Source organism: Tenrec ecaudatus, chromosome 13 (genome assembly GCF_050624435.1).
Source record: "Tenrec ecaudatus isolate mTenEca1 chromosome 13, mTenEca1.hap1, whole genome shotgun sequence".
NCBI lineage: Eukaryota > Metazoa > Chordata > Mammalia > Afrosoricida > Tenrecidae > Tenrec > Tenrec ecaudatus.
In genome coordinates this window covers 22,117,612-22,188,568 of record NC_134542.1, presented here as the reverse complement: position 1 = coordinate 22,188,568, position 70,957 = coordinate 22,117,612, and the positions used below count along the sequence as shown (strand labels likewise).

Below are 70,957 nucleotides of genomic sequence, written 5' to 3'. Positions count from 1 at the left end.
TCATGCTAAATGAAATCTTCACAGTGGAAAAACCAGAATGAAAAAGCAAAAAGTAATCTGTAACATCATCGTGCCAATGATTTATAAGATTTTATGCTTCCTTTTTCAATGAAAACACCATTTCATCAGGCGACTACAGCTTCCCGAAAGTAGAGTGTTCCCGTGAAACCTTTCATAAGCCGAAATGGTGTAAAGCGAAGAAGGAATTTCCAGTAATTTATATGGGACCTTTCCCTCCCATATTCCCAGCCCCCCCCCCCCCAATGGCCTACTATCCTGCCTCTGCTCTGTCATCCAGTCTATTCCAATTTACAGTGACTCTGTGGTGCAGAACTCTTCTCTGAGTTTTCAGAGATGGTAAATCTTAAGAGAACAGGCAGCTTCTTTCGCCCCTGCATGTCATACCAAATAACTCCTAAACCTAAAGTAGCTCTACCATAGAGAGGTCACAGAAACAGCCACGCTTTGGCGGCTTCTTGCTGAGGCGCCCAGTGTAGTTGCCGGGTAGATTAGCCACACGCTCTCCCTGCCGCCCCCTGGTGAGAGCTGCCTCTCCCTGCAAAACAAAGACTGGGTGCTAGCTGCACTTTTCTCGCTTTTTTCTTTTTTAGAAGCAAAAAGCCTCTTCAGACTTTTGAAAACAGGTGCTCATGCGGGTCTTTCAGAAAAACAAAGGAGGGTCCAGTGCGCTTGTAATGTGCAGGAGAGAAGTGAGAAAACACAGATACCTAAAGCCGAACAGCTAATGCTTTGGGATTGATTTCCATACAGAACAGACCTCCATTGCCCTACAGGGTTTTCAAACATTTACAGAGGAGAACTGCTATGTCCTCTTCCTGTAGGTGGCGCTAACTGCTGGCCCTTACGTTCGCTGCCAAGCACTTAACCACTGCACCACCAGGGTACCGGAAACAAAAGCGACGACCATCGTGTTGACTCCACCTCCTAGAGGAAGGAGCAGAATGGCCTCCGCAGTGTCTCCAGGCCTGTTGGCAATCGCTATGGAAGCGGACTGCCACAGCTTTTTGACCGACAGAGCAGCTGGTGGGTTCAAATCACTGACCTTTCATTTAGCAACAGAACATTTAACCAGGGCTCAGGAAATATAGAGAAGCAGGGGGGAAAAAATTGGAACCACCCATGATCCCATTGTTCATATTTTAGCTTATTTCCCACACTTTCTTCTTTTTGTTTTCTTCTACCCAATTCTAATCTGTACATACAGACATTCTGCATGACAGTGGAAAGCGACTGTTACCTGTCCTGGGGTGCTCACACTTTCCCAGCAGGGGAGCTACTTATAAAACGATCAAGTCACAATGGTCTACCAACTACAACAATGCAAAACAGATTTATTTTATTTATTTATTACATTTATTGATAAATGCTTTGAGGATTCTTTATATGTACAATGTATGTTTATGTACCTTGCATAACCATATGAACCCATATGGCACAACACAACACAATTCACTATGTACATTTTTGTCGGTGCCTGAGTTTACTCTGATGACTTGCCCTGAATGGAATGAGCCAGGGATTCATACATAGTCTGGACAGTAGCTGCTGACAGCCAGCCTCAAGCATACTCCCAACTGACCATCAGTCACGGTGGAACGGCACTTGGACCGAATGATCTTGATGTGGGAAAAGGCTGACTCACATAAATCAGTAGAGCCGAATCATGCAGTCAAGGAGGTAGCACATTTTCTCGTGTTTGGGTGCTTTCCCTCTGGGAGTAAGTTCCAGAACTGTTCATGCGCTCTGGACTTCAGCTGAAAGTCTGCTTGTAGTGTCAAAATCTCCCCATATGAAAGTGATACATTTTTGTCTTCTTAATTGGTCTAGCTCCCCCACTCATTTTAATACCCCTTCTTACGTTTAAGACAAAAAAACAAAGGTCTAAAAATGGGCGATAATTTAGTGTCAGTTTTGCTTCACTTAGCACAGTTGTTTGTGCATGCGTTTGACACCTAAGATTGCATCTCATTGGCTGCGCTATATAAGTGATATAAGTGATGGGATTGATGATAGGCTTATGTCTATTTTTTAATGCCATGTGACCTACCTACACTACATTTGCGATAGACTAGATCTTGATCGACGTATTGAGCACCCCTGACCTACTTACATGTATTTTATGTCAGTTTACTCCTGTGTCCAAAGATGCCACTGGCCTAGGATTTGTTCTCTGTTGGGTCATGAGTCATAACTGGCTCAAAGACAGCCAAGTAACCACCTCCGCCCATGTTGTTGGCAGGGGAATCTTTGCTACATTTGTCGAACATATGGAAAATAAAATTACAAAACAAAACAAAACGGGGATACAACAAAATAGAAAGCAAACTTAATCTTGGTACCGAGTTAATATAGTGTGGGATGCGAAAGGGTTTTCCCCAGGCTGTTGGTTGGCTGCTTGCTAGCTCAGGATAGGTGGTGAGCTGCTTTGAAGTTTTCTCCCTGAGGGTATCGGCCATCCAGAGCAATCAGACACTATTGTCTGTCCCACCATAGGTGGGGCTCACGCCCCACTGACAAGGATAGTAGTTGTTTCCCTAAAGGAGAGCCCAGAGACAAAGTCAAGCCAGTTCAAGGGGGATCAAGACTGTCATCTTGAATCTAGGATCTGCCCATCTTGTCACATGTGTACCACTAGTCACTCCACGTCCTTTGTACACCCCTAGATCGCACCCTCCCATTGCTTGTATTGCCTATGTTACAACTCCTTCCTATTATGTATGCGATTTCCTGTAATTGGGGGTGGGGGGTTGGGAGGGCTTACATACGCCCACACCCTAAGTATATATAAGTCTTGGTTAGAAATATATTCTCTCTCTCCTCTCTTCTCCCACCTGCACATGGACCACCAAGAGTGGCTGAGGTGAGCATGCTACTATAAAGTGTGTCTGACTCCTTATTTTACTCTATCTTCCATGACTTTACTCATCTTTATATATTATAGTCATATGATTGTGCCTACGGACCCTGAGTTTGTTAGAGGCTGGCTTACTTTAACAATATAGGTATCTGGCCTGGTGCCCCCACCCCTGACCCCACACACATGTTCTTGCACTCTCACACATATAACAAAATTGACCTTCTCTATATACACAGGTCTTGCTGCACTAGAGCTGTTTAAAGTGTTGAAAGCCAAGAATGTTACTTTGAGAACTAAAGTGTGCCTGAACAAGCCATGGTATGTTCAACTACCTCAGAGGTATGTGAAAGCTGGACATTGAATAAAGACTGAAGACCAATCGAGGAAGTTGAATTAAGGTGCTAGAGAAGATATTTGAAAGTACCACCAACTACCAAAAGAACAAACAAATCTGTCTTGGAAGAAGTACAGCCAGAATGTTCCTTAGAGGCAAGGATGGCAAGTCTTTGTCTCCTATGCTTTGGACATGTTGTCAGGAGAGACCAGCTCCTGAAGAAGGACATCGTGTTTGGTAAAGTAGAGGGCCAACAAAAAAAGAGCATGGCCTTGGACAAGGACGGACACTGGCTGCAATGATGGGCTCAAACATAAGAATAACTACGAGGATGGTTCAGGGTTCAGGACCAGGCAGTGTTTTTTCCTGTTGTATAGTGGGTTGCTATGAGTCAGAACCAACTTGGCAGCACCTAATAACAACACCCCAGATAGTTGTACAACTTCTTTCTTTTCTTTTTTAAATTAGAATGCAGACCCGATATGTTGTTGCTGGTTTAGATGCTGCTGAGTCAGCTCCGTGCATAATAACAGTGGGTCTATTGGGAAAAACACTGCTCCTTCCGTTCCTGTGCTTTCCTCAGTCACTGCCACATCTTGGTCCACTGTGGCAATCACTGCGTCAGTCCATCTTGTTGAGTCCTCCTCATTTCCACTGCCCCTCTAACTTTACCAAGTAGGGCGTCCTTTTTCGGGGTCTGGTCCCTTCTGATAACGTAGCTAGGGGAAATGAGATGAGGTCTCCTCATCCTTTCATCTAAGGAGCATCCTGATTAAATGTCTTCCAAGACAGATTTGCTCATCTTCTGGCATTCAGTGGTCCCTCGCCAACAGCGAATGTCCTTCGCCAACAGCACAATTCAAATATACCCATTTTTCTGTCTCCCTTATTTTTTGCCCAACTTTCACATGCATGTGAGGTGATTGGGTCAAGGGCTCTTTAGTCCTCCAAGCGGCATCTATGCCTTGCAATACTTTCAAGAGTTCTTGTGCAGCAGATTTCCCTGATGCAAGACATCGTTTGACTCCCTCCCTCCCTGTTGCACCACGGTTGTTGAACACATAGACCCAAGGGAAAGGAAATCCTCGACAACATCATTCTTTATTTCTCTTTATCATGACGTTGTGTATTGGACTAGTTGTGAGGATTTTTGTTTTCTTCATGTTGACGTGTATTCCGTACCGAAGGCTGGGATATTGGATCTTCATCAGTAACTCCTTCAGGTTTCTTCCATTCCAGCAAGCAAACTCGTGTCATCTGTGCCTCACAGATTGTTAATGAATCGTTCTCCAATCATGATGTCACGTTCTTCTTCATAAAATCCAGCTTCTCAGATGATTTTCTCTGCATACAGAGTGAATAAGTATGATGAAAAGATACCATACCGACACACACCTTTCTTGATTTTAAATCATTCAATATCCCCATGTTCGGTTTGAATAACTGTCTCTTGGGTCTATGTACCAATTCCACAAAAGCACGATGAAATGTTCTGGGATTCCCATTCTTTGAAATTCTATCCATAATTCATTATGATCCACATAGACAAACTGCATAGTCAACTCAACACAAGCAAGTATCTCTCTGGCATTCTCTGCACCCAGCAAAATCCATTTGAGAACAGCAATGATAGCCCTCCTTCCACATCCTGTTCTGAACCTGACTTGGTTTCCTGGTAGTTCCCTGTTGATGTTATACTATTTCAACTATTTAAAAAAATTAGCTTCAGCACAATTTTACTTGTGTGCAAAATTAATGATATTACTAAATCATTTTCTCATTCTGTTGGATCACATTGAATGGGCATCAATATAGAGCTCTTCCATTCAGTTGGCTAGATAGCTGTCTTCCAAATTTCTTCTTTTTAAAGGGGGCTCTTACATCACTTATCACAATCCATACATGCCTCCAATGTGTCAAGCACATTTACACATATGCGTAATCATTTTTAAAGCATTCTCTTCCCCTGATATTAGCTCCCCATTTCCCCCCTCCCTCCCCCGCTTACCCTCCCTCACGAACCCTTGACAAGTTATAGATTATTTTTTTTCCACATCTTACATCATCCTCCATTGCCCCTCACCCACTTTTCCATTATTCGTCTCCCTGGGAGGGGGTTCTAGGTTGATCCTTGTGATTGATTTACCCTTTCTCACCCTCCCCTCCCCTAATACTCCTGGTATCTCTACTCTCCTTGTTGGTCCTGAGGGGGTTTATCTATCCTGGATTCCATGTGTTGTGGGCTCTTATCCACAGCAGTGTGTATGCTCTTGTCTAATCTGTTTTTGTAAGGTAGAAATGAGGTCGTGTTAGTGGGGTGAAGATAGCACCAAAGAGCTAGAGGAAAGTTGTGTGTTTCATCAGTGCTATACTCCACCAACTGGCTCATCTCTTGCCTGTGACCTCTCTGTGAGGGGATGTCCAATTATCTACAGATGGGTATTGGGTCTCCCCTTCATGTCCTCCCTTCCCCCCTCCATTCACCTTGGGTATGGTTTTATTCTGGGTCTTAGATGCCTGATACCTTATCCCATAGGCACCTCATGATAGATCACACAGGCCAGTGTGCTTCTTCCATGTGGGATTTGTTGCTTTTGAGCTAGATGGCCGCTTGTTTATCTTGAAGCCTTTAAGACCCCAGATGCAATATCTTTTGATAGCCAGGCACCATCAGCTTTCTTCACCACATTTGCTTATGCATACCTTTTGTCTTCAGTGATCATGCTGCGAAGGTGAGCGTCACAGAATGCCAGGTTGTCTGAACAAAGTGTTCTTGTGTTAAGGGAGTACTTGAGTTGAGGCCCAATGTCCATCTGCAACCTTAATTCTTAACATATAGATATGAGTACATAGTTCTTTTTCTTCCACATTTCTTGGCAAAGATGATGAGGTGCTTTCAGCTTTACAGCCATATGTTGAAACATCTTAGTGCTCCTCAATTCCTGAAACCTTATTTTTTGATAAGACTTTCAGTGCAGCTTGTACTTTTTCTTTCAATACCATTGATTCTTAATTATATGCTACCACCTGACATGGTTGCACATTTGGCTGATTTGAGTACAGTGACTTTGATTCTTTCCATCTTCCCTGGATGCTCCTTGAGTTATTCAATATCCCACAGAATCCTTAAATATTACAACTTGAGGCTTGAATTTTTCTGCAGTTCTTTCTGCTTGGAAATAACAAAGTGTGTTCTTCCCTTCTGGTTGCAAACTCAAGTTCTTTGCACATTCCAATTTAATATTTCATCTTCAGAAGCTGTCCTTTCAGCTCTTTTACTTCACTATTTCTTCTAACAGAGATCCTCTGCATTCAAGAGTAAGCCCCTTTTGACACCAATTTTGCTCTTCTCTCTCTTTTGTGTCTTCTTAATGACCCATGGCTTTCTTCATCTGCCCCAACTCCTCTATGGCGCTCAATGTGTCAAATGTATTCTTGAGATGGCCTCTACGTTCAGGTGGAATGAACTCTGGGTCATCCTTTCGCTCCTGTAACTTGTTTTAGTTTTCTTCAGCTTCAGCTTATACTCGCATACAACCGATTGACAGGCTGTATCAGTCAACCCAGGCTTTGATCTCACTGATGTTATTAGGTTTCTGTAGTGTCTCTTTTCACAAATGCAGTTGATTTGATTCCTGTACATTCCACCTGATGAGGTCCATATGCAGATATGCAGTCATCAGTGATATTGTTGGAAAGGGGCATTTTCAATGAGTAAGATGTTGGTCTGTACAATAATCTCATGAGATCTGCAGCATAGTCCCTTTTACCGTAGCCACATTGTCCAACTTCCAATTCTTTGTTTCCAACTTTTGCATCGCAGTTACCACTACTGAGGAGCCCTGATAACCACCAGGTGAGCTGTTAGAAACCACCAGCCACTCCAAGGAAGAGAGATGGGACTGGCTACTCCTGTAAAGAATTACAGCCTTGGAAACTCACAGAGGTAGTTTTACCCTGGCTGTAGCGTTGCTCTGAATTGGCATCAACTGGATGGCAGTGAGTTTGTTTTGGGTTTTTACCACTATTTTTCAGTATATCTTGATAGCATGTTTGGTTAATTTCAGAGTGCAGAAGTCGGTAAAATAATTTTTTAAAATTTCTGTGGCACTAGTGGCTGATAGGTAAATTAGAATTACAGTAGTATTCATCGCTGTTCCGTGAGCGTGTATGCATAGTACCCTATCCCTCACAGCATGGTGCGTCAGGGTAGCTATTGAAAAGCTCTTTTTGGACGATGAGTGAGATGCCATTCTTTTCAGTTTGACATTTCAGGTGCACAGACAAGATGGTCCAGTTCAAAATGGCCAGTCCAAACTGCTTTCTAATTGGAGACATGAGCATCCCAGCAGTGTAAACACGGAAATAGTGCCCACGGCGATTCGTGGTACGTTGTTGAACGATCTCTCACACCTGGGCAATGCAAACTCTAACGGCTGCTAGAAAACTCCTTGGCACCCTCCCTCCGATGCTGTCCAATGCAAATGACGTACCTGCCGCATCTTACATAAACATACCTCTGGAGATTCCTTCACCTAGTCATTCACTTCACAGACACGGATGAAGTCCCCACTGTGGGCTGACCTTTGAGGCTATAAAAATGAACTTCACTCTTGCATCTTCTAAGACCTGACACTTAACAATGCAAGGCCCAGCCCCTCCACTTCCGGTTGTGTGACACCTGGCACGTAGAGCTCATTCTCTCTTTACCTGTCTGGACCTTGCAGCATCTCTTAGATAGACCAGGTCATCTATAAGGGGCATTAAAGGACATCCAACAGGCCTCCCCCACCTAAGTATATATAGATGAGGCCAGGGATCCACAGAGGGGAAGGGGTTTGGGTGTTTGCACAGACAGAGATGATGGTATTCCAGGCCTGCCTTTGGAAGCAGCCAGGGTAAAGGGGTCTCTGATAGGCTGGAGCCTTGCAGAGCCCCTCATATCAAAGGGGGACTCATTGGGATGCTCTGAAGGTGAGGCTCTGGAAGATCTAAACCATTGGGTCCCTTTTGCCAGGGAGGCTGGAGGTGGGGAGAGAGCAGAGGAGCTTGACGAGAAGGGGACTTCTGTGTGCTAAACCAGAGGAGAGATGGCAGGAGGGGCAGTTGCTAAAGAGGGGCTCTGATCAGACACCAGCCTTTATCATGCAAACTGGGCACCCCTCAGACGCCAGTGGGGGCAAAAGTTGCAAAGAACAAAGCGCCCCCCCCAGGTCCGGCCCCCCCCCGTGGGGGAGGGAGCTGCCAAGAGAAGCAGGAGGAGGGCCCTGCAAGGCCAAATGTGGCTTCCTGGCCTCCAGGGATGAGGCTCTGGGGATGCCACTGTGAACCTCTGCCTTTCAGTCCCTTCTCTTCTCAAACGTGCCCTTGAAGAACACGTCTTTAGCTCCTGTCTCAAGGACTCCCCTTCCAGGTACACCTTTCATCCTTCCTTCAGCTTAATCCCATTCCTCAGAGCTGACCCCAGGATCCAGAATCCACACTTTATGTCCCCCCTTCATGTAAATAATCCATAGCTTCTGCTTCCCTCCTCCTCCTCTCCCAGCCCAGTGTGTACAGACAGGTCCTGTCCCAGTCCCAAGGGCACCTGTCTAGGGAAGGAGAAACAGAGTTGTTTAGAGATGCAGGCAAGTGTAGGCAGAAGAGTCAAATCTCTCTGACTTTGAAGAAAAGGTGACGTGTCAGTGTGAGTGAGTGTGAGTGTGTGTGTGTGTGTGTGTGTGCATTTTATACAGGGTCAGAAGCAGCAGCAACGGTACTGAAAAGTGCAAAGGGAAGAATTATGGGAAATGTAGGTGATTTAACGTAAGCAGCAGTTTTCAGTTTTTTGACCATGACCCATGGAAAGAATGCTTTTTCTATCATGACACAGTACACTACACGCACACACACACTTAAAACTCAAGCTTCCCAGAATGCTTGCTCTTACTACATCTGACGCACTAGTGTTTTTCACAGTCCTCTTCCTTCCCCTCCCTCTATATATTTGTGTGAACTCTTCACACCCCACCAGCTGTTCAGATTCCCCAGATTAAAAACTCATGCAGGAAGAGTGAATTGATGGCTATTTTCTAAATCCACAAAGGAAGATTCATAGGCCATGACGGCTGGTAGGCCATAGCCTAGATTAGGGATGAAAAGGGGTTCTCGTCGGATGGTGTAAGATATGATCAAATAATAATTATTTATAAATTATCTAGGGTTCAGGAGGAGAGGGGAGTGGAGAGGGAGGGGAGGGGAAAAATGAGGAGCTGATACCAAGGGCTCAAGTAGAAAGCAGGTGTTTTGAGAATGATGATGGCAACATATGTACGAATGTGCTGGACACAAATGATGTACGTACGGATTGTAAAAAGAGTTGTATGAGCCCCTAATAAAATGATTAAAAAGAAGAAGAAAGGGGGTTTGTTAGGTAGGCTAGAAAATGCCCATTAACGCATGGCCAGAGAGCCAAGCCATGGGAACAAAGGAGTGGTGCACGGCACATGCTCAGAGGTTCAGGTTTCCCGCAGATAGGCATGGGTGGACACTAAACCTGAATTGGCCCACCTAGGCCAGGTGAATTCAATTCAGCCAATGGGGTTGATCAGGGGTCGTCTACCACGCCTCCCCATAGAATCCTTGAAAAGGCAGGAGCCCAGAGTCGAGCAACACCCTTTATGCGTGACGCTGAGCAGCTTGCGCCAGGCTGCATGTTCGAGAGGAGTCCTTATCCTTTGGGTGCCGTGTAAACCTGAAACTTCTTCTAACTCTCATAAAATTCACTTGGATCACAAACCAGGCTTCGGTGTGAATTCTTTCTCACGTGGAGCCAAGGACTGAGGTATAGATCTAGATCCAGAGAGATCTAACGTAAATGGTGCTACGTGACTTGGAGATATAAGGTAAGCTGGCTCCAAGGGTGGGGGCCGGGGCAGGCCCTCCCCGTCCCATCCTGGTCTCACTGGTTTCGGGCACCTTCTGGACTCTTTTCACCTCACCACCCTCGGGAGACGGTGCGTAGCTGGAAAGGAAGCCAGGCTGAACTGCTCTGGCAACATCTGGGAGGTGGATGGCTCCCCGAAGCGACTCATGGGGACACTCGTAATGTATTGCCACAGCCCCATCCTTTTGTGTCTTTTTGCCTATTCTTGCTGGTGTTGGGGATTTTACATCTGTCTAACAGGTTCTCTGCACCAAATGCCTACCTTAAACAGAAATCAGCTGGCGCTGCCACAAGAAAGGAGTTGGGAAGGAACCAGGCACATTTATTAGACACCTATGGGACAATCCAGAACAGAGCATGCATGGACTAAGGCCATTTAGGCACGGGTAAAGCTAAACCACACATTTGCCCTTAAACACAGTCAATAAGATTGGTCAATAGATACCCTCAGCCTCTCCTCCCCAACCAGTGGGGTTAGGAGGGGATAAATACCAGTGGAGGGCAAGCCACTCCCTCCTGTTAAGGTGCTATCTTGTAGGTTGGAGGTGGAGGGGGCACACAGGTGCTCCTGAGCCCTCTCAGGGCCTGCGCTCTCGCTCTCTCTGTCCTGAGCTTTGCTTCCTGTTTGGGTTCTGGGGACTCTACTTTCTGCCCCTTTTCCACTCCACGTGGTTTTCCGTGCACCCCCAAAGGGGCCATTTTCAGTTGTGAACTTTCCCGTGGCCCGCTCCCCCACCCCCGTCTTTCGAGGCATACCGTATACTAGGATTTGCAAAAGTGCTTCTGCCCCGTGAATTGTGAATTCTTGGGGAGTTGAGAAGCAAGCGCTGTGATCCACCACCCCAGAAACCTAAGCGGTCTGGGCTCGTCCTCATGCCTGAAGGCAACCCCTGTGCTCCTTATGCAGGGATTGGAAATGGATAACCAGGTCTTCACTTCCCAGTTTTCAGTTAGCAGGCACTAATTTAAATTTGATTTTCCGGACTAGTGACCACATACTTTCTACCGGGAATTATTTGCAAATGCAGCTTCACCAGCATCCTCTAGCTGATCTGGCACCCAAGCTGGAAAACCCTTGTTTGGGGACGTGGTCACAGCACAGCGCTTTGAGGCCTGCCCCCCTATCTTAAGGAGATGCTCTATCACTTCTGGATGCAATTTGCTTTGTTAAAGGACCCACAGAGACCCCAACCCCACCCACTTGCTGGCTGGACCTTGATGGACACAGACCACGAGAAACTTCCTGTCCCCTAGCCCCCAGGGCTTGGAGATCAGAATGGGGTCTCTGAGTTGGCTGCAAATGTCTCCCAGTGCTTCCATCTCGCCCAGCCCCTACTCTATCAGCCCCTGGTATCTAGCGCGCGCGCGCGCACACACACACACACACACACACACACACACACACACACACACACACGCCCCTCAATCCCCCAATCGCCACCCCACACCAGGTGTCCTGGAAATTCTCAGGTGCACCTCCCCCCTCCTGTCGGGTAATTGCTTCCATGCGTCCGGCCGCCTTGGTCAAACAGCCTCCCCCCTCGCTCCCCCTGCTCAGCCGTCCGCCCACCTGCCGCCTCCCGCTCACAGTTCCCTGTCTCTGGAAGCCCTTCCTGCCGCACGTCTGGCACGTCTCCGGCGTCTGCCGCTGCGCTGGCCGCCGCCCTGCCCCCCTTCGGGACAGGACAAAGGAAGGAGCGGGCGGCTCTGCTTGCAGGGCCACTTCCATTAACGAACGCGTGAAGGCAAACAGCTGGCGCTGCACGTTCCTGCTGAGCCGGGGGTTGCAAAAGGAGGCGGAAACCGAGCACTTTGACTTTAGCAGCGAGACACTAATCTCACTCCTGCACAGCGTGGGGGGACTTCTCCCCAATCTCCCAGCCCTGAAACACCAGGGAGGCGCTCACGAGGCTGTTATGCAGGGATGAGCCCGAGAGGTCACCCACTCCGCTCGTGCCCTAGGAATGCACACAAGCGATTCTTTTCAGGCAAGACCCAGCTGGGGACTTCATCCTCAAAGCCTGAGCCAGGGACAGGGAGATGGCTTCTTACAGGGCTCCTCCGAGTGTGCGGCTCATGGGTCCCCAGTGAGGGAGCCTCTGCTCCCTTTTTAACCTCCAGAACGCTGGGGTTTGCAAACTCTGGCCTAAACTTTGGACTTTCCAATACCACTCTTTCCTTAACGGTTGGGACACGGCCTTTTCCATGTCTGTGTTTCCCCGATCTTTGCTCATTTGGCATTCGTGTCTGTAGAGCATTTCCAAAATATTTCGACCTTACCTGTGGCCCCGGAGTCTCTCCTTAGGCTGTGATCCACAAGATCAGCAGTTCCAAGCCACCAGCTGCTCTCCTGGAGATGGGGTGGGGGTGGGTGGTGGGTGGTGGGTGAGGAGAGGGTTGTTTGCTATTCCCATCAAGATGTAACCACAGGGCCATTTTCACCCTGTCCTAAAGGGTCACTATGAGTTGGCGTCCACTCGGCAGTGAGTGAGTGAGCCCAACAGATTGCGTTATTAAAGGCCACTTGAGTGGGGAGGGTTGGAGAGACCTCCCTGATGCCACGAGCTGACCTAAGGGGAGGGGCATGATTCAGTTAACCATGCCCATGCAATGCCACCCCAGTAAGGGCTCTGCACATGGACGTTCCAGGGGCGTTTGGGCTGATAAAAGGCATCGATGATCGCGAACAGTAGTCTGTCTCTGGGGCTCTGGAAGCCTTCGAAATGTCAGGCTATGCATCTCTTTGTGCCCACTTTCCCCTTCTACGATGAGACTCATTGTAGCACCAGGCGAACGACTGGGTTTTCTACTCCCACCAGGAGTGACAGTCTCAGAAACCCCGAGGGCAGTTCGACCCTGCCCCACAGGGTGGCTGTAAGTCAGAATCCACTCAATGGCTGGGAGTTTTTGAGGACTGCAGCACTTCCCATGCGTTTTGTCAGTTATTCTAGTGAATTATCAAATCCAAGGGAGTTGTGGGAGCCAAAAGGTCGGAAATGAGGATGAAGGTGTGACGGGAACAGCATATGTTCAGTGCTGAGAGTCACCTGGGTGAGGTGTGTGCACAAGAGTGAGGATCAGATGTTTATATACCATGTCATCTAATATGAAGTATAGGAAGAACACTATACATGCAGGGAAGACTAACCATGGTTAATGGGATACTTCTGGTACAAGTTTAGGAACCCTGGTGGCATAATGGCTATGAGTTGGGCTGCAGTCTGCCAAGTCAGCAGTTTGAAACCACCAGCCTGCTCCCTGGGAGAAAGACTGGGCACTCACAGGGACAGCTCGGCCCTGTCCATCCTCTCTGAGGACGGAGCTGCTATGAGTTGGCATCATAGCAGCGAGTTTGTTTGTTTGCTTGTTTAGTGGGTCCCAGTTGAAGATCAGAAGAGACTCCGAAAGCAGTTTTTCATCGTGAAGTAGTGAAGACAAATGGAAGAAATGATGCAAAGGGCACCTCAAGAAGATGAGGCGTGAGAGTGAAATGTGCAGAGACCTGGAGTTAGACAACCAAACAAGGGAAAGCTTGCCTGGCATATCTTAAACGGAAAGAACTGAAGAACAAAGCCAAACCTCCAGGTGCAATACTGAAAGCTCCTCTGGGCAAACTTTTGAACGATGCCGGAAGCATCAAAAGAAGGTGGAAAGACTGCACAGAGTCACAGGACCGGAAAGATCTAATCAACATTCAGCGGTTTCAACACGATGAAGAATCAGTGGTGCTGAAGGAAGAAGTTGAAAGTGCACTGCAGGCGTTAGCCAAAAACACAGCTTCGGGAGTTGATGGAATACGGGCTGAAAAGTTTCTGAAAGCTGATGAAGTGTTGGCAGCATTCACTCATCTATGCCAGGGAATTTAGAAGACAGCTACCTGGCCAACTGACTGAACAAGATCTACGTTTGAACCCATTCCAAAGAAAAGTGACCCAAGAAAATGCTCAAATTATAGAGCAATATCCTTGATATCACATGCAAGTAAAATGTTCCTGAAAGTCATTCAATAACAGTTGCAACCAACCGTACATGGACAGGGAGCTGCCAAAAATTCCAGCTGGAAATGGCAAGAGGGATAGCATCACTAATGTCAGGTGGATCTTGATGGAAAGCAGAGGAGACCGGAATGAGCTTTACTCAAGTGTGTGGATCGTAGCCTTGGGAAGAATGGGAATTCCAGACACTTTATTGTGCTTGTGAGGAACTTGTCCATAGATCAAGAGGCAACTGTGGGAACGGAACAAGGGAATACCGCCTGGTTTTAAATCGGGGGAAATGTGCATTAGAGTTGTCTCCCGTCCCCATACTTAATCAATCTGTATGTTGAGCAAATAATCTGAGAAGCTGGTTTATATGAAGAGGAACAAAGCTTCAGGATTGAAGGCAGGCTAATCTACAGCCGTGGTGTGCAGATGACACAGGCTGTTTGCTGACTGTGAGGAGGACTGGAAGCACTTGCCGATGAAGATGCAAGGTTGCAGCCTCCGGTGTGGAATACAATTCGGTCTCGAGAAAACCAAAATCCTAATAACTGGACTGATAGATAATAGCATGATAAATGGAGAACAGATTGAAGTTGTCAAGGATTTCATTTTGTCCCATCCGCAATCAATGCCCCTCGTGGAAGCAGCAGACAAGAGATCGTAGGAGGCACTGCATTGGGTAAATTTGCTGCACAGACCTCTTTAAAAATGTTGAAATGTAAGAATGTTACTTTGAGGACTGAGATGCCCAAGCCATGGTATTTTCAATGGCCTCATATGCACGTGAAAAGTGAACCTTGTATGCGGAAGTCTGAAGAATTTTTAATTTCAATTATGGTGCTAGAGAAGAATATTGAAAGTACTGTGGATGCTAAAAAAGCAAACAAATCTGTCTTGGAAGAAGTGCAACTAGAATATGTTCCTTAGAAGGAGGGATGGCATCTTCCTTGACCGGCCTTAATTGGTCAATGATGCCAACTTACAGGGGCTGGCGGAGACTGGGCAGGTGCCTGGCACAGGGTGTCCCATTTGGGGAATCCCGTTTTCAGTGGCCTTGGAAGGGTCAGCTGTTCTGGACTGCTGGGATCCCCACTCAGGGGAACACTAAGGCCTCTGTCTCTGCAGGGACGGCCAGGTGGGGGCGATGGAGTCCGAGAAAGACTTTGGCTGTTTCTGCTTGTGTTATCTATCCTCCCACACCTGCAGGACGGCCTGCCTTCGGGACAAGGCCAAACAGTTCAGTGACTCTGTCATCACCAAAAACCCTGACCTGCGGCCACCCTCAGGAACTTCACCAAGGACCCATCCCAAGGGCAAGACTACGGGGCGGGCTGGGGTCAAGGGGCTAGAGACCAAGATCATCGTCAAGCCCCTGAAACTGTATGAGTCGCAGACAAAGCAGACCCAGGCTGAGATCAAGATGTCCAAACATGTCCGAAATCATGAGATCAAGCAGCTGGAAAAGCTGGGGAAACTGAGGCAGAAGTGCCCCCTGGAAGCAGCAAATGATCTCCCAGGCAGAGACAAGCGTGCAGAGGGCCTCCGTGGGCGCCAGCTGCGCCACACACGGCAGCTGGAGGAGACAGACCAGCGATGCCTTTCAGAAGGAGAAGCTGAAGGAATTAAAAAAAAATCTTTTCGAACTTTGTCACCATTGAGGCGGGCCTTCCATGCCAACACATTGGAGGTGTATTCCCGGGCCATCCAGACCCTGGAATCTATGACCTGGAGGGAGACCGAGAGGATTTCAGAGCCAAGATGCGTGGAGTTTATGGGCATTACAACGCTCACCACTCACCGACACCCTGTTCCCTTGGCTCTCACCAGCCAGAGTGCTCTGAACCATCCTGAGGCAGTGAGCATGGCTCCCTGGGGGAGGGCTCAGGAGAGGCTCTCCGGGGACCAGGGCAAGGATTCCACAAACAAGAAGAAAATGCGGCCTCCTGACCGAAGAACTGGCTTGAAGTCAGATGCCTTCTACCCTTGAGGAGGCAGGGCTGGGTGTATCTCTGCCATGTAACCCTGCCTGAGTCACAGGTCCCTCTGGACAAGGTCAGTCCTCACAGGGATTCCAAGTGCCTCGCACTGTGTCCGACACCTAGTAAATGCTCAATAAATGAGGTCTCTGCCAAAACACAGAACAAAGCCAAAGCAAAAACACAAAAGAAGGATGGCGAGACTTAATCTCACCTACTTTGGACATGCTACCAGGAGAGATCAGTCCTTGGAAAAGGACATCGTGCTTGGGAACATGGAGGTGCCTGTAATGATGGGCCTGGCTATGTTTTGTCCAGGTGCACACAGTGGGAACCCACTTAACTTGCCTCAACAGCAATATGGGTGATAGTGAGCGCCCTAAGTTTATTTTGAGTCTCCACATGCCGTAAGGTGCTGTGAAAGGCGCTGCCCTCAGGCAGAGTATTTGAAAGTAGATGGCTGCCACTCCCCTCACCAGCTCAGGGAGGTCCCGTCTCTCCCTAGATGTATCATCAATGGGTATTGGTGCCATAGTCTCAGAGTCCTGGTGGCAGAGTCGATGTTGCGTGGAGCTGCAGGGGTCAGTGGTTTGAAACTGCCAGCTGCTCCTCTAGAGAAAGAGGAGGCTTTGTACTCCCACAAAGACTTAACAGTCTTGAAACCCACGGGGAGAGTTCTGCCCTGTCCTGCAGGACAGCTGTGTGTTCGAATCAACTCCCAGTGAGAGAGGGTCTCGTAGTCATGAGTCCTGTCCTGTCTGGCATAATGTACGTGTCCCAATCGTGCTCCCCTCCCTACTTCTGTAGTCCTGCCTGTAACTGTGACGCATTGCTCTGCTGCCCATGGTGCCTCTGTGACAGTTTCTTCTGCATCCCCATGCCCTATTTAAGTGGCCACGTTTCCGTAACCCCTGGGATGCCATTGGAAACCCTGCCCATCGTAAATTCTGCCCTTGTGCCCTTGGTCTCCCTCACGCACATGGATTGTCTTTGTTCTACTTCATAGAGTAGATATGTCTCTGTGAGTTCAATTTGAAATTTCTTGTCCCTTTTTTCCCTTAGAGCATCTCCAAGGAGCTTCTAGTCTGGGGGAGACAGGCATTCAACAGATACTTGCACAGATACTTGTGAAAGACTATCAGGGGGGCTGCAGAGAGGCTGGGGGTGCTTGAAGGCTTGGTAGGAAGGGGGGGTTGGCACAGGGAGGAGACGCCTTCCAAAAGGCTATGATGACCAAGAAGACAATGGAAGGAAGAGGCTGCTGGTATAAGAGGAAGGGAAGAGTCTCCTAAGGAAACACACAGCTTTTGAATGGGCTTGGGCCACAGGGAATGTAGATGGTTCGAGAAGGAGGGCAAATCGCTGTGGTCTAAGGCTGAACGGGGCATTGGGAAACTACTGAAGGGTTTACGCTGATGAGATTTGTCTTCTGGCAGCAACACGGAGAACAGACTGGAGTTGGATCCCTTTTCTTAAGAGGAAGGTAGCAAAGAAACCCCGGCCCTGGGGTCTGCCTGTCCCACTTCTTGGTCCAAGCTCCGCCAGAGCAGAGATAGTCCTCTGCTTTGCCCACCGATTTTTCCCAAGCAGATAAAGCAAGTCTGGTGCATAGTAGGTTAGTTCAAGGCATTCAAAAACCTCGACAGTTCTCAAGGGCTTTCAGCAGGTTTTTGTCAATTTCAGAACCTTTATGAATTAAGTACGCCACCTGTCATCTTATTTCAGTCAAGCAACGGATTGGCATCAGTTGGCAAGGGACTGGCATCTGCTCCGGTGGAGGATACAGAGGATATGCGTAATCAAGGAAGTGACAAAGGCAGGGTCATAAGAATGGTGAGTTGATGAGAAGCCATCTGTAGGAAGTGCCTCGGTTGAAGCAAGGACAGCTCACATGATTGATGCTTTCTGCAAGCTCTACTGCTGGGAGGCGCTCACCTTGACTTTTCAAAACCTTCCTTTCTCCTCCGGAAAGCCGGAATGGTGAGAACTTGCTCTGTAGACTTTTTGTGAGGATTGAATGGGATGGTTTTTATAAATTCTGCAAAGGGGGCTCCCTGCTCTTCTCTTCCTCCTTCTCCTTAGTTCTCCCCTCCTCTCCTCTGGATGACTGCCATGAGCTAGCCAGCCTCTTTGATGTTTCCCCCCCCAAAAAAAACCAAATCACCCATTGCCAGGGATGAGTTGATTCTGACTCACGGTGGCCACGTAGGACAGAGAAGAACTCCTCTTGGGTTTTTCAAGGCTCATCTTTCTCCTGCTGAGCAGCTGGGGGGGTGGGGGGGGGTTGAACCGCCAACCCTTTGTTTGGCAGCCAAGAGCTTAAACATGGTCACCAGGACTCCTTAAAAAGCCATTAACCGTGGTTCTATGGAGAAATCCCCACCACTATAGAGAGTCATCCACGTGCGAAGTGACCCCATTCTAACTTTTGGAGTGAAGGTTCTAGTGACTTTTCATTTGGGGGTCGTGTTCAGAGGAGGGGCAGAGAGGTTTATCTTCTATGCTCCTTGACTGGCTAGGGACAGTGTCTCTCCTAATCAGATGTCTATCTGGCCTTTCTTTATACCTTTTATAAGCTCCTTACCCACTCAGTCCTTGGGGGTGCCCCCGCCAGGCCACTCGCTGCAAAGGAAATTTTACATAGCCCTCCTCCCGCCCTTACCCCCCAACAGCCAGTATGTTAAGTTAAATAATTTGAAACAAGCCCTCCGAATTAGGGGGAAATCTCTCTAGTCATTTTTAAGTGAGATGGCAACAGAAAATGTTACTTTTATAGAAACACCCCCTCCAGGGCTCCATCGTCTAGTGGAGAGAATCAGATTAGCCCTGGAATGCGTGTGCTACGGCCAAGACCCACAGAGGGCGGGAGTGGGGGTGGGGGTGGGGGTGGGAGGGCAGGTGACTGGCTGCCAGCTTTGGGGAAAGGTCACAATTTATTCCTGTCTAGCCTTGGGAGCGACTGTGAAGTACTGAGGGGAAAATTGCTCGTGGGTCCCCCAAACCTGTCCTGCATCCTCACCAGTGCCTTGGGTGAGTATTGGGACAGCCGGATGGACTGTTGAAATCCACCCACTCCCATCGCACTGTGGCCAGAGTATCTGGGACCCGGTGGCACGGGGACAGAGTGATAAACAACTCCACTGGTTACATGACATTGCGCTCACCCTGAAAAATATTGACTCTGCAGGGTCAAACTCGGGGCCTAGAAAACACGGATATTTCCACCCAGAGGGAAGGTCCTCTTCCGGGCAGCCACGACCAAGAGGGGCAAGTGGGTGGGCACAGGAGGCACACCTGCAGGTGACCCTTTCTTTGCAGAGGTGCTGTGCCGGCGTGGGGATGGCCTGAGGTTGTTATGGGCAGGGGAGAAGTGGGATGTGGGGGTAGTTAGATGTTCCTGAGAATACAACTCGCTATGAGTGTCCATTGATTTGACGCTGACTCATGCGGTGGCTGAGTCAGCTGAGCTCCACAGGGTTTTCAATGGTGCCTCGGGGTGGACTAGATCTTCCAACTTTTCCGTCATCAGCTAAGCATGTTAACCAGTTGTACTCCTCAGGGGCTCCTGAAAAATGCTGGGCATCCCATATTAGTGTGCACCCTGTAGTCTGAACCCAAGTTTTCAAAGTTAGAGGATGGCTTCAAGAGGCCAAGTGCCTTCCAGAAGAGACCCAGCAGCAGGTTTGGTTAATATGTAGCTGACCCCGTGTCGAGCCAGGCTTCGCCCAGAGGACTGGATGGACTGAGTCCACTCACGCCTTACCCTTTTTGTGGATGAGGACAGGGAAGCTCTGAGCACCATAGTGACTCTTGCTGTGGGTTTTCCGGAGAGCTGGCACTGGAGCCCCCACCAGACCCCCTTTAAAGTGTATGTTGTGCTCTTTCTGTGGTTTTCAAGCTGTGAGTGCAACCCCAGGTTTGAATCCAGTGCCCCTTGACACAGGAAGATCCGAGAGCAGCCATCTGGACAAAGAGCAGAAACAGAGGTCACTGGCTTGGCTGGGCTCGGGTTGTTTACTACGTTGTAAAGATGTGGATGGAAATAATTATTGATTCCACGTTCTGGCTCTTGGGCAGGAGGTTCAATTTGGAAAGTATTGGAAAGATGCCCGGTGCTACACCTTAGCTCCGGACAGTGTGTGTGTATGTGTGTGTGTGTGTGTGTGTGTGGTGTGTGTGTGCGGTGTGTGGTATGTGTGTATGTGAGTGTGTGTAGGTGAATGTGTGGTGTGTGTGTGGTATGTGTGTATGGTGTGTGAGTGTGTGGTATGTTGTGTGTGTGTGGTGTGTGTGTGTGGTATGTTGTGTGTGTGTGGTGTGTGTGTGTATGGTGTGTGTGTGTGTGGTGTATGTGGTGTGTGTAGTGGGTAGACACCTGGTCATTGTGACGACCCAGCCCCCAGGACATGATACATTCAAGTCCCTTGCCCACAGAGTCCCTAGAGGCTTTTCTCTGTAGGAGCTGGGTCACAGAAGGAGGTTTCCAGCCCGCAATGCCAGGGGGAATGGCAAACATATCCTCAATGACGATACCAATGAGGGAGGAAAAGCAGCAGCGAGAGAGAGAGAGAGAGAGAGAGAGAGAGAGAGAGAGAGAGAGAGAGAGAGAGGCCAACTAGGATCAGCTGGAGGGTGGCAGAATGCAACAACCAGAGAAGAGACAGACATGATTGCACCGTGACACAGAGCAGAGAGGAGAGAGAGAAATGATTCCCAGTAGTGATCAAGAGAGGAGGTTTCACTGGGGATGGCCTGGATGCCCTGTCAATGGCTGGCAGCTTCCAGAAGTTTCCAACAGGCACCAGCCCTCTACAACTGCAACTCAGTGTGGGAGGAGGAGGTCAGGTGGAGGTGGAAGCAGAGAACTGTAGACATCCTCACAATCAAGCAGCCAGAATTGGGACGCTCACACCACCTCCAGGAAGCCTTCCCAGCCCATGATGTAGGCTGCATATGTAGCTCCCCCCATATCTCTCCAGGGGCTCATCCTGTTCCTTGCTTTGCATTTGTTACCAGCCACTCAATTGCCATTCAAGTTGATTCTGGCCCAGGGAGACTCCAGAGGGTTTTTAGCGGCTGACTTTTTGGAAGTAGATTGCCAGGCCTTTCTTCTGAGGCAGCTATGGGTGGACTCGAATGCTCACCCTTTGGGTTCGTAGTCCAGTACTTTAGCTGTTTGCATCACCCAAGGACGCCATTGGATTCGTGACTCTGTAGAGTTATAATCAGGATCACTGTTCTCCATCCTCACAGCCAGAGTCGATGCCGACTCACAGCGACCCTGTAGGGCAAGTTGAACTGCACCTGTGAGTTTCTGAGATTGTAGCTCTTTACCAGATTAGACAGCCTCATCTTTCTCTGGAAGAGCAGCTTGCGGTTTCGAACTGATGCCCCTGCAGTTAGCAGCCCAATGTGTAACCACTACACCACCAGGGCTCTTTAAGCTTTTTCATTTGTGCTTTCTCTTGTGCGTTTGTACTGTTTCTTCTATTAGCCTGTATGTTTCTCTATGATTTCAGCTGTAGCCCCCTCTTGGTTTCTGGTGTAGGACTCCTGTTCTGTTGAGCACGCACAGCACCCGTCTCTCCTTTTAGCAATATATGCGTTACAGCAATTCTCAAGCTTATTAAAGCGTATGACTTTCTCCTAGCAACGCCTTCTATTACAAATTCCCTTTCTCCTTGGTAGCTCTTTCTACTGTTCTTTGATCTTCGGGAGGTGTTTGTCATCTTGGGAAGGGGGAGCAGGCACTACTGTTCCCATTTTGCAGATGGGGACCAGCCGACAATTGTTGCTGTTTGTTTTAACCCAGTCAAAAGATTGAACTATCCTTTATAAGGCGTGAAGTTAACAAACGGCCACCTAGCAAACAAAGCCTACATGGTAGAAGCACACCAGCCTGTGTGATTACAAGGTGCCGTCGGGTTCAGGTATCAGAAGACCCAAAACAAATAATCATATCAATGTGAATGAGGGGGTAGGTCAAAGTGGAGACCCAAAGCCCATCTGTAGACAATTGGACATCCCCTCACAGAAGGGTCACAAGGAAGGGACAAGCCAGCCACCAGTCAGGGTGCAGTATAGCACTGACAAAACACAACATTCCTCTGGCTCTTTGATGCTTCCTTTCCCCCACTATCATGACCCCAGTTGCTATAAATCCGGCTGGACCAGAGCATGTACACTGGTACATATAAGAGCTCTCGACACATGGAATCCAGGACAGATAAATCCCTCAGGCACAGTAATGTGAGTAGTAATGCCAGGAGGGTAGGAGTAAGCTGAGGTAAGAAGGAAAAGAAAGGGGGAACCGATTGCAATGATAGATGTATTAATCCCCCCACAGGGGGATGAACAACAGAAATGGGGTGAAGGAGACAGTGGATGGTATAAGACAGGGGTGCTCAATACGTTAATCACGATCCACTAGTCAATCTAAAATGTAGTGTGGGTAGATCACATGGCATTAAACAAATAGACATAGGCCTATCAGCAATTCTGTCACTTAATTGATATACAGCACAGCCAATCAGATGCAGTCTTAGGTGTCAAACGCACGTGCAAACAACTGCGCTAAGTGCAGCAAAACTGACACGCTAAGTTATTCCCAATTTTTAGACCTTGCTTTTTTCCCCTCTTAAACGTAAGAAAGGGTATTAAAATGAGTGGGGGAGCTGGACCAAGTAAGAAGACAAAAATGTATCACTTTCATACAGAATGGGAGATTTTGACACTATAAGCCAACATTCAGCTGAAGTCCAGAGCACATGAACAGTTCAGGAACTTACTCCCAGAGGGAAAGTACCCAAACATGAGAAAATGTGCTACCTCCTTGCCTGCATTATTCAGCTCTACTTATTTATGTGAGTCAGCCTTTTCCCACATAAAGATCATTGAGTCCAAGTACTGTTCCACCATGACTGATGGTCAGTTGGGAGTGTGCTTGAGGCTGGCTGTCAGCAGCTGCCACCCGGACTGTGCATCCCTGGCTCATTCCATTCAGTGCAAGTCATCAGAGTAAACTCAGGCAATGACAAAAAATGTACATAGTTAATTGTGTTGTGTTGTGCAATATGGACTTGAGGTTATGCAAGGTACATAAACATACACTGTACATATAAAGAATCCTCAATGCATTTATTAATAAATATAATAAATTAATTAAAATAAATATATATTTTGCATTTTTGTAGCTGGCAGATGATTTTGACTTGATCATTTTATAAGTAAGCTCACATGCTGAAAAAGTGTGAGCACCCCTGGTGTAAGATATAAAAATAATAATTTATAATTTTTCAAGGGGCCACAAGGGTGGGAGGGAAAAAAGAGGAACTGATACCATAGGGCTCAAGTAGAAAGAAAATGTTTTGAAAAAGATGGTGGCAACATATGTACAAATTTGCTTGATACAATTGATGTATGGATTTTTATGAGCTGTAAGAGCCCCAATAACATGATTTATTAAAAGAAGGAAATATCCTTTATATATCATGGCACTCTGTGGTATACGCCTGATTGACACTGGTATTCCAAGGGACACTTTCTATTTAAAAGTTATACATTTTCTCTTGTGTAGGAAGAAAAACAGCTCGTTCAATATATGCTTTTGTGGATATTAATGCTTTCGTCAAGGCTAAACTTACTGAAATGAAATCAGTGAGTTATTTACAAGGCAAATATTCAGGAACTAGTCATTGAGGAGGTTGAAAGATATGACAAAAATTAGGAGGAAGTTCCTGAATGGCTGGAGTTTAGAAAACATAACTTGAGATTAGCTCTGCACTCCAGGAGTCAAAGAAGACCAACTCCTGCCCCCACAGAACTTTCTGTGCCACGGAGCAGATGGAAGAGATGGGTGCCGAGCACACAAAGGAGGCCAAGGCAACGTGAACTTAGACCTTAGAACAATGTGGATGTAGCTCTACCCCTGAGTGCGGGCATAAGGAACAGGCTAGTTGGGTTTGCCTGGAAGGACTTCTAGAAGGCAGGATCCTTGCCAGGATCAAAATAATGCAATAATATCAATAATAATAATGAGGAGGGTTGACCTCCCTTAAAGAGCTACCCGAGGAGCCCAGACGGTGCTGTGGCCATTGCATTGGGTTGCTTGCTAACCACACAGTCAGCAGTTCAAAACCAACAGCTGCTCCCTGGGAGGAAGATGAGGTTTTCTACTCCTGCAAAGAGTGACAGTCTCAGAAACCCATCGGGGCAGTTCTACCCTGTCCTGTAGGGTGCCTATGAGTTGGCATCCACTCAATGGCAGTGAGGAAGTTTTGAAAAAGCTGCCCAGATCCTCAAACTAGCCTCTGAAGAGCATGGAGATCACAATTAACTACACGAAACAAAATGTGTCTGAGTAGTTGAGTTGAAAACTGGTCAGGTGTGCAATCATTCATCCATACACAGTTGTTTTTGTTGCTTTTAAAGACCAACGAAATAGAGGGTCCTGCCTTTCCCCTGGGCAGTGTTCTCTGACAGCCGTCCCTGTCCCCCAGGGGCCCCCTTCCTGAGCTGGATTCTCTCATCATTCCCTTACAGTCAACCCCCAACCCCCAAGTCTCTGCTCAGCATTTGTGGCAAACACCACCCCTCTCCCAGGGGAGAGGCTGCAGGGTAATTACAGAGCCACAGAGAGCAAGGCTGGCCTGGAAAATTGCAGTGTGTCAACCACACAGCCCTCCCCCAGGTGGGACACGCAGGGGTGTAGTTCACACTCACAGCACACCACCACCAAACTGCAATTTCTGTAAGAGACCAAATGAGCACACACCACTACTACTGCTTGCTTTCAGGACTCCCTGCTGAGGCAACAGATTTCTTGGAAATGGAATCGGAGCTGGGGTGGGAATGGGAGGGGAGGGAGCGGGCCAAGTGGGGAGAGGGCTGTGTACTCAGCTGGACACCCAGATTCTCCAGTCTGCATGGCAGCCACCTTTGCTGAACACTTGGGTTTCAGCTGCCTGAAGGACCCTGCTTTTGTTGTTGCTGCGGTTGTTGCGTTCTCTTGGGGTGGGGGTGGGGGTCCACAAAAGGGAGGGGGGTGGGTGCCTCTGGAGGGTGAGACAGGGCCAGCTGAGCAAATGACTTTGTGGTTGCACATTGCCAGGACCCTGGAAAAGCTGGCTGGGGCGCTTCAACTTGCTTTGTTTGGCCTCCTCCCTTCTCAGGAGGGCGAGGGTGGGGGTCATGGCGAGATGAGATAATTGCGGGGGCCTGAACGGGTTTGCTCAGACACTATTGTGTGGCTGAGAGCCATTGAGCAAGCAAGCAAGAGTCCAGAGAGGGAGAACTCCTGGGAAGAGAGGGCAGGGGAGAGAGAATGAATATGAGCAATCCTAAAAGTAAACTCAATGATTCAAACTCAAAAATAGGTCAGAGTCCAGAGAGGCCGAAAGTGACCCACCTTCCAAATGCCTGCATGAGTGTGTGTAGTCTTTCTGGGAGTTGAGAGCCGGGGTGGGGGAGCAGGAGCTTGCTGGGAAGGAGGGGGAGGAGGAGAGGGGCCACTCCTGTAGACAGATTTAGGATTAAGAAGTCGGCTGTGTTTCAGGGGCTCCTTCATTGGAGTAAGATGGGCTGTTGTTTGCCAGGGCCTGAAAGGTTTATTTAACGATTCCAGATAGAGTATCACCAAACAGATGGAGTCTTGTCCCTCGAAAGAAAAGCTTGCAGTGAGGAGGAGGGGGAGCCCCATGGAGTGCAGGCTGCAGCTCCACTCCCATTTGTCACAGGCGCTGCGCCCTGCTTCAAACCGTTTCTGGGAAGCCAGCTCTGACCCCTGGCATCTGCCCTGCCTCCCTCTGCTGCCTGCACTCCTTTCTTCTCCAAGAGGCCTCTGGGGGCACCTTTTCCGGCCCTGTCCCGGAGGAACAGAGAGGATCTGGCGTGCCTGGCCAGCTGCCATCTGGTGAGGCAGTGAGCTGGGAACAGCCCACTGTGGGATTCTGGGAGGAAATGGGACTGGGAGAGCAGGAACAGAGAGGGAAGATGGAACAGACTGAATTGTGTTCCCCCAAAGAGAAGTTGCTGCCCTAACTCCTAGGACCCAGGCCTGTGAACCTATTTGAATTGGTCCTGGAGCTTACGTTCTGAAGCCCTGGGTTTGGGGAGGGCTGGGGGTTACAGTGGGAGCCCTGTCTCCATGTTAAGTTCAGCCTCCATTCACTTTCTTCCCCACCACTGACCAGCAGCAGCAGCGAGGCAGCCCTTTTGTCCCCAGGCAGTGTGTGTTTGAAAGTCCAACACACGTCCCTTAGCCAAATCCTGGAAGGGGTGCTGGTGGCCTCGTGGGAGAACCTGGAGCAGTTACCTGCACCATGTTGTGGTTCGAGCCCAGCAACTGCTCGGTGAGAGAAACATGACGCTGTCGTCTTCCATAAAGATGCACAGGCTCAGAACCCCTATGACGGAGTCTCCCTCTATCTTGTAGGTGCACTATGAGTCAGAGTCAACTCGAGGGCTGAGAGTTTGGTTTGCTTTGGGGTGAGTGTGGGGCTGTGTGTGCTGTTTAGCCAGCCCTGGGAGTGGCAGTCTTGCCCTTGGGGAACTTGTTGAGGATGCCCTTAATGGACATTGGGGTACCAGGGCAGCATCATACCACGACTACCAAGTCGTCAGGGGTTCAAAAGGCCTGAACTAATCCCGTACACTTTTCTAATTTGCTACAGTGTGTGTATCCCATGTTCCCAGAAGGGCCCAGACCCTGGAGAACAGCATGCTTGATCTGAGGTGGAGTGACATAGCGCCTGCAACCCTACAAACTGGGAGGACGGCAAAGGGTTAAGTCATGTTTTGTGCAAGTGGAACATGGATCGCGCTGTGTTGCACCTGACTGGAAGGCATCTAAACCACTGGTGCCCAATCATGGTTTTTTGCCCAATTCTGTAGGCCTGCCTGAAAAGGTGATGAGGTTCCCAGCCACCAAACTGGATCTTGTGACAGTTCTCCCCCATCCCCCCCACTAGGGTTTATCATCATTCACATGACCATGAATCCTTTGGCTACCCTACTGGTAGGTTTCATACTGTCATCATGAGGTGAGTCCATCGGTTGAAATGCACTGAAAACATGACCAGGGAAGAACTGTCTTCTCAGAAGACTCACACTTGATGACATGGAAGGGGAAAAGCCTTCAGCATCTTGACTCAAGGAAAACTGGAAGTGGTCAAAAAGGAAATGGAACAATTGGGGATCAATAGCTTATGTCTTAGTTTGTTTAAACCAGCAATTCTCAACCTGTGGGCTGAACAACCCTTTCACAGGGATCACCTAAGACCATTGGAAAACACAATATCTCGGATTTGCAACCGAGACACCAATCCTCTGTCTCCAGGCAGGTCTGCCCACATGCAGATACACCCACATATGAGTACCCGGTGAGAAGACTGTTACCCATGCTACACCATGCTTCAAGGCCAAATTTCATTTATTTGTCATTAGAAACACATATTTCACATTATATAGTTATATATTGTCTTTGTGATTAATCACTGTGCTTTAATTATGTTCAATTTGTATCGATGAAAATACATCCTGCATGTCAGATATTTACATGACGATTCCTAACAGTAGCAAAATGACAGTTATGAAGTAGCAACGAAAATAATTTTATGGTTGGGGTCACCACAACATGAGGAGCTGTATTAAAGGATAGAAGCATTAGGAAGGTTGAGAACCACTGGTTTAAACCAACTTCTGTTGGCCATTTTGAATAAAAAATGGTCTACTCTGCTGGGAGCAACAAATTGAAGGGCAACGGCATTGTATTCATTGTCAAGTAAATTATTTTGAGATGGTTCTGTATCATTATGTCTACAAGGAAGACCAGCTGATATGACTATTTTTCAGATTTAAGTACCAGTAATGATGAAACTTAATATTTTTACAAACAGCTGCTGCCCGAAATCGATGGAATGTGCAATCAATGTGTGCCTTTTTATTGAATTTTAAATTGCTTGAATGTGAAATCAAGTTGTAGTGATAATTATTGGTGATTAGATATGAAAACGAATACAAACAAGGAGCAGTACAACTAATCCCCGATGATTGCCAAACGTAGATTTCACAGACCAAAGTGCAAGTCACCCTCACTGAGTCGACTTTGACTCATAGTGATGCAGTAGGACAAGGTATAACTGCCTCTCTGGGTTTCTGAGCTGGTAGCCCTTTATGGGAGTGAACCTCCTTTTTCTTCCAGAGGGAAGTTGGAAGTTTGGAATTGTTAACCTTGTAGTTAGCAGTCCAATGCATAATCACGACACCACCACGGCTCCTTTTCAAAGACCAGTTCCACTAAAGACTCACAGTGACCTGCAGGGCAGGGTAGAATTGCCTCATTGTGTTTCTGTGGCTTTAAACGTTAGTGGAAACAGAAAGCCTCATCTTTCTCCTGGGGAGCAGTTGGTGGCGTCCATCACCTTCTAGTTAGCAGCCAAGCGCTTGACCACTGTGCCAGTAGGATTTCTTAATGACCAAGTCATTATATGAAAATCAGTGTTGTGCAAAAGCCAAGGAACACACACATCAGATGACAAAATAGAAGGTGACTACATCATCGTGTAACTACCAAATTGCATGATTGCATAATTGTCAAAATCTTTCATTTTATAATTGCTAATCTACTGAGAATCATAGCCCAGCCAAATTGACATTAGGCTCAACCATCACAGCCAATGTTACCCTGGCTTCAGTATTCATTACTGCCAGACATACATTATTACCATGCAAAATGGGTAGTAGATAGTTTTACTTTGGTGGTAAATACAAAACATAACAAAATAGTTGACTTGAGGAGGAGGTGTAGTTGAAAAATATGGTCTTGGTGATATAAACAAAGTAAGGGATTATATGATTCCATTCTGCAAGACCAATGACTTATTTTCTGGAAATATCTTACCCAGCAGTTTAATAGATTACTGTACACATGGACCTTGCTGGATGGACTACATCTGTGGAAAGAGATGATGAAGAAGCTCAGGTGTGTCAGTCTGGGTAAACTAGGGAAACAAATCCACAGAAATGCCTATGTATAAAACAGAGTTTTATATAAAGGGTAAGTGTGCATTAAGAAAGTATCCCAACCCACTGCTGCCCAAGCCCATATATCTGCCACCAATCTACAAAGTCCTCCTCAATCTCACAAAACACACGCAATGATGCCGACTGCAGGAGGAAAGCCCAATCAGTGAGCATACAAGCATCTCGGCGCTGGCAGGGGTCTCCACACGACTGCTCCAGCACCCTGGGCTGCATTGGGGTAGGTCCATGTGGCTTTTCCTCAGGGATGTCTTTCAGGAAGTGGGCCTTGCCAGCCAAAGCAGGGAACTGGCTAAGGCAGCTGCACCCTGGTCCAACCATCAGAAAGCAAGAGACCTGAGAATTCGAAAGGCGAGGCTCACCCAGCCATTTATCTTTCCGCCCTTCAATTAACCCCACATGTGTTTATCAGCCACGTTGTCACAATAAACCTTAACTATTTCATCAGGACCCAGTCAAGGCACAGTCAGGGGCTGACTTTTGAGCTGATTTGATTAATCCCCTGTTAGGTTGGCGGGGAAACAGCAGGTCCCATCCATCCACCTAGCTTCCATAATGCTGCATTAAAGCCCTTGCTTCAACGCCACCAAGGTTCATTTCCTTCATCTCATTCTCAGAGCTCCACCCTGCTTGGACAAGTCCCTTTATCTCACCTATTGTCGTCTTCCACTTCAGCGAGAACGAAGAGCCTTTGCCCACGGTTGGTGACAGTATAAATTGACGCATTTACTCGGCAAAACTTCTTGACTCCTGAAACGGAATGCAAGCATACCCTATGACCTAGTCATTCCAATTGTAGGTGTATCCCCAACAGAAATGTGTGCATATGCTCGACAAACAAAATGTCCTGGAAAGGTCATGGCAACTCTACTAGTAAAAGTCAAGGGCTGGAACCTACCCAAGTGCATAGCAACAGTAGAATGGAGAAGCAAACTGCAGTGTAGTCCCTTGCGGGAAGTGCCCCCTGCTGGGTCCAGCAGTCCAGTGCTTTGGGCGCTAATTGAAAAGTCTAGAGTTCACACCCACCTAGCAGATCTCTGCAAGGATCTGGCCAAGAGCCCAGCTAAGAAAGCATGACAATGGGCTGCTCTTTTCTGTCACAGGAGCATTAGGCATCCAGAGGCCCTTGTGGGTGCCTACCGACAATATACAAAGAAACGCTGTCCAACAATGAGAGGATGTGATGGAGAACACACCCAGGAACATGGAGGAAGCACACAGGCATAGTTGAACCAATGAAACCAGACACACGAGTGCACACTGCAAAATTTCATTTATATGAAATATAAAAACATGTCCCAAACACAACTGTACTAGCAGACATCTGATAATCTGGTGACACCTGAGGGGGTGTGTAGCTGGAGAGATGTGTAAAGGGCGCTTCCGGCTCTACTGATGCTTTCTTTCTTGATCTGCTTGCTGATTAAATGGCACTGTTACTTCTGAGAACTTATCATTTATATTGTACACTTCTTTGCGTGTATATTACACTTCAACAAAATGCTAAAAAGTAATCCCATCCTTCTAATTATTTCCTAGAGAGAATTTCAGCTTGGGTCTAGTTTGCCTTCAACATTTCTCTTAGACTTAGTCATCTTCCTCCTTACATTCTCGCTCTCTCTCTCTCTCTTTCTTTCCAATAGGGCAGCGGTTCTTAGCCTGTGGGTTGAGACCCCTTTGGGGGTTGAATGACCCTTTCACAGGGGTCTCCTGATTCATAATAGTAGCAAAATGACAGTTATGAAGTAGCAACGAAAATAATTTTATGGTTGGGGCGGGGTCACCACAACTGTCTTAAAGGGTCACGGCATGAGGAAGGCGAAGAACCACTGCTCTAGTGGGACAGCCTCGAAGGCTCAGCAAGCCACATTAATCTGGCTCACATTGAATTACACGGATTTGTTTTCCTTGTGTTTGTTTTGATGGTTGCCATCCACAGAGAGCTGCTAAGCTGGTGCTGCATTGATATACAATGACATAATGTTTCTTTTAAAAAAATATCTTTAAGCAAAATAATAGTAATGATGATGAGTCAACTTTCATAAAATAAAAACGTAACCCATGTTACAGGTGGTACTTAGTTATGGTAAACCATGTGAGTGTGGAGTTGCGAAAAACTGCTCAAATGGGAAAAGGCAGGGATTATATAGGGAGGCGAGAAAACCAGCCCTGGCCTGTCCCAATCTGCCAACCAGTGCTTGCTCCAAATGTTCTTTGGAAAGAACTATGGGAAACTTAGAGCAGGGAGTGCTCCCGAGAACAAGGAGCAAAGACGATGAGAAACAGAGGGCTTGCATATACTTATACTCTATGTTCGACATTGTGTTTGTGTGTGCCAGGCCCCGTTCTAGACCCTGAGCCTACAGCAGTGTATAAAATGGTCATCCCAGGGCAGTCAGGGACCAGACTTTAAAGTCTTGGCTAAATTTCTCTACTTGAAAAACTGTCAATTGATGGAGGATATGCTATGATTCAAGCCTCCCCAGCAACTGGTCTTTCTGGAGTGGGACTTTGGGGGTTCTGGTGCTCGGGAAAGGATGAAAAAGATGGGGTGATGGAAGGGGTTGGGGACAGGCATTGGCTGTCAACTGGGCACTGGAAGGAAAGGACTGGTGTGTGGCTTTCATTAGAAAGGGAACTCTCACAGAGCACTTTGCACTCCTCTGCTTCTTCTGCTGCTCAGGCCTAAGCCAGGACTTTAAAAAGGAGGGGGCAGGAGACTGAATGGCAAAGGTAACCAAGTAACTTGAGAGGAGATGAGGCTGTCTGCTTCTTTAAAGGCTCAGAACCCCGCAGAGCAGATCTACTCTGTCCTTTAGCATTGCTCTGAGTCCAGTCAGGGTTGGCTGGATGGCAATGAATTTGGAGGGAAGTGCACAGCTGACTGAATGAAAGCCTGAATGCTCCTCCTGATTTCTTAATAGAGCATCACTGGGTTTCATCCTTAGCAGCTGAGTGTCTAAGAGAGATGGAGGTGAATGAGGGGTCAGGGAAGGATTATTTTTAGAGATATATACTCACTAATTCAACAAGTAGGTATTGAGGGCTGACTGTGTGCCAGACACTAGTTTTGATCTATGTGTGGTCTAATATCATAGTTAGTCGCCATATGTGGCTATGAGTCTTTGCATGTTGGCTAGTTTCTTTGAATGGGGGGCCCTTGCTATCCTTTCAACTTTGTTAACTTCCAACCTCCAACTTCAAGTCTGATTCCTGGGAGCTCACCTCCCAGGGCCACCATCAGCCCTCTATTTTCTCTTCAGTTTGGACAAGAGTTCAGCCTCCTTCTTGATCATGGTACACACAGGCGTTCGTCAACAAAGCCAAGGCCCATGTGATCATTGCATGTTTCCAACTCTTCTTTCTTTGCATCCACTTTCTTCTCCTCAGCTGGGGCAGTGGAGGAGAGGGCAGGTCCCCACCTCCATTGCAGATGAGGGTCCTGATGTTGGCGTTGGCCAAGGCATTCAGGAACAAACAAGGCCAGAAGAGTTCAACATTCAGTCTGTCCGCCTTCATGAGGGTGCTGACCTTGTCTTGTGAAATGGTCACCTTATAGTAGTGCACGATCAAGTTCCTGTAGACACAGGTGACTTCAGAGTCGGTGGCCACAGTCGGAGAGTGCTGGGCTGGTGGCCTCCTGCACAGTTCTAGTCCTTAGATAAAGTGATGGCCTCACCCCAACTCGGCTTTAGGGGAACCTCAAGAGCTGAGCACCTCATCTTCAGCTGGGTGCGGGGCTGTTCAATGGCCCATCTCTCGTGGTGCGGATCTGCTGGTGTTAGGACCCGGGGAGATGGGTGATGGGTGGTCTTGTAGATGACACAAGCTTCTTTGCTAAAAGTGATGAAGGCTTGAATCACTTGCTGATGAAGATCAAGGGTTGCAGCCTTCAGTGTGGATGACACCTCAATGTAAGGAAGACCCAGATCCTCACCACTAGGACCAATAGGTAACATCATGATCAATGGAGAAAGGGTTGCAGTTGTCAAAGACTTTATCTTGCTTGAATCCACAATCCATGCTCATGGAAGCAGCAGTCAGGAGGTCACATTGCATTGGGTGAACCTGCTGCAGGACGTCTCAGTATTGAAAAGCAAGACTGCTACTTTGAGGACTAAGGTGCTTCTGACCCAAACTGTGGCATCTTGAATTGCCTTCTATGCCTGTGGAAGTTGGACTTTAAAGGGCTGTGAATTGTGGGGCTGGAGAAAACTGTTCAGAGGATCCTGGTTAGCCAACAGGACAAAGATCTGTCTTGGAAGAAGTATGGTTCGAATGCTTCTTAGAGGCAAGGATGGAGAGACTTCATCTTACATACTTTGGACATGCAGGAGGAGAGACCAGTCCCTGGAGAAGGACTGCCAGGGGAAGCCAGCCCCTAACACATCATTACGGGTCCAGTAGGCACAATTGTACAGCGATAATAAGTAAAGATCATAGTAAAGTTATAGAGAGCATGAGAGATAGAAGTGACGTATTGAAATAAATGGAGTCAGTCACCATTCATGGTAGCATGCTCACCTCAGCCCCGCCTGATGGTCCACGTGGAGGGAGAGAGAGCGCCCTTTAATGCTAGCCCAGGCTTTTTATATTCTCTGGGGATGTGCAAGCCCCCTAATTACAGGTGAGGACATACATCTCAGGTGGGGGGGGGTTGTGCCATAGGTAATCCAGTAGTGAGAGGGGGTGGTCTAGGGACATCCATGCAATAGCAAGAGGAGGGATTGGGGGTATACATATGATAAGATGGGCAGATAACTTAACTTTGGATGTCACAGAGTCCGTTTGGCCTGTTCCTTGACTCAACTGATAGAGATTATTGGTATGGTGAGAATGCTTGGTCACAGGCCTTAAGGAGGAATAGTTTATTGTCCCCAGTAGCAGGGAATGAGGCCTGCCATATAGTCTGGTGACTAACTGCCCCCCGGGGTGGATGTCTGTAAGCATCTGACCTCTCCCCACAAGTCCCCCTTTTATTTTATATATAAAATTCAAAAACCACATGGGCGATATTGTTATTTTCTATACATTAAACGCTGCCAAGGCAAAACTTCATGATCCAATTAATATAGCCAAAAATTCAGGTTTAATAGAAACATTTTGAATCCAGGCATGGAGGATAAAGTCCCCTATGCCCATCTGCTATTGGAGGAAGGCATGAGAGAGATTGGATACCGTGGGGGGGGGGGGGGCGGAAATAGAGCCGAATAGGAATGTCTGCTTCTATAGTCCAAGCTGCCGGCCACACAGCAACCAGCTATGTGCTTGTAAGAGACAACCTCAGAGCAGCACCATACAGGAGGGTAAAGTGAGGAACGATGTCATGAGAATGTAATTAGGACTTACCTACAACTCACAAGGGTGGAGGTCCCCCTCCACCACTAGAAACCTAGCCTTCCAGGCTCCTTTGTGAGACAATGAAGGATTCGTCCTTAAACCTCTCTTCCCGTTCTCTGCTCCTCACGGTATTTGCCTCATGCGCGAACTTCAAAAGTGCCACAGAGGCCGTGTGATTCTCCTTCATACGCCTTAGCTTTCTATAGAAGCAACACGTGATAGCCAGGACCAAAATTGTGATAATGAGCAGCACTGTTAGGCTGGAACCCAGGCTATGAGAAATACTTTGAACCCAAGCACGAGGGTCCAATCCTTGCATGCCCTTCACCGATTGCTTAATTATATCAGAGCCAGGAGATGCCTCAAGCCTGTCTCTGAATATATAGAAAATATCCTTTTTAAGCTGATCAACATCTAACGAAATGTTTCCCTTAAACCCTTGTAAATGTTTCCTAATTAAATCCTAATCATGCAATGTCTTATTATAAGGATAAGGGGTTATACAGAAGTCAGCTACATTCCAATCACATGTCAGCATTAACTGATGTTGCAAGTCCATGATTTGATCTCCCAACCACTGGACAGTTTGCTGCAGCTCCGCTACTTTCCCCCCCAGTTCATCGTCCAACTTTGCCTGAGTGGCCCAGAGCTGATGCGAGTCCACTTGTCACTTCTGCATGAAATGGTCAGTCTTGATGGACTCTCGTAGAGCAGCCCCAGCGACGGCAGCAGTGGTGGCAATGGCTATGAGTCCGATTATAGCTGCGATCAGCATTCCCACAAATCGGCGAGGTCTTCTCAGCATCTCTGACACCGCTTGCATCAAGAAGGACGATTCCGACTGCTCTCCCATCTGCGCTCCATCTCCACCGGGATCCACGCCCCCATCCTGTTCTTCAGGATGAGGATGCTATCTTTCGAAAGGGTTACAAGCAGAGCATGGTTGATGTAAGTGAACACTTTACAATTGTGGCCAGTGGCACTGCGAGCGGTTTCATTCCAAAATCTTGACCTTTCAGCAAAAGTCTGCAGTAATAGTCCAGGCACTATTGTATAAAAGGTTCTGTTATGATAGAGTCCCAGAGTTTCTCTTAGACAGCATCAGCAATGGAAGAAATATCTCAGCAGTCAGCAATCACCATTCTCAGGAATCTGTGAGGTCTTCTTGACGTTTTGGATAACTTCGGTAACAGGACAGGGGGGTCAGGTCACACATCAGCTTCCCTGCTTTCTTCTGGGCCTTGCTGGCTGAAGAGAAATCCACCCATCTCCTTTGCCTGTGAAAATATAAACAAATAGCCCCTCTCTTCGGGGTGTCATTAACCTGAAAAATGAATTATGATTAATATTGGGTGGCTTTTCCATCTCTTCCTTGTTCATCTTTATCCAAACGTGGTTGCAGCCTTTTAAAGGGAGTCCATCATTTTTATTCTGTAAAAACATAAATGCACAGCCCTTTCTCCAGGTGAATGGACCCGGATCCCAAACGCGGTTTCCATCATTTTCGGATTTCTTAGGATCAATTTTCTCTGTAGAAGTGAAAACGTGTTTATCTGCCCTAATTTTGTTACAAGCTTTTAGTAAGGAGAAAGTTTTTTTGGTTAAAATGACTAAATGAACTTTGTCACACATAAGATTCCTCTTTTCCCCTTTCTCTTTTAACAACTTAGATTTCAAAGCACTGCTAGCTCTCTCAGTTAACTTGCTAGGCTTTGTCCCAGTATAAGGACTAGTTAGATAGCCTTCATTGTTGTGTAAATTTTCACACTTGGCTCTCAGAGAATTAAGAGTGCTAACTAATTAGGAAAACTTACCATACTTTGAAAGACTGAAAAAATTATTGATAAATTTGTTCAGCTGTTCTTGGAGCAACTTACCAGACAAACATTTTTTCTTCAAGTTTGCCAATAAGGTTACAGGCTCAATTAAGCCGCTCTGCCCTTCAGGCTTCTTACACTGTATGATTTTACAACCTGGTTAACTTCACTCATTCCTACCAAGCTGGATTTAGAGGAAGCTAGTGGGCGGGTCTTAAGCCCTCCTGATTGCTCTAACAAATGACCCTATGTCCAAAATGTAAAAACCCTTTCCCTTCAATTTCTAATTCCATGTGGGGGCGCTGTTGTTTCCACACAACAGCATTCCAGAATATCCCTTGATTTAAAGGGTGGTCAAACTTCTCAAGTACTCTTTCCTGATAGACATACATTTTTACTCTAGGAATGCAAGGAAGCAAAAATTGGCTTAAGCGATCTTCTTTTATAAACTATGATATATCAGAATTCATCACTGCCTTAACTTTTTCATAATCTTGTTCAATAATTCCAGCAACAATCAGAACACCTTGAGAACTTACATTAGACTTTCCTAATAAACATCCTATAGTTCTTTTAGGTAGCGAATCCCAATTACCGCTCTTAATAATTTCTGATTTAATCACAGCTTTTGGCTTTACTTCACAACTCTGATCAACTCCAGTATCAACTTTAATTTCTTGAGTACTTAGGTCAAATCTTCCTGATAGAAACTGTATTACTCTTTCAATAAGAGGCTCCTGTTCTTTAGCATCAGCAAACTGCTGTGAGGGCTCCTGAGCCTTCTCTTGGTTAGTCAAGGTTATAGCAGCCAGAACAGAGGCTGGGGTTCTGCAAGTTTGGCTAGGTCTGGTCTCCTGCTGTGAGATTGGGGGATGCCTGCAGTTTCTCTCTGAGATCTTTACAGGCAGACACCTTGCCTGCCATGTTCTGCTGAGTGGGGTCTGTATCAGGCTCCTTCCTCTATTACCTGTGCTTCGTTCAGAGGGGCTCGGAGCACACCCCGCTACACGTTTTTTGACTGGGCGTTACTTCCAGGTAAATGTCCTCTATTGCTGAACCTTGAATGACCATCTTCTGCCCAGTGACTACCTCTATCGCAGCAGGGACAGAGTCTAGTTCCCTCGGACTCTTTCCCTGGGTCTTTTCCGCTGTGAATCGTCCTGTTCTTTTGCAATATCTGCTGGCAGTCTCTCTGGTAATGCCCCTCTGCTCCACATGTAAAGCATCTCCCTTTAGGTCTGGTGTAACTTGCCAAAGCAGCAGCCATGAGGTTGGCTCTATGCTCATCTGTCCCTACATCCTCGCAAAGCCTGATATAATCTAACAACGTGCTCTGTCCCTTGAAAGGATGTATGGCAGCCTGACACGATGTATTCGAGTTCTCAAGCACTAATGTAAGAATAAGATTATCCGCTGCCCCTTTGTCTGTTACATTCTTGTGGACAGCATCCTGCAACCTGGATATAAAATCTATATAAGGCTCATCATTCCTTTGCTTTACTGTCGCGTAATTGGGCCTCCTGCTTCCTGATGGTATTAATCTCTCCCAGGCCTTAAGGCAGACTTCTCGAACTTGAGCAAAAGTCTGCTCATCAAAGTTTAATTGTGCCTCAATTGTGATATAATTCTCATCTCCTAGCAGCTGGTGAACCCCTATATCTATGCCCTCTTCTGCATTTTTGTGTGCTCGTGCAAGGGCTGCCTCGTTCCATAGCATCTGATATTGCAAAAATTCTGAAGGGAAAAGGCACACTTTCGTCAAAGCTTTCCAGTCTGCCGGGATCCAGTGTTCCATATCTGCCATATTTTTGACCATACCAATTACAAACGGTGATTCTGGACCATAACTAGATACTGCTTGCTTGAGATCTTTCAGTAGCTTAAGGGGAAAGGCAATATATTGCCTTTCTTGATTCCCTTCGGGTGCTGCTCATCGGGCTCCCTGTCTATAATTCTAACGGGAGAAGCCATTCTGAATTCTAAGTCTGCTTCTTGAGCTGTACTCTTCTCCACCTGCGAGAGCAAAGGTGCTTTGCCTCTCACTTTCCCAGCCTCCCTTGCTAGGTTAAATCTCTCTATTTGCATTCCTTTGGATCTAATCTCTTCTCCAGCACTGGCTTGCTTGATAGTATTGTGATTCTCTGCGCTATATTCTGGCGGGGCAGATGCTTCTACTCTGCTATCTCCTGATTCAAATTTCATTTTGCCAGCTACACCTAAAATCTTCTCATCTGCCTGAAACTCATTCTGCCTGCTTCTCACCTGATTTAAGTCTTCATAGCTTAGAGGTTTCTCACTACTCTGCTGGTTTTGATCTTTCACTCTCTCACCTTGCAGCGGGCTCCAACACTGCTTTAATCTGTACCCACAGATCCCAGGTCTCCATGGGTATGCTCTGTCCTTCCCTGTGAGCTTTTCTTAAGTTAATGGCTACCTTTTCCCAGATCTCTGTATCAAAAAGTTTCCTGACTCCGGAAAAGAAGGATTAAATTTCATTACCAATTGAAGAAACTCTTTCAGTCTCTTATTCTCTACCACTACATTTTGGTTCTTCAAGAGGTGGCAAAGAGTGATACCATACTCTGTATCCTTGCTCTTTGCCTGACCCATATCTCACTTGGACTAAAAAATTCAGTTAAAAAATAAACTAAAAAAAAAAAAGTCTTGATTCACCCTCACTGTCCGATGAGGCCGTACAATTGTTACACGGGATATAACTCAAAAGAGTTCTTTCCCACAAGACCCCACGTAATGGGCGCCATCTGTCAGGGGAAGCCAGCCCCTAACACATCATTACGGGTCCGGTAGGCACAATTGTACAGTGATAATAAGTAAAGATCATAGTAAAGTTATAGAGAGCATGAGAGATAGAAGTGACATATTGAAATAAATGGAGTCAGTCACCATTCATGGTAGCATGCTCACCTCAGCCCCGCCTGATGGTCCACGTGGAGGGAGAGAGAGCGCCCTTTAATGCTAGCCCAGGCTTTTTATATTCTCTGGGGATGTGCAAGCCCCCTAATTACAGGTGAGGACATACATCTCAGGGAGGGGTTTTGCCATGGGTAATACTGTAGTGAGAGGGGGTGGTCTAGGGACATCCATGCAATAGCAAGAGGAGGGATTGGGGGTATACATGTGATAAGATGGGCGGATAACTTAACTTTGGATGTCACAGAGTCCGTTTGGCCTGTTCCTTGACTCAACTGATAGAGATTATTATTGGTATGGTGAGAACGCTTGGTTGCAGGCCTCAAGGAGGAATAGTTAATTGTCCCCAGTAGCAGGGAGTGAGGCCTGCCATACAGTCTGGTGACTAACTGCCCTAGATGTCTACTCTGCATTCTGGTGACTAACTGCACCCCCTACCCCCCCACCCCCCCAGGTTGTCTGTAAGCATCTGACCTCTCCCCACAAAGGACATCATGCTTGGTAAAGTAGCGGGCCAGCCAAAATGGGGTAGGCCCTGGACGCAATGGACTGACACCTTGGCTGCAACCATGGGCTCAAGCATAGGGACAATTGCTAGATGGCGCAGCGTTGTTGTGGTCAGCTGTGCATAGAGGTGCCATGGGTCCGAACCAGTTCCATGGCACCGAACCACAAAAGCTGTCTGGCATAGGAGCTGAGGGCTGAAGGTAGTAAAGCTCCGCCCATCCATCTCAGGCAGAACAATGAAGGGAGGGGGTTTTGTTCATCTGTAGCAAGGGGGAGAGCAGTAAATGAAAGTAGCCCGGAATTGACAAGCCAGGACTGCTGACCCCTTCCAGCAACTCTCTAGCCACACGTGTCTCTGGATTGGCGGCTAGGGCCCCAGGTCCCTAGGAGATTCGTGGGAGAGGGTGAGGCTGGCGGTTGGTCGGCCGGCAATGGGGCACAAGAACGGCCAGCTTTGGGAAGCTGGTTATCTCTCAGGCGTTGTGCTGGGACTGAAATCTACCTGAAGGTTTTATTTGCTTGGGAGTCTGCCTATCCTCCACCCCTACTCCCCACCCCCACCCCCCCGCAGCCCACCCCAGTGAACTGGGCACACCAGGTCCTTGGAAAGTAAACTGGGAGAGGCGACCAAAGTAGTCATTCTTCTCCACTCCCCCGGGATCTTACTCAAACTCTCACATACTCTCAGGGTGCCAGGCACAGCGAGATAGACTGTGGAGGGGCATAGCCCAGGGAGGAACCAGGGCCCCACAAAGCCGGGAAAAGCTGAGGGTGGGTGGGCAAGGAGGTGTGCTCGCCGGCACAAGCCCGTGCACGGGAGTGTCGGGGTAAGGGGGTGGTCTCCAAAAGGGGAGGGGAGAAGGCAGGGGGCGGGGAGAAGCAGGGTTCTTTAGGATCCGGCTGCGGCGGCTGGGAGATAAAGAGCCGTTGAGGAGCTGGCGTTCACACTCTTTGGGTCAAACCACCTGCTCGCTCGCCCGCTCCCTCGTTCCTTCGCTCGCCTGTCGCCGTCACCGCGCTCACCATCGCCAGCATGCTGCTGAGACTGGGCGGCCCCGCGCTGCCGCTGCTGCTGCTGCTGCTACCGCTGCTGGGCGCGGGCGGCGGCGTGCGCGCAGAGGTGCTGTTCCGCTGCCCGCCCTGCCCTCCCGAGCGCCTCGCCGCCTGCGGGCCCCCGCCGACGGTCGCCGGGGAGCCCTGCGCGGAGCTCGTCCGCGAGCCCGGCTGCGGCTGCTGCTCAGTGTGCGCTCGGCTGGAGGGCGAGGCGTGCGGCGTGTACACCCCGCGCTGCGCCCTGGGGCTGCGCTGCTACCCCAACCCGGGCTCCGAGCTGCCCCTGCAGGCGCTGGTCCAGGGCGAGGGCCTTTGCCAAAAGGTCGTGGACACCGAGGTCGGCGCCAGCCCCGAGCAGGTTGCAGGTAACCCGAGCTGGGACAAGCAGTTCCGAGAAACTTGGAGGGCAGCGGGGGACCCTGGCCGGCCACCGTTAAGTCGGCAGGGGGTGGTGGTCGCGGGCACTGCTTCAGGGGAGGAAGAGAAGAGTCCTCGATCGGCTTTGGGGGATCGTAGGGAGGGGATCCTCAAAAGTTAGGCCTGGCCAGGGGACCTGGAGGTGGAGCGTGCGGAAGAGCCGCCCCAGGCGTCTAGTTTGCTGGGGATACTTGGAGAGAGAAAAGGCGCTCTCGGTACCCTAGTCTTCCCCGGCTGGAACGCACCCTGGCTTCTATTTTGGTGGGGGTGGGGGGTTAGCTGGAAGGAAAGTGTAGATCAGATCTGCGAACCTATGAATCCTGAGACTGATTTTGGGGTACAGCTGGAGTCCGCGATCACAGACCCAAGGTTCTGAGCATAGGATGCTGCGGGGCGGTGGAGGGGTGGGGAGGACGCTGGGTGGTGGGGGGAGGAGAAAGGGGAGGGGGCGGAAGCTGCCAGGTGCGGGTCCCAGCAGGGAGCTCGAGTGTGGAAGGGGGTGCTGGGAGCAAGCCACGTAGTGCGTGGGTGGGGGTGCATCCTTCACTGTGAGGTGAGAAGAAAGGGTTTGCTGGTTCTTAGGGTGGGCTTCTTGGGGGGGGGGATGTATAAGACTGCAGTTATTTTAAGTAGGTTACCTGGGGGACTCTGGCTAGAGCGCTGGATGAAAAAATTAAAAGGGGCATTGGGAGGCGCGGCGGAGATCCCAACCGTGGATTTAAGTAACTGAAGCCCACGGATCTCGGCTGGAATTCCGGGGCGGGGATAGCCGGGCCCTTTAGCTGCCGCTTGGCCCTCCTTCCCACCCCCCCGGAGGGGGGGGGCGGTGGAGGCCACTATTCGGCGTGGGGGCGCATGTTACCTTGCGCCCCCCCCCCCCCCCGCCGAGGCTTCGCCGCGAGCCTCCTACTCCAAAGTTCTCACTTTTTCCTTTTTTTTAAAAAAAAATTACAAACGCCTCCTGCCCCGTGATCTGGGGAAACTAATGACTGTCTTTCTTCTTGGAGACTGTGCGGTGAAATGTGCCTACTGCATGGCTGCCGCTTTTGTTTTTTAAAAGTGAGTTTATCAAACTAAGAAGAGAGAGAGAAAAAGAGCATTTATGCGCGCTTCCTTGACCTCCTGTTGTTGTTTTTTTTTTTGCGCCCCTCCGCCCTGGTTGCTGCCCCCTATTGTGTCCCCTATTCTCCTTGGGCATGGAATTAGGGGTCAGAGTTGCAATCATCCTGCTTTGTCCCCGGCGCGTTTTGACCTTGAGTGCTGAGCGAGCTGGGGCTCCCTGGAAGTGGGACCTCGCTGTCCCTTGTGCTAGCTTCGCGCCCCAGCCCGCACGGCGGTTAACGCTTCCGAAGCTTCTCTGCGAAAGAATAAAACGAAAGGTGGTGTCTCTACTGGATGCCCTCCCCCACCCCACGTCCTCTCCGAGTCCAGTTCTCTCCCGCACCCCAACCCCCACTCCCCCACCCCAGCACCCACCGAGAAGATTTCTGAGCTGAACTCTGGCAAACTAAACATCTCCATCAGCTGGGAGAAGTTGTCCAGACGCTGCTTAAGTTCACAGGACTGTTTGGATTCAGACGGTCTTTAATAATAATACTAAAATCTGGTGCACTTCTTTCCTCTATGTTTGAGCTTTGCCCCGTTCACTGGTGATTTTCTTGGTCCCTGAAAAACACCTCTCCTGGCTTCTTCAACGCCTTGCAGGTCAGGGGACGGCTGCGGTTCTCTTCATCCCAGCCCGGTACCAGGGGAGGGGCCCCTAGGGAACAACAAGCTCGGTTGGGGGGCGGGGGGGGGGAGAAGGGCTCTCTGGACTTTCAGCCTGGAGTTCAGGATGTCCTCCGCCTCTCTCTGCCCAGAAGCCTTCCTGGAATTCACCTTGTTTCCCCTGTGTCCCGGATCCAGAGAGCCACGAAGGATTTAATTTGGGAGAGGGGTTGGGGGGCGGCTGGACATGCGTGTGGAGGCTGAGTGGGCGCATCTGGAAAGTTGGCCAAGGGCCGGGGCCTAAGTCTGGAGTGGGGCGGGGGCCCGGGAGGGAGAAGTGGTGGGGGGAGGGGGTGTGAGACTAGGTCCCCTGCAGTAGAGGCTTGTTGGTTTGGCTCCGGAGGTTCCGAGCTGAGCAGGTTCGAGTTTGAGGTTGGGGTGGGGGGACACTGAGGATGGCGGCCCCCTGGACTCTCCCAGTGCATCACTCTGCCCACCCCCCACCCCTGCCTAGCCTGCATTCCTCTGAGCAGGTTGCTTTTGAGAATTTTAAACATACGCTCTTATTTCCAGGGAGCAACCGCTCCACCCCCCCCTTCCCGCCCCCCAGCAGTTCCGGCTCTGCCACTAGATCTTTTGTCTTTGTTCCCAGGACTCTCTCTGGGGGCTGTGTTGCTGGCTTCCTGGGGATGGCTGGGATGCCGTGGTGGGGGTGGACACATCAGGGGGTGGGGGGAGAGTCTGGATCCCATGGGGTGGGTGATGGGCTGGGACTTGCTGGCTCAAATTGAGAAGTCTGCGGGGCGGGGCATGTACGTGGCCCTAGGAGAAACAGACCATGAGCTCTGACCCAAGCCAGTGAAGGGACTGGACTTTCATTCAAGTGTGTGGGTGTGTTTTCTGGTGGCGTGGGCAGAAGAACCTAGAAATGTCCGGCGAGGAGATGAGAGTGGGCCAGGCTTTCAGAATTCTGCTTGCCCCAGGCCAGGCTGGCCTGCTTCCCTCCGCATCTCCGCTGCCTCCGTCCTGGCTGAGCACAATGCCCGGGATTATGCCGAGGGGCGGAGCCGCCCAAGCGGCTGTCTAGCCCTCTGCACATATAAAGGTGCTATAGAAATGTCCAGTCATTCAAAGTCCCAGAGTGGCGGGCCTTGGGGGGGGGGGGGAGTCAGCTAGCTTTGCATCTACAGTTGCTGGGGGAGAAGAAAGGGGGGGGCAGATTTACAGTGGTTCTGTGCAGCTCCCTCTCCCATCCCCCCCCCTAAAAGGCGGGGGGGGGGGGGCAGGGAACACAACGGGACTGCTGGCTCTCAGGGCTGCTTGCATCTTGTCTTGCATAAATTTGCATACCGAGTTCAAAGTTGTAAAAGAAACTTGAGGAATGAGTGGGAGCCACTGTCTCTGATTGCTAGCACCACTACCTTCTGCCCCCTTCCCCCCTTCTGGACAGAACGCCCAGAAGTAGCTCTGCTAAGCTTCTGCGCCTGACTCACCACTGTGGTCAACAAGGAGGCAGGGAGAGAGAGCCCAGGTGGCTGCTCCCAGGTCCTATCCGTGCAGCTGAGCAGTTCCTTAGCTAGGAGAACTAGAAGGGTGTGGTTCTGCTAACTCAAGGCCGTGGAAGGCAGGATGGATCTGAGGAGGGTCTCTCACCAGCTAGGCTCAGAAGGAACCGTGAGCCGCCACTGCGCCCGGTGGGTTGGGATGTGAAGAAGTCATAGAATCAGGAAGGAGCCTTTTCACCCACATGTGACCAAAACAAGCCATTCCTTAAGAAGCATTTCTGGAAGCCTGCGGGGAATAGGTTATGTTTTGGCACAAATGGCTAGAAGGTTGGCAGTGCTAACCTACCCAGAGGGTCTTTCCAACAAAGGCCTGGTGATCTGCTTTTGAAAAGCCACAGCTTTGCAAACCCAGTGGGGAAGTTCTATCTGAACATATGTCTCCGTGAGTTAGAACTAACAACAATATGGCGCACTGCCCTGGGATCCATACTGACTCAGAGCAACTCTATATAGGACAGGTGGAACTGCTCCATAGGGTTTCTAAGACTAAATCTTCATGGGGTGGATAGCTTCAACTCTTGTGGCGCTGCAAAGTCAGTTTGAACTATTGACCTTGAGTTTAACAGCCCAAATCTTAATCCACCGCTCCTCTAGGACTTTTTACAACACAGCAAATGCTAAAATAACTTAAAAGTAGGGCTAAGGGGCTTTCCAAGGTACAACAACTGATCTCTAAAGGAAGAAAAGTCCAGAAATAGAAGGAGGGAAGAGATAGAAATGTGTGACTAGTCACCTTCATGAACAATTACCTCCTCTGCCACGAGATCAGAAGAACTAGATGGTGCATGGCTACCATTACTGAACATGTTGATCAAAGATCGCATAGTCAAATCCTGATCAAAAGGGGGGAAATGAAGAACAGAGTTTCAAATCCTCAAAGACTAGACATTTTAGAGCCATGGGAGGCACATGAACCCCTGAAACTTACTGACTGAAAGTAAACTTTACATCTTAAACCAGAAATACCCACTGAATTCTTAAAACTGAACAGTAGTTTATCTTTACTTGTGAAAAATATCTGTCATAAGTGTTATGTTCTTCTAAGAACCATGTATGGGATCAAATTGACAACAGCAACATTGGAGGGGGCACAGGGTGAGTTTATGTTAATGAGGGGAGGGAAGAATGCTTGCTCCACTTGAAATGTAATCATCATTAAATGATGCACGTAGAAGCCTGAATTGGTGTATATTTTGCTGCATGTATTTTCATCAACGACAAAATAAAATTTAGAAAACAAAATAAGACCAAAGTACTCATAGGGAGAAAAAAGCCATCCAATTTTGTCACGAGGGACTTCACAGTGGATCTTGGCCAGAGGGGACTGTTGCTTTCCTGGCTTTCTTTCTTTGCTTACCTGAGCAATTCATGACCTTGGGGTCAAGGAAGATGTGGCCATTGTTGTTGGGACCCTATGGGACAGAGTAGAGCTACTCCATGGGGTCTCTAGATTGTAATCTTTACAAGAGCAGAAGGCCACTTGGAGTCCCTGGTTGGTTTAAATTGCTTCATACTGGATCCCAACCCTCTTCAGAAATCGCTTTAGAAGAATCACCCCTGTAGGTGATTGGGGATTGGAAGGGTTGGGAAAAAAATCTGACCTTTAAATGAGGTGGTGGTTGACTTTGTGGGAAGGGGCTTCTGGGTGGGAGAGAGGATGTTTCCTGTCAAAGGGAGGCAATGCCAGCACGTTTTCTGCGGAAACCGAGGCGTTGGGGAGGGAGTGTGCGCTTCAGTTCCATCAGGGGTGCTGGTGATCCTGTTGGCCGACATTCTGGGCCCCTCTGTTGCTCCTTGCTATCTCTGGCCAGCATTTTGCTGAGACGGCAGGTCAGCCGCCAGGAGATTGGTCTCACCCCATCTGCCCTCATTCTGTTACAACCCAATTTCTTTGCCTGCTTTGTCTCCTCTGTTATGACATCCCTGCAAGGGGTGCTTTGCAGCACCTCCGTCGCACAGGTGCGGACCTTACTGCTCATCAAGAGGCGGCTTAGCTGATAAGTAACAGGGCTCCCTCAGTACCTCTTGGCCCTGTGTCTAGTTAGGGGTCAGGCTGTTGGCAGGAAAAGAACCTCTTGGATCCTGTCAGTCCAAAGTCTTGCTTCCAGGGCTCTACTAAAGTAGTGTCTTGGCGTTGCTGTTATGAATCGTCATGTAAATATCTGATATGCAGGATGTAGTTTCATTGCTACCAATTGAGCATAACTAAAGCATAGTGATTCATCACAAAACAATCTATAATTATATATTGAGAAATATATAATGACAAATAAATGACATTTGGTCTTGAAGCGTGGTGTTGCATGGGTGCCAGTTTCATGCAGGTACTCCCATGTGGGTGGACCTGCATGTGGGCATGCCCACCTGGAGACAGACAGAGGAGCGCTGTCTCAGTTCCTAAGACCATCAGAAATCTGTGTTTTCCGATGGTCTTAGGCAACCCCTGGAAAAGGTTGTTCGCGCCCCCCAAAGGGTCGCGACTCACAGGTTGAGAACCGCTGAACTAGATGGTGCCCACCCGACCAGCACTACCAAGTGCTCCGAAAGGGGTGGCATTGGAAACTTCTGGTGGGATAGTGGTGTATGAGTTGGGTTCGAACCCCCAGCAGCTTTAAGGGAGAAAGACATAGCTTTCTACTCCCATAAACAGTCAGTCAGTCGTGGAAACTCACAGGGGAGTTCTACCCTGTCCTGTAGGGTTGCTATGAGTCAGTGTTGACTTGATGGCAGGGAGTTTGGGGGTGTGGGGTGGGCCGACGGGGCAGGTTGGGTAAAGTGGAAGAAAAATGGAACCAAACTCAAAATCATGAGACCAGGCTTACTGGCCGGAGAGAGACTGGTGGAACCCTTAGGGAAATGGCTCTTTGTCACCCTCCAGATCTGGGACGGAACTTAGCCCTGTGTGGCTCAGTTTCCAGCCACGTACTGGATAGGTCTAAATGAGGAACGGTAATGGCTAGTAACGTTCCTACGCCTCAGAAGAGTCTGCCATGTATGATCGGAGGGGCACATTTTCGCCAAGAGCAAAGTCCAGAGTCCGGGCAGGAGGGGAATAAACGAGGGAAACCCAGGGAGGAAGTGGGGTACGTGCTGTATGCTGGGGTCTGACTGCAATGAATGTGATCAGACAAGATGCATATGACTCGCTGAATGGAAAACCGGTGACCTGCTCCATGAACGTTCACGCACTTCCCGGTACAAAGTTAAAAATAAAGATTCCAGCCCAGAAAACCTTATTGGGGAGTTCTAGTTGATGTGGGGTGGGTCTGAGTAAAAAAAATAAAAAAGGCCTTGGAAGTGGGCCTGGCCCTAATTAGCACAACACTGAGCACCCTCTTCTCAGACATGATTGTTTTCACAGGGAGAGGGGGTTCGCATTCTGGCTTGTAGCTGGTGGTGGTGGTGTGGCACTAACTGGTAGTTTGTAGAAAGGTTGCTGGAACTACAGTAAAGGCCATGTAAGCCCAGCCGACGGGAGAGAAATGGTTTGCAATCAGCAGGCTTGATGGTGGTTGCCTATGCTGGGGCGGGGGTTGGGGGGGATTCTACTTCTCATGCTGGAGATGAGCCAGTTTTGGTTTAGAAGAACTGAGGGGGACCCAAGGGGACCCCAGAGCACGGACACCTCCCTTCTTGTGCCATCGGCCTTGATCTGGCCAGCAGACATGCGACCCTGCCTCCAGCTGCAGTTGAGATGACTCGAGAATACTTATAACCGATTCTCAGGTCTGGGAACCTCATTTCCCCCTGAGATGGCTGGGCACAGAGGAACTGACTAGGATCCAGGCTCTCAGGAGTACTCACCAAGGGCTCAGCACAGAAGGCACGAGGGCATGCAGTTGTCACAGCCAGCGGGCCCCCATGGCCTGCATTTCCTGTTCCAGAAATTGGGCTTTCAACTCTGTCCTCGGAGCCTAGCTTGCCAGAATGTTGGATGTGAACCTGGCAAGGCAATTGGAGGTCCCATCCAGAAAGTGACGTTCTCCTGCCATGCCTTTCGGGTTGACCTCAGGCCTGAGTGTGTGTGTGGGGGGTGCCTCTTCCCTTGTAGGGGGTGCTGGGCTTCTCAGCAGAACACTGAGCAGAGCCAGTGTGCTAGGGACCCTTCGAATTCCATCTGGCACCAGTGAGGCTTTGTGTAGTGACACCCACCCCTGTTTTCAGGATGGGGTGCAGTCCGGGTTAGTAGGACGGCAGGGCAGGCCCGTTTGGAGATGCTAGAAATAGAAAAGGTGCCCTGGTGGCGCAGTGTTTACACATTGGGCTGTGATCCACAAGGTCGGTAGTTTGAAACCACCAGCTGACCCTCAAGACTGTCTACTTGGGCAAATGGCTACAGCTTCAGAATACCACAGGGGCTGTTTCACCTGATCCTATAGATAGGGTCGCCAGGAGTCAGAGTCAACTCGATGGCAATGAGGTTTAAAATTTTTTTGTTGTTGGTTGTTGTTGTTCAGCAGTAGAGAAAGCATTTGTCATGGGTTGGTGTCCCCAGGCACGCATGCATGCGACCCATGTGCTCATTGGGTTTTCAGGTTCAGAAGCAATAGCCAGGCCTTTCTTCCTCATCTGTCTTAGCCTTGGATGTCTGAGGAAGCCTGCACTGGGGATGGCGACACTGTCAGAAGGACACTGCCCTGGAATCAAACCCTGGTCACCTCCATGGGAGGTCAGAGTTCTCCCTTGGAAACACGGTAGTCCCGGTGGACGACAACACAGTATGTGCCACTGGGCTGGTCTGGGTGGACAGGCCCTCCCCTTAGACTCCTTGAGGACCTTCAGAGAGGGCAGGGGGAAAGGGCAAGACCATTTTACAGAGGGGGTAGTAGGCTCAATCAGTTGGTTTTTCTGGTCACTGAGGACCTATGGGATTGAGGAGATTTTTTCCACCTTACTAGAAAGTGGCCCACCACCCTATGCTCCCCCCTCTCCCCCCACCTCTTTCTTGACTCCTCCCCAGCTTCTCCTGTGCCTTAGCAATGCCAGGAAGATCTAGGCTGGCTTTGCTCCCAGCTGCCAGTCAAGCCCCAGAGGGAGACCTTGTGTAGAAATCCGGCTCCCCCGGAAAGAAACACAACACAGAATTGACTGTAGTCAGGAATTTTTTCCTTTCTCCCCGCCCCCCCCTCCCGCCCTCCCCGTGGAGTGAGAGGGGACATTTGGCAGGCCTTGGGGCCCCGTCTGGCCACCAGCCCCACATCCCTTCCTGGCTGCTGGGAGGCAGGGCTGGAATGGAGTTTGGGTAGGGGGCTGGGCTGGGCTGGGCTGGGGGTGGAGTGGGCACTCTGGCCTTGGGCAGGGCTGGGGAATTGGCCCGCAGGCTCTGGCTCAGTGGTCCTTCTGGAAGCTTGGGGAGGTTTATAATTAGTGGACCGTGGAAATGTGTCAGCCGGTGTACCCTCAAAGAACTGGAAGCCGTGGGCCTAGGGAGCCGGAGGGAGGATGGGGATGAGGGCCCCAGAAGGCCTGGACAAACTTCAGGGGGTGGGCAAGAGAGGGGGTGCTCAGCTTTGCTCTCCTGAGTTGGAGTTGGAGTTAGGGAATTTCCAGCAGGTGGGATCTTCCTGGGATTGGGTGGGGGGGGGCAGGTAGAGAGCCTCCTGAGTGTTGGATAAAGGAGTAAAGGGGACCATTGCCACAAAGGGTCATGAATAGCCATGAGTACAGCTCTCTTCCAGCTCTTGCCCACTCCCACTGAAGAGCCCATAGCTTGCTTGCTTTCAGTGAATGAATTTTTCTATCAGGTATCAGGCTGGGGGTTGACATTTCAGACCATCAACTCTATACTCACCAGTTCAAACCACGCATAAACCTCCACCTCTTATTCTACCCCTCCACCCGATTTCTCTTCTTCCTTTTCACCCCAATCAATACCTGTCAACATTCTAGTCAGGTGCTTCATCTCTCCACCCTTGGCAACTTCCAAAGTCGGTTCCCTTTAGCGTGCAAGTCTTTGTCTTGTTTGTTGTTGTTGTTCTTTAATCATTTTACTGGGGGCTTGTACAATTCTTATCACAATACATACATCCATTGTGTCAAGCATATTTGTACATTTGTTGCCATCATCATTCTCAAAACATTTTCTTTCTACTTGAGCCCTTAATATCAGCTCCTCATCTTTGTCTTGGTTTTTGTCCTTGTCTACAATATTTATTCTTTTGTGATTGACTGCTTTCACACAGCATAATGTTCTCCAGGTCCATCTGTATCATGAGGTCATTTACATGGCACCATCATTTTTCAGTGATGCATAGTATTTCATGGTGTGTATGTTCCAAAGGAGCTTTCTTTACTGTCTTTATGACAGGACATCTAAGCCCTTAGCTTTGTTCCCCAGCTCGGGTTAGCAGCTGGATCTGCCACACTCTGTACAGGTGAACCAAGGCTGTGTTCCTGTTGAAATTCCCAGGCAGGCACAGACCAGAAAGGAGTCGGGGTCTCAGGAGTCTCATTCCAGTGTTCTATGCCACCAGATGCATCCCTACAAAACAGCCGTGAATGAACGGACTGCCCCCTGGGAAGGCTCCATGTCCTTGGGAGGTAGCAATGAAAGCATAACTTCTCAGAAATGCCCCTTTCTGTGATTCCCTAGGAGCTTTCTTTTTTCAGGTCTGTTGTATCTACCTCTGGGCAGTCTTACCAAGTTACCTTTGGATGGTGCAGCTGGCTTCCTGTGCCCAAGACCACGATAATGTGAAAACACCAATTGCCTTGTGTTCTGCCCCTGCCAGAGAACACCTTCTAATCTCCACAGCAACAGGGGCGGTGCGTTCATGAGGACCAGGGCTCCCTCCCTGGAAAGACGGCGGGCCAGGAGAAGGTGATGGGAGCAGAACGAAGGAAGGTGTTAGGCTAAATCCTTTTGGTTGGGGGATTTCTTCTTAGGAGTTCAGATCAGCTCATTCTGACCACAGGATCAGAAAACCATTCAGAACTATGCAGCGAAACCAGTCAGGCAGGTGGCCTGATTGGGAGCACCTGACTTGCAGACACGTGGTGCTCTTGTCCAGGTGTGAGTGGGGAGAAGAGGTTATCTACTTGGTGGGGTTGCTTGGTGAGGATGTGACGTCGTACGGCACACAGTGACTGAGCACAAGCGCAGACTTCTGTGTTAGCTTTGGGTGCTGCAAACACAGGTAGCTAAACGCCACCCTGCAGTTTCTGATGGGGCTTTTCTTCTCCCTTTGAGCCCAATTCCTAGAACTGGGGAAAAAACCAAGTCAAATGCCGCTTTGAGGTGTTTTCTGATTGCCTGAGTTTATTAACGAAGAGAGGGAAGTTAGGATTAGCTAGGGTGACTGAGATGAAATTGGCCCGGAAACAGTGAGTTTGGTTGGGTTTTTAATGGGGTGTGGTTTGTTGGCCCAGCCCATTGGGTGTCGCTTACTTGGACAGCAGACCTTTACTTTGTAAAGGTTCACTGAGTCCCGGATGAACTCAGTGGTTGGGGTGTTTCCCCTCAGCCACCGTCCCTGATTATGCTTCTGCCAACAGCTGATGGCCAACTGTGGTCAGTTGATTGCCCATGGGTGGCGGTCATCTCTAGAGACTCAACTGGTGGGTCTGGCTTGGTTTGCTGCCCTTCCAGCCCAGAGGCTCTCACCGGAAAAGGCTCCCGAGGGGTTGCTGGACTGTACCGGACAGAACAGTGACCTTTTCGTCAAAGAGAACATCATGGCGACCTACTTAAAGGCTCTTATTTATATTCAGGACACTTCTCGTGCTGGATTGAGAGGGCGGCCTGGTAGTCCTAGACATCTTTGCAGGTTTTCAATTTCTTTTTCATCCTCTGGCTTCCATTGCTGTGGCGTGGAGTCTTCTGGAGTGGTTTTGTGAGCACCGAGGAGAGGCCAGCAGTGGTGAGTCAGGTGCTAAATAGGTTGGAAGACTGTAGCTCGGATGCATACATCTCCTGATTTTAAGACACTCAGTGTCCCCGGGTTCCGATCAAGCACCTGCCTCATGGTCTGTGCATGGGTTCTCCATTACCAGCGTGGCAGCATGCACTGGGCTCGGGGATGGTGTTGTTGGAAATGGGTGCAGACAGAGTTGTCGGAATAAGGGACCTGGGAGTGGGAAATGGTTTTCCCATCCTAAATACTATTTCCATTTTCCCAGTATCTTCTACTGCTGTTGGAGTCCGAGCGGACCCAGGTGGCTCAGATGGGGTGATTGTTACCCAAAGGGTGGGAGGTTTGAGTCCATCCAGAGCCACGCCCCCCCAAAGAAAAGTGGCTAACTCCTTCTGAGAAGTTGACCCTAGAAAACCCAATGGTGTACAGTTCTATTGTCACCCATGAGGTTGTCATGAGTCTTAGATTTTTAAAAAATGGGAATTCTAGCACAACACATACCCCCACCCCCCATCACTCTTGTTGCTATGTGGTTGAGGGGAGAGACTAGAAAGGGGAGAGAAAGAATGTGCATCAAGATGTTGTCAGGAAAAGCCTAGGCTGGTGGGCCTGGTCTTTGGGTAGCCAGCTTGTCTAATGCTTCAGTACTGAGCACAGTCTGGATGCAGGTTTATATAGAGGACCAGCCTGTACAAAAATGCCCTTGTTGCATCGGTCCGTAACACATACTTTCTGGTCCTGGAAGGGAACAAGAAAGAAACACCTTTGGGGAAAAAAAAAAAGAATATTCTCTAAGGAAAAACCACGTAGAGATATCACTTAATCCAGTGCTCATCAGCAAGCACCCCGCCCCGTTCAGCCTTTGGACGGAGCTCTGGGGAATATTCCATGTTCAAGATCAAGAGCCCGCGAGGTGGAACCAAGTTTGACAAGTGTGCTCCTTCCATCTCAAGAAGAAGGAAGCACCCTTTCTTCCTTCCAGAAAGTAAATTCAGGATGTCTCCTGGTCATTTTTCTTTAAAGCTAGATGCTAGCTGTCTATGTGACCTGGCGCTGCTGTAGCAGAAATCCCGCAAGTGGGTAACTGAACAAATTGATTTTCTCATGTTCAGGAAGCTAAACTCTGGCTTCAGGGTGCTGGCTGCTGCAGAAGGCTTTCTTCTCTGTTGGCCGTGGAGGGAGAATCTTCTCATCGTGTGTGCCTTTGCCTTTGGCATGTAGTGTGTTATCTGTCGTTCCTCATTTCTTCTCTCCCCACTCTTTTGCTTAATCCTGGCCTTTATATCTTAAATCAAAGAGATGGATGTAAGCTGCTGCCTACCCTAACATCTCCTCATTAACTTAACAAAGAAAACCCTTTCCCAAATGAGATAATGGTCTATATGGGTTAGGGATTACCACACACAATGTTTTTGGTGGCGGGCAGGGACACACTATAATTCATAAGATGCTAAGACCAAGTTCATCTACTTAAGATGCTGCTAACCACAAGGTCATCAGTTCAAACTCACCTGCCACTCCAAGGAGGGAAAGATGAGGCTTTCTCCTCCTGTAAAGAGTTTCAGAAAACCCACTGAGGCAATTCTCCATTGTGCTATAGGGTCGCCGAGAGTGTGGAATCAACTTGATGGCAGGGAGTTTGAGTTCCATCCTACAAAAGCTAAAGGAAAGGCACCCTACGACCCATAGTTGTTTTTTGCCAGCTGCCTCCGGTTAGAACGCTGTCGACAAAGCAGAGTCAGAGGGTGACACATCACTCCGTAGTGATGCCCTCTGGAGCTCAGGGAAGCAGCCCTGCCACCTTGCAGCCATCTCACCCGTCCATCTTCCTACTTCCTCAAGAGGAACTGTGCCAGACAAGGCCTGTGCAGGAAGAGTAAAAAAAAAAATTTTACACCATTTATTTCTTCCCCATGAAACTCTGGGTGGTGTCTCACCTGGTTACAACCTCTTTTTCCCTCCTCCCGGGTCTGGAACAGCTGTCTCCCTTCCACTGGGCCTTTCTCGCCCTAAGGCACCTCTAACAGCCTGCCCCCCACCCCCACCCCCGGTCTGGCACAGCTGTCTGGACCATGTCTCCATTAGCTCCTCTGGTATGGGTTGGCTATCTAGGTTCCTACCTGCTCCTCTCCTTGGCCCTGCAACTCTCTTCCTCTATCTTTGGGGCTTCCCTGTGACTCATCACCCAGTTCTCGGTGGCACAGAGACCTGGCATGGCGCCCATGATCAGAGATTGACTGTGGCAGGTGGTCCCGATCACATCTGCTGTTGTACTGTGTTGTTCAACCTTTTCTCAGCCCGTGGTCATCCAGAGGCACCTCAAGTTGGCCGAGAGCCCCTGCTGAAGAAGGACAGAAGAGGGTAGGAGGAGAAGGGAGGGAGGGAGGTGACTTTTTAAAAGAGAGAACATTTAAAAAATAAGAAATGTACTATAATATTTTTATTGTATAAAATTGTTTTATATGTGGGATCCTCCCCACCCCCTGGTTCTTGTTGCCTGCGTCCTCAGGTCTCCCCTCTACTTGTTGGCATGTGTTTTATTTCTTTGTTTTTTAAAATCATTTTATTGGGGGCTCTTACAACTCTTCCCACAATCCATAAATCCATCCATTGTGTCAAGCACATTTGTCCATTTGCTGCCATCATCATTCGCAAAACATTTGCTTTCTACTTGAGCCCTTGGTATCAGCTCCTCATTTTAACGTGCGTCTTTTGCCTAAACTAATTTGCATGTATGTATATGACTCTTAAAAACTTTTGAAAAAAGTCAACCAGTTGCCACATGGCCACCCCAAGGGTGTCAGAGCTGCTGCCACCTGGTCTTCGTTCCTAAGCACCTCCGGGTGGCCTCACCTCCAGCCTGCTGGTTTTTAATCCAGGGCGTTCACAGTAGCCCCCTGGGACTCCGTGTTCTTGATGGACGACTGTGTGCAGTTGTTCTCTGAGACTCAATGATCACACTGAAGGTTCCATTCCATGACGTATCCCCCGTTACGTTTTTGAGCTCGACTGCCCTTGATAGAAGAATCCCTGGCAGGACTGAGGGGTCAGCTGTTCACTGTGGGGTTGGGGATTCAAACCCAGCAGGTGTTTATCTGGAGAATGTTGAAGCTTGTCTACTCCTGTAAGGAGTTAGTGCAGTGGTTCTCAACCTTCCTCATGCCATGACCCTTCCCTACAGTTCCTCATGTTGTGGTGACCCCTGACCATAAAATTATTTTCGTTGCTACTTCATCACTGTCATTTTGCAGCTGTTATGAATCATCATGTAAGTATCTGATAGGCAGGATGTATTTTCATTGTTACAAATTGAACATAATTAAAGCAGAGTGATTCATCACAAAAACAATATATTATTATATATTGTGAAATATTTATTTGTAATGACAAGTAAATGAAATTTGGTCTTGAAGCATGATGTAGCATAGGTAACAGTCTTCAGGCCGGGTTCTCGTATGTGGGCATATCTGCATGTGGGTGGACCCTCCTGGAGACAGATAGAGGAGCGGTGTCTCAGTTCCTAAGACCATGGGAAATAGGTGTTTTCTGATAATCTTAGGCGACCCCTGTGAAAGGGTTGTTTGACCCCCAAAGGGGTTTCAACCCATAGGTTGAGAATCGCTGAGTTAGTACCTCAAAGCCCTGTGGGTGGTTGTACTCTGTCCTACAGGGCCAGTACGGGTTGGCATTGACAGACTCGATGGCCGAGGGGCACTGGTACTGGTGATATGTGCAGGCCAGCGACATGCCCGAGAACTGCAGTATGGCATGCCCAGTGTCATCCTGTTACTCTGTTGTCGTGCTTTAGGGTTGCCAGTTGTTTCCTGCAACCACGAGCAATGCAGCAAGAAATATCTTTGTGTACATGCCCTGTACACAAAAGTAAAACAGGATAAAAGTAAACTTGTCGGGCCAGGCCCCGTCTGCCTGCTTCCATGGCCCCTGGTCCCAATTGGCACCAAAGAATCTCGACGCCCTTGGACCTTCAACAGCTGGTGACCTTGCCCAACGTGCACATGGCTCTGGCCGACCCTTGGGGATGTGGTAAGGACCCCGCAGGAGGAACGAAAGCCGAGAGCACTGTTTGACATCCGATAGCCATCTCTGCTGGCTTTTCCAGGACTGCATGGCTCACAGACCCCAGAGCACCTTGGCTGAATTCGCGCCTTGTCTTTTGCTTTCTCAAACTGTCTGCCTTGGCCGTGACCCTCCCCGGGTCTTCCAGATCCTCCACCTGACCCCAGGGGTTGTTTATAAAGCCTCCCCATCGAGAACACCTAGGTGGGAAGGCTGCGCAGAGGCTGCTCATTCAGGGGGGCGCCCGTGATGGCATGACGGAGGAAGCGAGGTCCTGCTGCAACGAGGTCCCTGGCCCTCGGTGTCTAGCCAAGAGGATGCATCTTTCTGTTTAGAAACCCACGGGCTTGTGGGTGGAACACAGTCACACAGCTGTGCACCTGAGATGGGGTCCTTTGAAAAGAATTGGTTGGTCCTTCCACTGCCAAGAAGTTCATCTGCAAAATGCAGGCAGGAAAGAGCGAGAGAGAGGAGTCCCTCGAGATGCTGGAGTTGGACAGGGCTGCTTGGCCCTGGCCCCGCCTGCTGTGTGGGAACAGGTGGGGATCTAAATGACTTGCCCATTGGGTTGATTTAAAGTCACAGTGACCCCATGTGTTTCCAAGGAGAACTGTATACAGCTGCGATCTTTAGGGAAGCAGGTGGCCAGGTGGTCTCCTCTGGGGTGTCCCTGGATGTGTCCCACTCATCAACTGCATGACTACTTGCCCAGTGCTGTCCTGTTGGCTTCACCCAGCAACCTTCTTCAGAGCAGTGGTTCTAAACCTATGGGTTGCGATCCCTTTGAGAGGGGGGCGAACGACCCTTTCACAGGGGTTACCCCATTCATAACAGTAGCAAAATGACAGCAGTGAAAATAATTTTAGGCTCAGAAGCAACGAATCCCACATGGAAGAAGCACACCAGCCTGTGTGACCATGAGGTGTTGAAAGGATCAGGTATCAGGCATCAAAGAACAAAATATCATATCATTGTGAATGAGGGGGAGTGCAGAGTGGAGACCCAAAGTCCATCTGTAGGTAATGGGACACTCCCTTACAGAATGGTCTCGGGGAGAAGATGAGTCAGTCAGGGTGCAGTTTAGCAACAATGAAACATACAGCTTTCCTCTAGTTCTTAAATGCCTCCTGCTCCCCACTATCATGATCCAATTCTACCTTACAAATCCACCTAGACCAGAGGATGTTCACTGTGCAGATAGGGACCAGAAACACAGGGAATTCAGTACAGGTGATCACTTCAGGACCAGGGGTGAGAGTGGTGATAACAGGAGGGTGGAGGGAGGATGGGGTAGAGAGGGGGAACCGATTACAGGGATCTACATATATAACCTCTTCCCTGGGGGATGGACAACAGAAAAGTGGGTGAAGGGATTATCAAGGGTTCATGAGGGAGTGGGGAGGGAGGGGAAAATGAGCTGATACCAAGGTCTTAAGTGGAGAGCAAATATTTTGAGAATGATGAGGGCAATGAATGTACAAATGTGCTTTACACAATTGATGAGAGAGGTCAGTTCCTGCCCTGTGTGCTCTTAGAGGTGGGTGACTGATGGTTCTCGGACACTGAGGAGGCTGTTTGCTGACCCACCAGAAGGGGGTTTTCTTGGAATGGAGGAGCCACAGGGAATTTCTTCTAGAACCTTTAGGGAGTTTTGCTGGGAGCAGGACTCAGAGGGTGGGGGGAAATGGGAGAGGCATTTAGAATGTCCCTGGGTATCCTCAGGGGGCATATGAACCAAATGGAAGAAGGTCATTAGACTGGACTGTGACCTGGAGCAGCACTCACCTCAGCAGACACGCTCCATTCAGAATTGCAGAGCTCTGGCAAGGTTGAGGTGCTGCCTCTGACCTTTTGGAAAAGAGATGGGGGTGAGGTGGGGGAAGACACATTAGACAGTGTCACACGCCCACAGGCTTTGAGCTCCAGATTAAACTTTAGCCAGAAAGTAACAAGTAAACCTCGTTACCTTCCCACCCTATGTGTCTAACTGGTGCCACCTACCCCCTGCCTTCCTCTCTCGCCCACCAGCGATGCTGGAGTTGCCATCCCAGCCCGTGGTGTGGGTTGGGTTCTTGAACTTAGGGGTCATACGCTAGATGGCTGGAGGCCGGAGTTGACCGGCCAAAGGAACTGGCTCTGCCTCTCTTAACAAAGACTGTGTCCCAGGTCTGGTGGCGAGTTTCCCAGTGTCCCCCGTCATCTGGGGAGACACAGTAGTTCAGACCACTACACTCTGTCTCCTCACTTCCTACCTAGCTCATTGCTCTTTGTCCCCCAAGATGTCAGTCCAGGGTGGCTTTGTGAAGCCTTGAGCTCTGGACCAGATCTCCAGTCAAGCCTGGGGGACTGACCTCCACCATGTCTCGTAGCCCGGTGTTCGAATCTGGCCCGTGAGAAGCCACGGCCCTGCCTGGCACTCCGTCAGACGCTTCTAGAAGCCACGGCCCTGCCTGGCACTCCGTCAGACGCTTCTAGAAGCCACGGCCCTGCCTGGCACTCCGTCAGACGCTTCTAGAAGCCACGGCGCTGCCTGGCACTCCGTCAGACGCTTCTAGAAGCCACGGCCCTGCCTGGCACTCCGTCAGACGCTTCTAGAAGCCACGGCGCTGCCTGGCACTCCGTCAGACGCTTCTAGAGAATGAAAACAGAGTGACGGACAGTGTCGCAAGACTCGGGAGAAGGCAGTTGATGAACGCCTCCCTCTCTTCCTCCTAAATGTGAACAGAGCTAACTCAGGCAAATCCATGTTGCCCAGGCGCTCCCATTAAATGCTCAAGGAACTATCATTTTTTTGGCGTGTGTTTGGCCATCTTCTGAATCAGGGATGACTCGCTTCTCTAGATAGCGTTTGCTCGCCGCCGCCTTGGCACACAGCTTCTAGCACTGGGTCTCTCCCCCCCCCCCCCAGCGTGTGGGTGGGAATCATAGTGCCCACATGTGAACAGCGGCCTTCCTGTTAAGCAGGGAGTCTTATTATTGCTGTTTTCCAGGCTTGGGAAATGAGGGCTCAGAGAGGCTAAGGGGTTTGGGGAGAAATCGTGGGTGAACAGTAAGTGGCAAAACCAGGATCAGAACTCGGGACTCGAGCCCTGGTGCCCTCTGCCACTTGAGGTTGGTTAATGTGTGGGGCATGAATAGAAAGGTTGTCCATGGCGGTGGCGGAGGAGGGTGATCGCTCATATTTATTCGTTAGCCCAACATATGTCAAAGTTAAGTGTGTTTTGAGAGCAAATAACCAAGAAGGAGTCGTGTGAGTTAGTTGCTCAACCAGGGCGGAACCAAGAACCAGCCTGCGTTCCCTGAAGGAAGCAAATCCTCTGGGGGCCATACTATACTTGGGATGCAGTCCTCCCCAGGAGACCATGGGGGAGTCCATCAGGTACACTCCAAACGAAAAAAAATAAAAAAAATCCAACCCATAGCTTGGTGGTAATTTTGTTCCGAGGGCAAATTCCATCTCTAGCTGGAATTCTACATCTGGTATGTGTTCCTGTGGATTGTGCTTGTAGTAACCTACAGAGAATATATGGGAAGAGGGAATTGATCACAAGTATCAACATATAACCCCCTCCCAGGGGGAGGAACCATGGAAAAGTGGGTGAAGAGCCACAGAGGATGATGTAAGAGGAAAATAATAATCTATAACTTATCAAGGGTTCATGAGGGAGGGAGGGGGAAAATGAGCTGATTCAAGGGCTTAAGTAGAAAGAAAATTCTTTGAAAATGAGGGCAGCATACATGCACATGTACTTGACACAATGGGCGAATGTATGAATTGTGATAAGAGATGTAAGCGCCTCCAATAAGAGTATTTAATAATAATTTAAAAAAACAATATATGGGAAGAACGGCTGATTGTGCTCTTGTCTGATGGTGGGGGTGGGGGGCGTTGGTACTCCTCTGAGGGGGGTAGCTAAGTGCTAACCCAGAATCTTCCCAGCAGCTCCCTGGAGGTGGGCGTTGCTTTCCCTGGTTTTATAGGTGAAGAGAGAGCCTAAGTCACTGGCCTAGGGATGGGCAAGCAAGCGGTAAAGCTGGGGTTTAGACGCAGGCGATTAGGCCCTGATTAGTACACCGGGCTTCTCTGAATTCCTGAGCCTCTGCGATTCTGTCTCTTCTCCATCTTTCTTTCCCTGGGCTTTTACTACAAGAGGTCGAGGTCAGAGCTGGCCTTTGGACTTGGTTCCTGCAGGCTGTTTCTCCCCAAAACAAACCCCAAACAGGTGCTCTACCTGCCTTTTAAAGGGGTGTGTACCTGCAAACTGGGCCAGCAGATTGCCTCATCGTGCTGGCTCGCTCATTGGCAAGGGCATTGGATCAATACAGGAGTGGAATGAAACATCCTGGGATCCAGGTGGCAGCCATGAGGGTGGACAAACTGACCTTCACCTCGGAGAGGGCGGGGGCAGCTCAGGATAGGGAAACAACTGTGTCCTCCCAGGGGGCAAGAAACATGGCAGAAACAGAACCACTTCTGCCCAGTAGACTCCTGTCCTGGGACCTGGAGCCAGCCATAGCAATTCCGGGGCTTTGAGGGCAATGGCACTTTGACTTCTATGTGCCTTCCCCCCCCACCCCCCCAATAAATCTTTTACATTTTCTTGTGCAATTGCATTGGTCTTTAAACGAACGTTTCCACGTGGTGGTGGTGTCAGGCGCCCTGCGGTCAGTGTTCACTCACAGAGAGGCCCTGAGTCCAGTGGAAGGGAGCATTACCTGGCCTGAACCAGCTCCCCATCGCTATGCTGAAGCCAGGGTGTTGGACCATCTCACGGAGGGTCTTTCTCTTGTTTGCTTTACCAAACCTGGTGTCCTCTCCAGGGACTGCCCCTTCCTGCTACTGCGCCCAAAGTATGTGGGAGGAAGCCTCACGCTGCTCACGCCGACATGCTGACTGCCATAGGAGCGTCAGCGGAAGACCCGCAGTCTTGGCTTAGCCCAAGCTTCAGGGCAGGCAGACAAGCCTTCCCAAAGGGTGAATCCACACGAACGTTGGGGGACTGACAGGCTTCCTGCCTGCCAATGAATGTCCCGGACTGCTGGGGCCTTGACTCTTCTCTACCATGGAGTAGAGCTCAGGGTCTCCACGCTGTAGGGGTATGGGTGCTGGGGGCTCCAGGAATTCTTTCTGTTTTAGTTGGCATGAAGCAAGGTATCCTGGGAGTGGAGAGCTAGGGGTTCTACTGCCCAAGGGTCAGTATGCATAGGACCAGGCTACTGGAGGGGTCCCTATTTGGTTTTCCCAGTTTGATCCTGGGGAAGAGGCAAAGAGCATTTCTTTATGGTCTGATGCAGCAGGGACACCAATGGGCTTTCCTAGCCCGACCAGCCTCCTCGTGGTGTTGGGGGTCTGGAATGGCCCCACCTCAGTCTAGGTACACAGAGGCCTGTCAGGGGTGGGGGACAAGAGCAGGTGGAGATGCTGTGTAGGGGGATGAGCCCCCCTCCCTCTGCAGGGCCAGCACCTGCATAAGGCGTTGGCTTTCAGGAGATGGAGCTTATCGAAAGCAGATGGCCCCTGTTTGTGTTGGCGTTATCTCAGCCATGCCCAAGCCCTTCTGCCCAGTCTCCTGTCCCCCTCCTCTGATGGCTATCTGAAGAGGGATCTCCTTTGCTCTTGGCTCCAGCTGCCTGACCCAGTTCTAGAGCCCCCTCACCCTCCCCCGTACAGACCCGGCGAGCAGTGGGGCAGGGGACTCATATCCACATTCCAGGGGAACTGGGCAGGCATCAGAGCAGTGGGCACGACCCCTGGATATCTGTCACTTTCTGCCTCCAGGAGCAGGAAGGGAGGGGTGGGAAGAGGGACAGGGGTCTGTTGGATCCAGAAGAACCAGCCACCTGGAGGCAAATCTAGCTGCCTTTCTCCCCAGGTGAAGGTGGGGGTGCTGGGGATAGGAATCACTCTGGTGGCGTAGTGCACAGTTGACATGTGGGGCTGCTAGCTGAAAGGTCAGCTGTTTGAAGCCACCAGTTGCTCCGAGGAAGAAAGATGAGGCTTTCTGCTCCTGTATAGATTTACAGCCTTCGAAACCCTATGTGGGGTCCCTGGGCGTCAGGACAGACACAGTGGCAGTGAGTTTCTGGTTTTGGTTACATTGGGCGGTGCATAGAGTTAATGCACTCAGCCTCTGACAGGAAGGCTGGGGGTTCAAGTCCACCCTGCAAATCTGGAAAGGCAGGCCTAGAGGTCCTGGAATCTAGGCCTAGAGGTCCTAGACTCCTGGAATCCCAGTCGTGGAGACCCCTGTGGAGCCTGGCTCTGACATGTTCACGGTCTGCCCCCTGGGGCAGCAGACTGGCTTTGGTGGTTATGTGTGGTCAGACCGACTGGTCCTCCCTTTCTCGAGAAAGAAGAATCTGCCAGCTTCCCTTAGCTATTTAAATGTTCACTTTATTCTAAAGATTTAACCCTGTAGATAATTGCCCTTGCTAATGGTGGGTGCTGGGAAACGTCACAGCCCTCGGAGCCCTGACGATTTGTGGATGGTTGGCCACAGGGCTTGCTCCAAGCCCCCGAAGCACTTTGCATTTCTCTCTTTCCCCCTCAGTTTCCTCTTTCCTCCTCGTCAGGGCCCACGTGCATTTGTTCTTTTTCCTTTAACCTCTTGAGTTTTCCCTTCCATGGTGGGTGGACTCGGAGACTAGATAGATGGCTGGGGCTACTGGGCTTGTCACTGTTGGACCTGCCAGGTGTTCCTCACCCAAGCTTCAACCTGCGTGGACCTCCCGAGAGCCACTGCGCATGCTCAGGGGAAGCTCCTCCTCCCCGGCCTCCTCGTTCCTGGTTGGCTCCACATGGCAGGGCTTATGAATTAGAGACCTTCGTCATCTTCATCAGCATCTTTAAAGTATCAGCAACAGCCAGTGTGGATTTAAATCCAGCCTTAACTGCTTCACAATTATACGAGGGAACTTTTCAAACTTGATTTTAAAAAAATGGAATTACCTTTCTGGACATATTTATATTTTCTCAGTAGTTCTCCGAAATAGGAGCTGGCGTTTTACCTTAGTATGCTCATTGCCTTATGGGTCTCTAGCAAAACAACTAGTGAGAATGACCTATCTTTGTCTGCTTGTCTGTCTGCCTATCTATCTATCTATCTATCTATCTATCTATCTATCTATCTATCTATCTTTCCAGAGATTTGCTTCATGGAATTGTCCCATGCAATGATTGGGCATGGCAATCCCAAATGTGGGAGTGGGATACCAGGTTGCAAACTCCTGTGGTTTGTGTCCTAAGATGCAGAAGGGAGAGGGAAAGCCCTACCCAAATATCTGTTTATAGTCCAGAAAACACCCTAGGGAAATGTCAACCGGTGGACTGATTCCAACTGGATTACATTACACAAAGTGATTACATTGTATTATGCGACAAGACAAGTGCCTGGCCAAACCACTGGGAACCACAGCCTAGGTGAGGTGGCACAGGAGATGAACCAGGACCTGCGCTTAACCAGCACTACTACCCTGGAGATGTGTCTTAAGGATGGTGCTGTAGCTAGTGAGAACCAAGCAGGTTTTATAGAGGCCAGCAGGAAGGGGTGGGGGTGGCAACAGACCTTTTTTTGCACACCCCCATGTGCTTCGGATCAGGCGGTGGTGTGTCACCTGCAGTCTGCTGGCCTGGGCGCTCTGAGCCAAGGGTTCCAAAACAGCAGCTCTCTGCACCTGGCACAGGAGAGGTTCGTCTGGTGGTGAGGGAGCCAACACGACCGCTCACACCGACTTGGAGTTGGCCAGCATGATGCGTGCTTATGGGCACGGGCTGGCCCCCTATCTGGACAACATCGCTCAGAGCCCCCTCTGAAATCTGGAGGGCCAGCCAAGTCCAGAGTCCCTCACCTTCCAGCCCTTGTGTAGACATATTTGAAGAGCCATTCCTTTGTGTTATCGGGATTGCAAGTTTTTGAAAGTGTCTTAAAAGGAAAGGCGACGTGTGTTAAAGTTTGCTTGAAAGCAGCCCCCGTGCAGCCACCCAGACCTTGTTGGGGCCTGCCGAGAAATGCTCTGGGCTCCGTGGTGTGGTGTGGAACACTCTTTGCTCTGCGTTGCCTACTGAGTGGAGCCTCTGGGCTGCGGTTCCCGGCCCTCCTAGGACTCGCTGAGACTTGTCCTCTCTGTATGACTCTGTGCTCTCGCCTTCCCCTGACTGGACATGTCTAAGCCCGAGGGAGGCTGGGTTTGGCTGGGTGGGGGCTGCTTCAGGGTGTCCACCCAGGCTGTGTACATCATAGGGATGTGCTCCTTGTGTTTCTACTGGATTGTGGTGTAACAAAGACTGAAGAGATGGAGGTAGGAGTCTCTGGGTGGACCGACAGGGAGCATGCTCAGCTGTTCATCTGAGGGGTGGCGGTTCAGGTCCACCCGAGTTGCTCTGGGGAAGCGTGCATGAGCGAGCTAGAAAATCCAACCACAGAAACCCCACGAAGCCACGATGCCCACGAGTCCGGGTCAGTTTGACGGTCTGGTTGGAAGGCTGGTCCTTGGCCAAACATCTGATCAGGCCCTGTGAGGGTCTCTGGAACTGCGAGGCTGAGCAAATCACAGTTCCTGTTCTGCTCTGAGTCATGGGAGGGGCATGTCAGGAGACATGGAAACAAGTGGAAGCCAATGGAAATGTGCCGTGGCAGCCCACAGAGCAAAGCACTGTGGGAACTGCAAGGCTGAGTGGGCTGACAAGTGAAGAGTGCTCAGGGGTAATAGGGCAGGGCATGCTGGGAGTTGGGGGACCTGGGTGGTCCTATGGCTCCACAACCCCCACCCCTCCCTTTCCTGCCAAGCATTTGTCTTCTCCACACCTTGTCAGACCACAAATCAAATGATGAAGAAAGTAAACGGGGGATAGTGATGGGAGACTGGGGTCCCCTTCTAGAGAAGCACCGGAGACATCAGGAATGAGTGGGCTGGCTCCCCTCCCATTGCTGCTTAAGGACTCATCAGGTGCCCCCATCCTTCCATGCGCCTCTGCTCAGCGTCTAGACGCAGTGAGGCTGCATAGAGCAGGCATTCTAACCATTGGTTGAGTGTTGACAGCCTGGGTTCAATTCCTGGACCCCTCCTCACTTGGCAGATTTGTCATCTTGGTCAAGCAACTGATGTGAGCACCAGGGCCTCTCAGAGACGTTGCGGGGGGGCGGGGCGCTGGTAACACCCACCTGAGAGTCACTGGGAAATGGATGGCTCATTAGCATTCCCCATCCTCATGCCGGGCTTTGTTCGGGGTCCAGACTGCTCCTTTGGAGGCCTGGCCCTGGAACTCTTCCTCCCTCCCTCCCTCTCCACAGACAACGGCGACGATGACCCCGAGGGAGGCCTGGTCCGGAACCATGTGGACGGGACCGCAAACACACCGGTCGGCGGAGGCACTGCCGCCCGGAAACCCCTCAAGTCCGGCATGAAGGAGCTGGCTGTGTTCCGGGAGAAGGTGACGGAGCAGCACCGGCAAATGGGCAAAGGTGGCAAACATCACCTGGATGACTCCAAGAAACTTCGGCCACCACCTGCCAGGGTCAGTTGGGCAGGGCGGGCGTGGAGGGGGTGGGGGGAGAGAGTAGAAAGGGCTGTTCCCAGCCGGAAGAGGACATTTCAGGCAGATCTGCCTCCCGGGTCACCCATGGTCTAAGCACTTTTGAGACCAGCGCCCCCACTGAGGTGTGTTCCATAGCCCTTGGGTCAATCCCTTAGCTTTGGGGGGCCTCAGTCTTCCTGGCTGTGAAATGGGTTAGCCATTTGGAGGCATGACTTGCCCTTCTTCTAAAATCCTTGATGTATCTGTTTGGCTCTGGGCCACAGACAGAGACAGTGGATCCCAGAGAGGAAGATGGATAAGCCCGCTCTCTCCTGATGGAAAAAACTCCTCTACCTTGTGCCAGCCCCTCTCTGCTCTCTTGGGACTTGGCTCTAGCTGGGTTTATGGGAAGGAAGGGAGGGCTGGACTCTAGAAACTTGGAGAAAGAACCACTTAAACTCAGGTTTTGCAAGTCAATCCCATTTTGAGCCATCAAAGCCTTTGCCCTAGAACAAGGAGGGCAAGAACGCACCAAGCCCTCTGACTTTCGGGGGGAGGGGGTGGGGGAGAAGGGCTGGGGACATAGGGCTTTGAAAGTGCATCTGTGGTCAGGGTGGCAGGAGTCCCAGGACACCCATCCAGATGTGGGATCTGGGACAGTCCCTTCCCAATTTTGCGAATGCCCTTGAGGTTGTCCCCAGTGCTGGCATTCTGTCGCCCACATCCTGACTCCAGCCATCCTTGTGCCCCCTGCAGACCCCCTGCCAGCAGCAGCTGGACCAGGCCCTGGAGCGGATCTCCTCCCTGCGCCTGCTTGATGAGAGGGGGCCCCTGGAGCACCTATATTCCTTGCACATCCCCAACTGCAACAAGCATGGCCTGTACAACCTCAAACAGGCAAGTGAGGGGGGCGGGCGGCAGCCTGGACTAGGGACGGGGTGGTGGGGGTGCCTGCTTCACCCACTACCTGTCAAGGTTTGAAAGTTGAGCAGCCTGGATCAGGCATCTGTAGCTGCAGGGGTGCCAGCTTCCACACCTGCGAGGCTGTGGCTTGTGCCCTCACCTGGGCAGATCAGAGGGTGAATCCAGTTACCTGCTCCCAGCCAGCCTAGCTGTCACGGGTGTTAGGGGGTGGGGAGGGAGGCTTCTGGGAGCAGTGGGTTTAAATCAGAGCTTCTCAGAATTGATGGAGCATTAGTCACCTGCAGGCCATTCCTGGGTCTCACTCTCAGGGACTTGCCTTTCCAACAAGCACCCGGGGAGCCCTGAAGGCACTGGTCCATGGACCACGGTCCACGGAATTGCCGTTCGAAACCCTTGATTGAGTTGCTCTGGTTTTCCAGTACCTTAGAGAACGTAGAGTCAGGGGGGAGAGAGGCACCGTGTAGAATCTTTGTGAGATGGTCATAAAAACCAGCACAACCCACTGCCTCAGAGTTGAATCCAACTTCCATTAACCCTAGAGGGACGGCCTGAGAACTGCCCCTGGGGGCTGCCAAGTCTGTACCGGTGTACAGGAGTAGAAAGCCTCCTTTCTCCCTAAAGGTGGGCATAGAACCATAAACACATTCAAGGACAGTTAACACGGTGTAAGTCACCCACCCAAGAACCTCCCTCTTCCCCAAAGACATGAATGATCTCTGAGCAGCTCCAGGGGAGACGAGCTTGGTGTTCGGCCCCCATGAAGCGTGCAACCGAGACCACACCACAGGGGAGTTCTTCCCGGTACACGGGGTCTCCAGGATTCTAAATCATCTCAGCGGCATGGGAAGCAACAACTGATATTGATCTAGAGTTTCAGAAGCTCCACATGCAGGCCAGCTACCTCGGGAAACACGAAAGGAGGGGTCGCCTGAATCTGTCCAGACCTGGGCCCTGGCTCCGGGAACAAGGATGGCATTACAGCGCCCAGCCTCTGGCTCCAGTCTGGTCTTGGCCATGCAAGTGACCACCTGCTGCTTCAGTGGCATTGTCTGTGAAGTGGGGCCAACTGGTCCGGTTTATCAGGGTTTTTTGAGAATGAGGTGGCTATTCAGTGAAACCTGTGTGGGCCACCTGTGAGGGGCAGGGCTTGTTTTGTTTTGATTTTCCGGTGGGTGGGGTTGGGAGAGTTACAGTTTTCTGTCCTTGAAAGGGTGCCGTTTTTTATCACTTTTGTGGTGCACTCGCAGAGGGAAATACCGTCTTCCTTCTGCATGACCAGCGTGTCCCCATGGCGCCCTGGTTACGCATTGGGCTGCGATCTGCATGGTCTGTAGTTTGAAACCAGCAGCAGCTATGGGGGAGAAAGGCTGGGCTTTCTACTCCCATCAACGGTGTTGGAAACCCACAGGGGTCTCTGTGAGTCAGCATTGACTCGATGGCAGTGACTCTGGTTTGGTTTTCTAGACGACCCGTTTGTTTCCCCCTTTCATAGGCTTTATGCACATGCGCACAGTAGGTGGAAAGATATACCAGCCAGCGCATCCCCATACTCAAACCACAAGTCCTGCCATTGAGTGATCCCCACGCCAGCAACCCTATAGCACAGGCCGGGCTGTTCGTGTGGGTTTCTGAGACTGTGACTACGGAGTAGAAAGCTCCCTCTGAAAGGCTGGTGGTTTCAGACCGCTGGCCTTAGGGTCAGCCCGATGCATAACCAGTGGGTCACCAGGGCCCCTAGCAGTACACCTCTGCCCCGCAAATCGTGCGGCAAGGGTCGTGCCAACAGTGTACTTCCACCATCCATTCTGATGAAGCTGGTAAGATGAGTACCAAGCCCCACCAGCTTGGGGCCTCCTTTGACTCTCCTAGCATCCCCAAATCAGCTTGCTGCCGTGGGCCCTGAGCCCAAAGTTTCCACAGCACTTTGAGGCTTGTGAGCCTGAAGCTCCACCCTGCCTCCAGGCTGGGGAGGGAAGCTGGGGGCCCACTTCCACGGCTGCTCTTTTTTTCTCTTTTCAGTGCAAGATGTCTGTGAACGGGCAGCGTGGAGAGTGCTGGTGTGTGAACCCCAACACCGGGAAACTGATCCAGGGGGCCCCCACCATCCGGGGGGACCCCAAGTGCCATCTCTTCTACAATGAGCAGCAGGAGGCCCAAGAGACCAATACCCAGCAGATGCAGTAACCACCCCCAGCCAGCCGGTGCCTGGCATCCCCCACCCTCCAAACACCGGTGGGAAAGGAGAGTGCCTGGTGGTGGGTGGGGAGAGATTCCAGGAGTTTTGAAACATGTATTTATATTTGGAAAGAGACCAGCACCGAGCTAGGCACAGACACCCCCTCACCTCCCCAGCTGGAGATGCCCACCCCCTCCCTCCTCCACTCTCCACTTGAGGAAGATTATGCGGGAGCTGGGGTGAAGGTTTGGGAGGGGCCTAAAGACATTTTTTATTTTTGAACCCCTCTGTCTCTTTTGCTTAAGATTAAAGGAAGGAAAAATAAAGTGTGTGTATGTGTTGCCTGAGTCTTTGGGGCCTCCCTGCCCACTCTCTGTCCACCATCACATAACTTTGCCCTGACTGCTCTTGGGTTCCAGTTCATAATATGAGAACCCAGAGGCCAAAGGCCAGTGCAGGAGGAAGGCAAGTTCTAAACCCAGACTAGACCTCACAGGGGTGTGTGGGTGGTGGGGAGCAGCATGGGCCATGGGAGGCAAGCAGGGGCAGATAACATGATCACTGTTCTCTCCCTCAGCGAGGGGAGAAGGGGAAAGGGAAACGATGGCAACTAAAGTCCTCCACCCCCTGAAATAAAGAACTCTCTTCCCCGTGTGGACAGACAAATCTGTCTGTAAGGAGGACAGCCAGAGTGCTCCCTGGAATCGAGGATGCTGAGACTCACCTCAACACGGTATCAGGAGAGAACAAAAAAAACCCAAAATCAAAACAAACTCACTGCCATCCATCCAGTCAGTTCTGACTCATAGCAATGTCGACAGGACAGGGTAGAGTTGCCCCGTGAATTTCTGAAAATAACTCTTCATGGGAATCAAAAGCCCCACCTTTCTCCCACGGAGCTTCCGGTGGTTTCAACCGGTTGGTCTTGCGATAGAGCCGTCCAAGACATACCTACTATGTTGCCAGGGCTTCTGAAAAGCCATTGCCTTTGGTGAAGTGGAGGGGCAGTGAATAAAAAAGGGCCTTCCTACAAGATGGGTTCACAGTGCTTGCAACAATGGGCTCAAAGATATAAGAACAATTGTGAGAGAGAGAGGGGGGGGGGTCCTGGGGTGGTGGGGGAAGGGGTGGGGTGGTTCCTTATGTTTTTCCATAAGACCACTGATGGGTCCGGGCTGACTGACTGACAACCCCATTGTTACAGAGGTGTGGGGGAATTCAATGACACAGCTGGTGTAAAACTGATCCAAACTCAACCCAGTTAAAAGGTGAGGTGTCCTTTGAGTCATGACTGCATAGGGGAACCTTCTGATTCTGCCCCAAAGCCAATGGTGTCAAGCCAGTTGCTCACAAGTTTTCTGAAGAGAAGAGGCTGGCCCAGAAGTCAACCCTTGGCCCATCCTGACAGGATTGCCCAGATCTTGCTCTTCCCCCTTTTACTGAGATTAAATGACACGTTGTCTCCAGGTGGCCTCTGGCCTGCCACCCAACTGCAGCCAGCCTATTTTTTGTCTTTAAGTTTAAGCCTGGCTTTAAACAAGAACGGGCGATTGTGGGGTGAAAAATGCCACTGGCAAGGGTGATTTTGGGTCAGGAATTTTGAAATTAGTACTTGATTTCTTGGTTAAAATTTTTAAATCAAAGATGTCTCACTAGTGGATCTTTTCAGCCCGGCAGGGTGAGGCCCCTAGCTCCACCCACTTTGCTTTCTTGGTCTTTCAACCTTGCAAAGGGGAGCCGGTGAAGACCTGCTCAGCACCCATTGTTCTAAGGGGAAAATGATCCCTGATTCAAGTAAGTTTAATAGGGACACGTTGTTGAGTTCTAGGAGCCCTGGTTCATAGTGGTTATACACTGGGCCGCTAATCACAAGGTCAGCAGTTCTAAACCAGCCGCTCAGCGGCTGAAAGTTGAGACTATTTAGAGTTATTCTCAGAAGCCC

General features: G+C 49.8%; 1 protein-coding gene and 1 pseudogene across 1 annotated transcript; both read left to right on the top strand.

The window, feature by feature from the left end:
• Window positions 1–15,264: 15,264 nt before the first annotated feature.
• On the top strand, window positions 15,265–15,971 carry LOC142424864 (CBY1-interacting BAR domain-containing protein 2-like; annotated as a pseudogene).
• Window positions 15,972–40,632: 24,661 nt separating this feature from the next.
• On the top strand, window positions 40,633–69,355 carry IGFBP2 (insulin like growth factor binding protein 2). The gene is made up of 4 exons (XM_075528944.1): window positions 40,633–41,147; window positions 65,692–65,915; window positions 66,672–66,812; window positions 68,859–69,355. The coding sequence occupies exons 1-4, from the start codon at window positions 40,763–40,765 to the stop codon at window positions 69,021–69,023; spliced, it is 915 nt and encodes a 304-aa protein (XP_075385059.1). The 5' UTR covers window positions 40,633–40,762; the 3' UTR covers window positions 69,024–69,355.
• The last annotated feature ends 1,602 nt before the right edge of the window (window positions 69,356–70,957 follow it).

What these genes read in the sequence shown, in the direction of transcription:
- IGFBP2 (XM_075528944.1), top strand. Translation starts at nt 40,763, where the DNA reads ATGCTGCTGAGACTGGGCGGCCCCGCGCTGCCGCTGCTGCTGCTGCTG. An exon ending in CAGCCCCGAGCAGGTTGCAG is followed by an intron (nt 41,148 to 65,691) that starts GTAACCCGAGCT and finishes CCCTCTCCACAG; the next exon opens with ACAACGGCGACGATGACCCC. An exon ending in GCCTGTACAACCTCAAACAG is followed by an intron (nt 66,813 to 68,858) that starts GCAAGTGAGGGG and finishes TTCTCTTTTCAG; the next exon opens with TGCAAGATGTCTGTGAACGG.